Raw genomic sequence first — 56,540 nt, forward strand, 5'->3', positions numbered from 1 at the left:
CACTGTTAGTCTGGCTCATGGTTCATTCTAAGCCTGTGTGTCCAAAGCACTGTGTCTTAGGTCAAGTGTTCGAATTCAGTGCTGGATCTACTTTCAAGTCAGTAGTTCGAGCTCCAAACAATTATCTATTTTTTTTCCATACAAAAAAAACTATTATTTTTAAAATTACTGAAAACTGTACCAAGCTAAATATGACATTCACCTCTTTGATTAGGTGTAACAAAGAATGGAACACACCCACTGATAGTCGTCTTTTTCTGTCATCCTTTTTTCTCTTTCTTTTATTTCTGAAAGGAGATCAGATATTTCTGCTTGAGGAGGCCTTTTTAAAACCTTCAGTGACTGCTGTCCTGGCCTCACAGTGATTGACCCCCAACAGCACCCCAAGTGCCCCCCTCCCCCCATTTTGCCAGCACCCGATGTGAGGGGGAAAAGTAATAATCTTGGGGCAAAGAGGTGAAAGTTTGAAAAATTTCATACTTAAGTACTTTTTCCCACATGCTGATTGAGGCGCAATTGAATTGAAGGCCTTCTTTAGACACAACTAGGCTATCCATGTCTGGCCTGGGTATTTATCCAAGCATGGTTACAAATAAATAATGACAGTGCTACTATATTTTTTTTCGATATCATGAAAGATGAATGTCGTCTCCAAAGAAAAAAAAAGGCAAAGAGCGTTTGTAATGTGTGTTTTAGAAACAGATATGGCTACATTTAAAAATAATGCTGTGTTTCTGACACTATAGATCTTGGTAAATGTCAGGGATGCTCATCCTGGCCTGACACAGACCAGATTTATTCCTTCAGCAGTAAGTAGTGTGTGGAAAAAAACAAACTTAATGCTAGAGCAAGGCAAATGTTTTCTCACTTGTTATTTTTTCTGTCTTTCTTTCCAACACACCAGCTGACTAAATCCATGAAGTCAAACAGAACGTCCATCATAACGCCGGGGACTTTCCATCTGTGTTCAGATGCACCACGACAATAATATCCCTCTCTGTGTTTTGTTTCCCTGAACATTTCTAGCATAACTGCACTTGTGCAAACATCGTTTTGAAAGACTTCGGCCCATCATTCTCAGGGCTTCACAATGGCGTCTTATTGGTGGATGGGATGCCCAAGACGCTCCAGGGGCCCCAAAGTCAACTTTTATCCATTTGTGTTTGCCCACAATCTTCTCCAGCCTGGATTTCAAACATGACTGGGTGCTCCAAGGAAAAGGCTCTCACATGGAAAGGTCCACATTCTCATCGCTGACCCCCACCCCTAAGGCCCAGCCTTCACTTTTTGACCTCTTCCGTTTGCCGTCCCAGTTCGGCACTGCGTTTCAAGAGCTGCACTCGTTGGTTTGGACTCAATCCCAGATTTGCTTAAGTCCACTCTGGAGTCCCCCGCCAAGCAGAACTTATAGGCTTGATGCAACCTGTTATATTTTACATGAGGAGGGACATAGTTTGTAATTGAATTTGTACTTCCATGGACATAGAGGCAGTGACTCACACTTGGACCAAGTCTGAAATGTTCTACAAGGCACCAAGACATCAAATCATATTTTTATGTTCAGTGTTTTGTTTTTTTTTAGTTGCTCAAACATAAGTTCAGTTAGTCCTAGCAGGTGAAAAGGGCACATTGACAAAAGTAATTTATAACTGCTATACACTATATTGTCACATATATTTTCTTCGGGAGAACATTTTTTGCTTGTCTGGATAGGATCTGTGATTCCTTTACGTTGTCCACCAACTGCCCCTGAGATGTTCAGTTTTGGCAGTTCTGAATTAAAGCTTGGTAAGGCATATAGTCAGTCAGCTCCGGTGCATGACCCCGGACCATCAAATGCTCCTCACATGGATCCTGATTGATCAGGAGGTCTCACCTGACTTTACTCAGTCATCAAAACACACTTGCTAAACAGGACTCCTGAGGATTGGGGGATAGATTTCTTCAGTCTTCCCAGAAGCCCTTGGAAAAAAAATTTTTTTAACAGGCCAGCAAAAATAATTATGATTTTATTAACTGAGGCCAGGTTTCTGCAAATTAGCTTAGAGGCAGAGTGATGTAATGCCTGATGGAGAAGAGATTTTAGCAAAGAGGACAAACAGGCTGCACCAAACAGAGGGCTTGTCGCCGCTTCAGTTTACCGCACTGGAGTGAAGACTGTGAGGTGCAAAAGAAAACTGGCTCAAGATCTGACTCAAAAACCAGAACTCAGATCCCAAAGTCTCCTTTATTTTTGTTCTGATTTTTATATCAATTACATAATAAATAAATGATGACTTCTTTGATGACTTCTTATTTCCGTGCCACCAAGATGCAGATTACAGATTATGGCTTCCAGAGCACTTGTAAACTCTCTCAGCTGAGTGCGGGTTTTTACGAGATGCATGCGTTTCTCCACAGCGCAAACGCTTTAAATTCATATCCATCCCCAAGCTTGGCAGGAACAAGTGGCAAAGTGATAAGGGCGTAAAGACAGTCGGAGCTGCGTTTCAATTTGCATCTGAACACTTGCAAAAGGAACTCTCTCTCTCTTTCTTTCTCTCTCTCCCTCTCTCTCTCTTTCTCTCTCTCCTTCTCTCCCTCTCTCTTCCTGCCCCTTTCCCCCCGACCGTGATTAATACACACATGTTGCACAAAGGGCTCCTTGTTAGCTTAATGGCGGGACCTAAATGGAGACTTATATTTCCAGGATTATATCTGTATTCAATTGCAAATGATTTTTGGGGGGACTTTTAATACCCTGCTCTCTTGTCTATGAATAATAGTATCATTTAAATGTAGCAGACACCTGGTGTACGGGGGGGTGGGCTCAGGGGGTAGGATGCTGACCTGCCACTGTTGCCAGCTTCCCTCTTTCCCAGCCTGGTCTTATCCTTACCAAGAAGCCTCCGATTACACTCTCTTACCTCCAAATGCCACACACTTGAAACTTTATTCTCCCTTCGGTAGAGGGGGGAAAAAAATCAGTGTATCGTGAAAGAGAGAGAACGGGGGGGGGGGGGGGGGGCTATGGAGATTTAAGGTAGGGAAGAAAGAAATTCTTATCAATCTTTTCTTAGATTTAGGAGAGAAGTCATCTGAAGAAGGAGTGTAAGATTTCAAGGGGACCTTCTGATTAAATACTGTAAAAAAAAGTACAGAATGGTGGTTTTAATGCTCTTTTGTTAATTTACAACAAAATGATTTATGGTTTGGTGGGGGGGGGGGGGGGGGGGGCGTTATTTGTATGCGTGCCGCGTCTTTCCCGTACACAATTGGGCCAGTATTACGTTGTGCAAATTTATACCAGGATGTTGGTTTAGAGTGTTTCCCTGAAAAAAGAGAAGTTTTTCAAGCAAGTGTCTGCTTTCATGAACGCAAGTGATTGAGGCCTACAAACAAAGCTTTGTTTCAAAACTCACAGATGTACAGCCGCAGCATGGCTTTGTCCTCCAAACCGGAGAGCTCCGTTTTTTTCTCTCTTAGTTTTTCTGTTCAGGCACAACGCAGAGCTGTTCCAAAAAAATACTTGTGCTCTTGATGGCCGATATTAGCTTAAGCTTTCCCAGGGCTATATTTTCCACCCAAGAGGCTTTCGTTTTCTCTGTTTGTGGGCCCAAAGAAAGGTGAACGCGCTCTTCTACCTTTCACTGTTGGTCCTATACAGTTATAATGTTAATGTCCAAAGGTCTTGGGAAGTGGTGTAGTTCTGTGTGAGCTGGAATTCTGCGCATCATCAGGTGGCGTTCAGCTTCTCCATAGCAGCTACTTCTTTCTGGTCCGTATAAGTGTAATAACTCATGTGGTTTTGGGTTGGGGTTTTTTTGTTCATTACATTTTTAGAATATTTTTCTGCAATGAACACAATCACAATTCCAAATCTAACTGAACAATGGAAGAAAAGGCTTTATCTAATTAAGCCATTCACCCATATCACAGAGGATGGGTGTAATGTGAAACGGGTTTATTAGCATTTGTGATTATGGCAATTGTGGTACTATAGTCTCTGTTGTTAATTCAGGTTAAAATACCTCAGCCAAAATGTTTATCTCTAAATAACCTGTTTAAGCTTGATAAACATTTGGTGATCTCATAAATCTCTGAGTCATAGAACTTTAACATGTAATTAACATAATATAGTCTTATGGCAATACAAGCATAAAATTAATCTGGCAAGATATCTTTCTAAATCAGCATAATAAAGACAGTTGGAAAACAATAATAGCAGAATGACTGAAAAAAGTGAATATAATATAATCCACTTTATGATTTAGCAGTATCATAGTGTAGGATAGAAATTAAACTGGAGATCTTTCAGTAGTTTCTTAGAAATCTGAGGACCACTATAATTAATTAATATATTTGCACTCAATTAATGTGTTAAGATGGGAGCCAGAGAATCGGTCTTGTGGCTGTGTAATTGTAGATGATTTTATGTGTACTATTGCATACTTTTGAGAGTAAAAACTTCATCTCACAATCTTGCATTGTACTCATTCTTGGTCTAACTGGTCATTAAGATAATTCCGTTCCAGAATGCACTGCACCGTATCATCATATGAGCTCAGTGCTGAGCTGAGATTGTCAGAGATAATTCAGACGGACACAGGTTGCTCTCTTATGTAAAACTGGTACATATACATACTCTTTAAAGGTTCCACCATAGAACTCGGGGGCATGGTGGGTAAAGTCAATATCGCTAATTGCGCAGTAGGGACATATTTCACCATAGGGACGCATGCCTCCATACTGAGTCATGCACAACCATGGAGAACAGGGGAAAGGAGGCAGTCTTTAAACTTGTGTTGTCACAAATACCACTACCACAGCAGTGGCTGAGAGAACCCAGCTTTATAGTCATGCTCAAAATCAAATTGAGATTGCTGGGATCTAATAGCTTCATTCAGTAGTGTCTTCTCAGTCCACCAAAAAGCGTTCCTTGTTCTTGAATATGTAAATTTTTGTGAGTCACTGGTCAGTAAATCTAAGGTGCTTTAGAAGCACAGTTACCCAGATGAGGAAATGGTATACTGAGCACAAAACAGCCTGTGGCTCAACCTTTAAAGCTCACTTCCAGATAGCTGGTTTCTGGCTACACAAACGCCATATGTTCAGGCTTGGTTTGCCAGGGCTCTCTTTGGTTCTTTGGTGTGTCTAGACTGCAGGAAATGCAAAACTGCATTTGTTTACAGCCATTAGGAAGTCAAAGCCAAGGCAGCGATTAAAGAGTTGCTTCAAGTAGGCCTGAAGAGCTCAAAGCCCTCACTGCTGTTTGTCCTGTATGTGTGTGAGCAGGGTGGTCATGTGTGTGAGTGTGTGCAGGTGTCTATGCGTGTGTGTGTGTGTGTGTGTGTGTGTGTGCACGTGTGTGAAAATGAAAGAGCAAAAGAAAGAGAAAATTGAATATTTTATTTAGATTCAGTTATATGCAGTTCCTTTGCAATAATAATCGAAAAATGTAAGAATTTTAAAAACGTTAATCAGGCCGTTTACCTTTATGAGATCACGTACACTGAATCCTACTGCAGTTTACACTGATCATCTGCTGAAATGATACCACTTACTAATTATCAAACCTTACACAGACCTGCTGGCACACCAGGCCTCCCTAGAGGGTTCTGATAAATACTTTTAGATTCTGAAAAGCTTCTCCTTCCAAATGTCCTTCTATGAGACTGACAGTGATTATTCGCCCATCTACACCACGAATGTGTCTTGCGTGTGGGACTTCATTCTGGGGTAAAATGAGGTACGGCACCATACTGACAAGCCAGTGAAGTGTGTGACTTGTCGATAGTGTTAGGGACAGTTTGATATGACCACGGCTTGCCAGTTTACAACAGAACCAGACACAGGACAAACAGCACACTGTTGATTTACTGCGTCTAAGCAGGTTTGCACTGTTTGACAGCTTATTTGCTAAATGCTGCGTGTTGCAGAGCACTAGGAACCATCCAGTGTAATCCGCATGTGAAAGGTAAATGTATGCACACAACATAAATTATATGCTTAAGAATTTGTTCATGATAGAACGTCCCACTAGACCCACACATGAGCCTTATTTAACCACAAAGGTCAAAGGCTCATTTTGAAGGCGGACACAGTAAAACCGTCATTTTTTTCCTTTCAGTTTTTTTTCCAAGGAAAATTGAACATTTATGCTCATAAAATAAACAATGTTTTCCACATTTCAGACAGTAGAGTAACAAACAGAGGGACTGGCATGTTTATGTCCCCAGCCCTTTGACCTCTGATGGCTTTTGCTTTATAGATTTCACTTGATGAACGAGGATGCAAACTCTTTAAGAACAAAGTCATAACACTTCTTGATTTCCAAAGGACAGAAAGAAATCATTCGAAGCGCTTAAATAGCCATAAACCAGATAACTGTCCCATTTAGATAAAATTTTTAAACATGCAAAAAGCAGACTGGTACATCCTAATATGCAAGAGTTTGCTATAGGCTACTGCAGCAACACGAACACTTGATCTCTGGGGCAGTGGCAGAATGGCCAAAAGCCTGTCATTTTAAATGGCTCCGGTGATATCTGAGAAGGCAACTGGAGTGTTCTGAAGACACTCTCTGTAGTTCTTTTCCATAGAGGATAAGCTCAGGCCCGGGGCTAAAAGCAGGGGGGAAGAGTTCGTCTTCGAGAGTTTACACAGATGGAATCCGTTCCTCAGTGAAAGCTCACAAAACAATTGCAGCAAAGATTTGTTTTTATTCATTTTAGTGTAGTTTACTTGGCCATTTTTTAGATACTGAGGTTCAAAGACAAGACTTAGCCATCGGCCCTTCCCTTAAAATGCTGTAATTGATTCTGCAATTGACTGCTCCAACAGAAGCAAACAAAAAATGATTTGTCATTCATTATTGTAATTGTTATTATTTGTGAGTTGAGGCACACTGTAGAACGTGCATGTTCCCCGTGTCCTCATCTAGTTCATTTTGAGCAAACCCTGGTATATCGTGTTTATCCACTGCTGCCTGAAACTTTAAAACAAGTGGTTTCCAACTAATTCTGAGCATTTTTAGGTTCATAACAAGTTACACTTGACAACTGTAGCATTTGAGTGTTCTGAATTAGTGCCTCTTATTTTACAAGACCTCATCTCTAGACTTTACAGCATGGTAGTGGGAACTTCCTAGGGGAGGCGGACTCATAAAGTCTGCCCAGACATATGGTCATCAGTGTCTAGTTTATTTCAAACGACTTTGTCCAATCCGTCCTAACTGTAAAAGTCACAGGCGTCAGTGATTTAAGGCCAGCGGCGCGTAAACAGCGGTGACACACACCCAGATTCTGTCAGACGGAACAGAAAGGAAGCAAAATCATTGTGCTCCAGTGGTCTGACAGATGTTAGAGGTCAACAAATGTCACTTTTACTCGATCACGAACACGCCGACAGCTTGGAAGTAGTTCAAAAGTTTGTGACGACAGGCAAGGGGATATGCCACTTCACGCGCCTGTTGCAATGTGACGATGCTCTGCCTGTTAGCATGTGGGTGATGGATGGGCATCTCGGCTCAGTTCTGGGGCTGCCTCAGCATGTCTGGCCAGAGTGCTTCCTACAACTTCTCTCATCCCGAAACTCCAGCAGGGCATGTAATACTGGATTTAGAAAGTTAACCTTTGTTTTTCCATCATAATCTGTAAGATTATTTGCTCATCATGGGATTTTGCCTCACATCACATTAGATGTAGAGACACTGCATGTGAGAAACTTGAGCTGCTTTTTCCATATAAATTAGCCGGCCATAATTGAATGTCTCGTTCATTCTTCCTCTGCATTTTCCTTTAGCTCAGCTAAAAGACAATAACAGGATCTGTTCTTTTTCAGGTCATAAATGTAATGTATGTAATCTCTGTAACCACCTTCTCTCCCCCACCTCCCAGTCGACACACATGCCACACTTAACCACTGTTTTTTATGGCCCCTCTGTTGTGATTGCCTATTAATGGGGATTGGGTGGAATACGCAGTATCCTGTTTGTGCCTGCAATCCACAAATTCTTTTATGAAAAAAAAACAAAAAAAAAACAAAACATGCTCATTGCCATGGCAGCTTGTGGCAAACATGTTTTATTTACAAGGTAAAGTAAGCAGCACATATGGCAGATGAAGTCGGGTATGATTTCACTGACCAGGTATCTGGGATTAAATGGTCTGAGGAAAGAAAGAAAGAAAGAAAGAAAGAAAGAAAGAAAGAAAGAAAGAAAGAAAGAAAGAAAGAAAGAAAGAAAGAAAGGAGGTGAGAAATTCCACATTACACGCATCTGCAAAAAGTTGCTTATTCCATAAGTTCCATTTTGAGCCAGGGGTTAGCCATTTTCCATCCGTTTCATACTTTGGTTTGAATCCCCTCTCACCCATCTAGGGGCTGCCGCTTTACTTTTACTCTCTGCTCTTTGTTGTCAATCTCAGCCTTTATTGCAGGGAAGCTGCCCTGACTCGGTGGACGTCATGTGAAACCGCGGTCGACAGGAGGCAATAAGGCGGAGAATAGCCGCCATCTCGGGCTAGTCTTCCATTCAGCCTCGCCTCTCTTGCTGCCTTCTGTGTCCCTGTCCTGCATTAAAGATAAAGAGAAGAAATCAATGGAAGCTCGGTGAGTTAGATAAAAGCAGTCGGCAAGGAGAGCAGCCGTGCTAGACGTGGGGAATCAAAGCGAGCGGGAATAACCCCCAGCCTCTCAGCACATAAAACAGCTCGGTGTCACAGCTGTCGCCATCCCTGGCTGGCCTTGTGCTCTTCACCTGGTCGGAGCACCATAACTTGTGCAATTATGCTGAGGGCCTGTTTCAGTTCAAGCATGTGGATATGAGGGTGTACACTACGCAAACTGATCAGAAACCATTTTGCCACATTTTTGGTCATGTATACTAAAATGAAAAAGGGTTTGGTATGTATACTAAATGAAAAAGGCTTTGGTATGTGTTGTAAATCAAAATGATTCTTGTATGAATACAAAATGAAAAAGGGTTTTGTTCCTTCAGACCTTTTTGTTTTAAGAGAAGCAGTGATGTGTGTTGAGGTCTAAGGTCTGCTGAAGTAGCCCATGTTATATTTTTTCCTGCTGAACAAATTTAAAATCAATCACTTTGGTTCATGAAAATAACACTTTCCAAACAAAACACATTTACATTTGATGTGGTGTTTTTAAACATAGAACTGGGAACTAGAAACAATGTGCTCAGTGATCTCTCTAAAATCACTGTAAGATTATCTTAACTCTACCTTTAAAATGTTCAAAGTAATACTTAAACATTATATATTACAGAATTACCAGAAATCCGATACCTGACTCCTGACAGAAACTTCTGTCTACATCCCAGAAAATATTATTTCATGCATGGTGAACTTCACTGTATAGAAAATCACATCCTTTATAGACTAATATAGTTTTAACAAATATTAAAATGCCCAAATCCAGGCAGATGTAGCTGTGGTCCTAGTCACGCATGAGAACATACTGATTATATCACTTAGGTGAACTTAATAACAAGTTTCCTCAGCTATTCAGAAATGACAGTGTTTTAACTTTTCACTGTTAAATTTTGAAAACATTGTTAAACAAAAATTGATATGAGTAATTTCCTAGCCATAGCAGCTTTCTCAACTTTCCAAGGGCATCTCTCCAGATAACCCAAATGCCGACTGCGAGTCCTCTCTTGGAAGCGGAAGAAGATCGTTCCTAGCTCTTCTGTGATTAATGACAAAAAAGATGGTTAAACAAGGCACTTGTGATTTTTGAGAGCAGAGCTAGTTAGAGGGAATCGATAATGCATCATTGGAAATGTTGTGTTATATAAGCTGGTCTTTTACTCATCCTGGCAATCCATCATTTGGCCGTACAGATAGGTCAAACAGAATTATATTGCTTCAGAGGGTTCTCTTATCTCCCAACGGCAGGAGAGTAACAGAGACGCGGATCAATGAGCTTACATATTGTTGCAAGTGTGTTGTAACGAAACGGTCTGATTCTGATTTACGGTCTTTTGAATCCTGGGAAACAACAACAATAGGAGTGATTTTTGATCTCGTGTGATCATTTAACAACAATTTAGTCTATTTTCAAGTTTTAGGTTTAATTTTTTGTTTGTTTTTGTTTTTGTTTTTTGTATTCTTAGTTGTGAGTCATATCATAAGTGCAGTTCTGTATATAGGCTACTCCTGAACATTAATTGAAAAGTGAACGCACCCATAAAAGAATGTTACAGAACGGTCTAACGGTTTCTGTGACGATGAGTCCTAGTGGTCGCCTTGCGCAATAGGTTGAGACCGATGAAGCCCGGCGCAGCTCTCAGGGACTTATGCCCGCTTTTATGCACAAAGAGACGAACAAAAGGCAGCGAACATCCCCTTGTGACAGAAGCTTCTGTGCTGAGATTCACTGTAGCCATGAAACTCTGAAGTCTAAGATCACTTTTGGAAAGCAGCAAAGCCGGGTATAAAATCGTCCTCTCCTTAACCGACAGTCAAGAGCGCACGAACCCCCACGCGGTGTTTGAAAGTGGATATGAGCGCTATGGCCGCCGTGGATTACTTTGAACAACAAACTGTCAGAGACTGTTGACTTGTGTCCATCATATATTGGTTCTGTTGCCCACTACTATGAGCATCGACATTAAAATTTAATTATATTTTACATAGCCCGAAGGAAGATACTCGACTGCAACAGTGACGAATTCAGTTTCAGAGTCAGTTTAATGTCGATGTAATTTCGACAGAAAGTTGCAGATCGGTGAAGTAACCAAACGCAATTTTTAAAGGGGTTGAGAAATGAAGTGGAGTATAAATGCAGTTTAAGACTATGTTTGCTGTTACATTTAAAGAACAAACTCTCTGCGACATGAAATGAGGACCACTTTGGCGTCTGAGGTGCTTGTTTGTGTCCCATGTATACCGTCGCTCTTTGGTACGTGGGCAGAGAGCAGAGGCAGGGGCGAGGAAGCGGAACGGCTAATTAGCCAGTCCATCCTTCATTTCCATATCCTGAGTGTGTCCGCTGGAACGCAGCCAATCCCTCTGCGCGCGCAGGGCAGTGCAAATTCACGGGATAGACCTCCGACATGCGCAAACTGCACATCGGTAACAACATCTAATATCCCATATTCACTGACCCGGTACTGTACGTATTGCATCCGTCCAGCACCGATGTATCTAGAGATACCCGTGCCGACGCGCAGCGCACCAGAATGTCCCGGCGCAAGCAAGCTAACCCTCAGCATCTCAAATCGGACGAGGAAGGAACACAATCACAGAGCAGTCCAGACAACGGTACGTGCGCTCCGGGTGTAATGGTTATTGCGGTAATGGCAAAACGTATGATATGTGCGGATCGGTTAGCCCTAACAAATGTCCTTATGTTATATGTTATAGCATCTGTCTAGGTGCAATAATTCATGACCGGTTCTTATTACAATTATCTGACATTCTTTTGGGAGACGTGGACATGGAGTTTGAATAAGTGGGACTACAGACCAAGGGAAAAAGTTTTCAACCAAAAAAAAACTTTTTAATAGCAGCATATAAATTCCTAGACGTATATGCAGACAAGAAAGAAATTATGATAAATAGAAAATATGAACAAGTATCAATCCAGTGAGATGGTATACGATATTGTGCGAATACAGAATTATTATGGCTTATTAATATTTTATTTGTTTTGAGATTCTGAATACACATTTAATGGGAGACGACCTTTTCTAACTTTCCATGTTTGGTTTTCCATCAGTCACCATCTTGTAGCCTAAATTATTTATTTTCTTTTCGCTTGTGTTAATCTCGTATGCGTGTGTTCCCTAATTCTCCCGAAGTCCAATTTGTGTGATCCATCTGAGATCTACAAATATTTTTACAAGAAGAAGAAGAAGAAAAAGAAGAATGGAATTATAATAATAATAATCAACGTTTAGATTTTTTTAGGTCTTCTAGCGATATTTAACAACTCTAATATTCATTCGAATGAAACTAAGAATAAGAATAAAAGTAGCGTGTACATTATTAATATTTATATATAACATTTTTAAAGGCTTAATGGAAATTATATGTGCATATCTTAGGTTGATTCGCATTGCTGTTGATGCTGATATAATGGCCAACTTAGAATTTTGAAATAATTTATATATAAATTAATAATAGATCAGTTCAAATAGTTTTACGTCTTTTTAGACTTCACAAATTGCTCAGACGTCCTTGGAAGTGCACCCATGGTAACCGTATAAGAGATTATACATAAACCAGCTATGTTTAGCCCAACAAACTATGGTATTTTGTTAAAATACAGATTTTCTGTGGTTGAGTTTCAGATGGGTTTTAATTAGCCCGAATGAACCAATCATTCCATACTCAGGCCTAAAACTCCTCGAGAGTGTACGTTCGATGATCTTTATATATTTTACTGCTAATGCCTCAAACGAAATAGTCAAATAATAGCACAAACAATGCTTGTAGGCTACGTCTAACTGGGTGTGCAACTAATATGACCTTGGTTAGGTCGTGGTATATTCAGATATGTGCCAGATATGTGTATAAGTTGCTGTTTCATCAGTTCGTACGTAAGACAAAAAAAAGCACAAATTCAGACGTATATTTTCGAAGAGCGTTTTTAATATTGTTTACTGAAAAATACGATGCATCCATAGATTCTAAAACGCCTTTGATTCAGTAAAATATGCACGGGGAGCAGTCACTAAGCTTATTAGGGTAATGGCTTTAGTTCTATTGCTGCGCCATCAACAACAGGCCTTGTTTAACAAGCCACTTGTCTTGTCTCAGCCAAGCCTGAAAACACATTCCGATATTTATGCTTATGTCGGGAAAACAAAGATTACACGGAAAAACACAGCTTTTCGGTACATCTAGTTTTTACACTCTTTAGGTTCACGTTTTTCGCGTTCACGTTTGAAGATATTTTAAGTGGGAACATGCTAGGCTGAAAGACTTTAGTAATCTGCTTTTCAGTCATGTCATGTAGTTTTCCCTGTTTTTGGCTGTTCATCAACAGTTTAGAATTAATTACTAAGAGAGTTTTCTATGTTTTATAATTAGGTTTTATGTAAACTTAAATGTAATAGTGAAACCCTAACGCCGACGGTATTCTCTTGTAAAGGCTCGTTTATTGAGACATCTTCTGCAAAGATGTCTTTGCATATCATTATCATAGCATCCTTATCCAGCGTTAAACGTCAAATTCACGGTTTCAAACTTATATCTTTATAGTGCCCGTTACAGAAAAAAAACCATCTCCTTGACGTGTTGACTTGTTTGGGTGCATTTACCCAACTCGGACACAGGCTAACGTTTTGCATGCCTATAGGATGTTTTTCCCCTTGATTTGTGTGTTGAGAGATAGTACGCACCAGGCAGTTAACAACACTTAGTACGACAGTAAGGTGAACAAATCATTAATTTGGTAGGCTCCAGTGAGCGTTGCCATTATAATTTGAATGACTGGAGCGTTGGCTTGCTTCATTCGCTAATGGGGCTTCATTTGAGATGCTCGTGCATTCTTCAGTCTGCAGTCTGGTCTCACCTTTCTGTGGTAAAGAGTTATGCCGGACCACCCACACGCTTAAGGGAATGAGATGAGCCAGTGACCCACACTGTAAATGCTATGTGTGAGTAAAGTGAAGAGGGATCACAATACAGGCTGAAAAAATCTTTCTTTTTCTCTCTCGTTTTTGGCTGGTAGTGCCAAGTTGGGAAAGCAAAGTGTGTAATCTGAAAGAAAGATGAAAAGAAAGAAAGAAAAATGGTTAAATGAATGATTGATCTGTGTTCTTTTGATTTAAAATAAAATTAACTTCATTTGAAATATTCACAAATAAAATTAAAATGAATTGAATCAATTTTATGTATAATTTTTTAAAATAAAATGTATTACTGCATAACACTGAATATCGCTAATGTGACCTGTGATAGAAAAAAAATATGGCCCTTTCATTTGCCTTTGGGAATATTTTTACATTGACCTCATGGCTTAGCTATTTCAACATTTTTTAATTTAACTGGTATAGCACTGAGGTCATTTTGAACCAAATATTACAAATAAGTTTCAAAATCTGAATAAACCTATCTTATATCCTATGAATCTGGATAGTGGCTTTCTTTAATCTCTTTACATGTGGCTAATAGGTATTATCTCTTATTGTGTAAGAGTAGTGACATTTTGCAATAGATATGCAAACTTTTCTCTAAGGGACATTATTCATTCTCATTCTGAAGTATTTCAAGACATTAAATAATTTAGAATGATTTAGAATTTATTTTGTGTCTTTGTTTATTTTTAAATGAAAACAATGAGGTCAAGGTTATGTAATTCAGGCACAGAGGATTTCATATCTGGTTTACCAATGTTGAGAATTTCAGAATTAGTTCTTCACATTATCCAGGAAATGAGAGTGTTTGATGGCAATGGAGATGCTGATTGGTCAATCAAAGACTCAATTTGTTCTGGACCTACTGGATGGCTGTGAATTGTATGAAAACATTGGAAATCAATAGTTCCTATGGAATTTCATTAAGCTTCAGGATCCTTAATAAATAAGTCACATAATTTAATGGATTGTGCACAGAAAATTATCAGCTGGGTCTTGGGCACATGACAATGCCGAGTGAGAGCCACTGTAATTGGTCAAATGGTACAATTGATTAGTTTTATCTGTAGTGTTCGCTCAGAAGAAAAAGCTGTGAGGAATCCATTACCGTAGGAATTTCCATTCATACTCTTTTGTCTCTCTGGTTCTCCTCAACAGAGCTCTTGAGGAAAAGGGGTGACAACAGCAGTGTCAGCGAGAGCCAGAGTGGGAGCGAGGAAATTCACGTCTGCCCGAAGTGCTGTGCCGAGTTCTTCAAGTGGTCAGAGCTGCTGGAGCACCAGAGAAAGTGTACGGAGGAGCCCCCTGTGCTGATCGTGCAAGAGGATGAAGGATTTCCTGTTCCTCAGGGGTCTCCTACGGAATCCCCATTAAGTGCTCAAAGTGACCTGGCTGAGAATGAAAACATGGAGCAGGAGTCTGAATTAGCTGAAAAGGGTGAAAGAAACCTCAGTGTTCCTGAGGGGACTTATGCAGCAGGGGCAGATGAGCCTATGGAAACTAATGCACCTGTGGATAAAGCATCAGATCCTTCCATCAGCTCTCTTCCATCTGGTTCCAATGAGAGTGCCACTTCTCTACCGTTATCTTCTCTAAGCACAAACTATGGTATCCCCAGCACAAATGTAACCTTAGAGATCCTCCATAGTACCAGAGTGGCTGTTGCCCAGTTTTCCCAGAGTATTCCAGGTGATGGATCTGGTGGTAAGACGAGCTCACTGGCAATACCCATGATTCTAGAGCAGCTGATGGCTTTACAGCAGCAGCAGGTCCACCAGCTGCAACTCATTGAACAGATTCGCAGTCAGGTTGCTGTGATGAACAGGCAGCCTACACAGGCCGCACTAAATCCAGCTTCCAAGGGACTGGCCTCTGCCTCTTCCACCTACCATTTGCAAGGCATGACCCCTCCTCCTGTACTTCCATTATCTGGAGTCATGCCTTGCACTGTGACTGATCAGGCCTCTATAACCCACACATCCATACTTGAGGACCCACCATGTCTACCTTCACAGTCAAGTGGTGAACAGTCCATCACTAAAAATACTGACAGTACCTCCATTTCCTTAACAAACCCCAAACCTCCTCTGTCCAAATACACAGCGATATCTTCACAAATGCCATCCTATAATGGTATTCTTTCCAATGCTAGTCATACGCAGCCTCTGACCCCTCCTGGTCCACTGTCTGTAACCCCTTCTGCCAACCTGCCACTACTACCTCAAAGCCCTCCTAGTGGAGTAATCTTCCCTAACCCACTTGCCAGCATTGCAGCTACCACTAATGCATTAGACCCACTGACTGCTATGATGAAGCATCGCAAGGGCAAAATGGCAAGCGTCTCCATATTTGACACAAAGCCGAGCTCTGAAGACCCCTTCTTTAAACACAAATGCAGGTTCTGTGCTAAGGTTTTTGGCAGTGACAGTGCCTTGCAGATCCACTTACGCTCTCACACAGGTGAGAGACCCTTTAAATGCAACATATGTGGCAACCGTTTCTCCACGAAAGGAAACCTTAAAGTTCACTTCCAAAGGCACAAGGAAAAATACCCTCATGTTCAGATGAACCCATATCCAGTGCCAGAGTATCTCGATAATATTCCCACCAGTTCTGGTATACCTTATGGAATGTCTTTGCCTCCAGAGAAAGCAGGGTCAACATGGCTTGACAGCAAACCTGTTCTACCAACACTACCTGCTATGGTGGGCCGGCAGCTGCCCATAACAGTGACCAGTGCAGAAAACTTCAAAGATTCATTTAATGTGCCCTCAGATAGATTTCCAAAAAGGATTTCACCAGCCAGAAATGAAAGTGGATCTTTGTCACCGAAGGCTCTAGGCCATGAATCAAATATATACACTCAGTCAGACAATGAGGCAGGTGTACCTAAGGTGACTGCTACCCTCCAGTCAAACAAGGGAGGAGAGACCACACCAGTTTCAAAAGTAGAGGATTTTCACCAGGCCACAAAATCTATAACCAGGCAAGCAGAAAATTACCTTTCTGTAAATTGCAACACTTCCCCCAAATCTATATCTCCAGAAATCCACACTACAACAAATACATCAGAGACTGCTAATGTGATCACATCGGTGATGAAATCCTCTACGCCTCCTCTAAACTCAGAACAGTTCAAATCTGGGTTTCCTTTTGGAGGCATCATCCCAGACTCTGTCCACACATCAGAGACGTCAAAACTTCAGCAGCTTGTGGAGAACATTGACAAAAAGATGAAGGACCCCAATCAGTGTATAATTTGCCACCGTGTGCTCAGTTGTCAGAGTGCACTGAAGATGCATTATCGCATCCACACTGGGGAGAGGCCCTTCAAATGCAAGGTATGTGGCCGTGCCTTTACAACAAAGGGGAACCTGAAGACCCACTGTGGCGTTCACCGGGTGAAACCTCCTCTTCAGGTGCAGCATTCCTGCCCCATTTGTCAGAAGAAGTTTACCAACGCTGTTGTGCTGCAGCAGCACATCCGCATGCACATGGGGGGCCAGATTCCCAATAACCTTCAAACTCTCCCACCAGACACTGTCCTGGAAAAAGACTCTGACTTGACTTTTGACGAGAAGAGTTTTGACAGCATTAATGATTATGAGGATGATAGCCTTGATGACATTTCATATGAAGAGGAGGGGGATATTGCAGACCCATTTAACTCTTTTTCAGACAGTTCATCACCAATTTCACCAATACCCCCTGCTGTATATGAAATGAACACATCAACCAGTGACTCAGCTGTTAGTCTCAAGCATTTTACTGGACACAAGTCAGTAATGAGTGACTTTTTGGACAATGATCGTCCAACTAATGGCTCACCTTTTGTAGAAGACTTAGAGAGACCTCTCATGCCAGATTCAGCCACTTCCATTCATAGGCCTCTCCCCCCAGCTGAACCGCAGTCTGAGTGCCATCGCAATTTCCCAGCTTTGCTTTTCACCTCAGATACCCAAGAGAAGGTGGCTACAATTAAATGTGAAATGTCAGAATCCCCTGTCCCAAATATTATGAATGGAGCTTTCCTTGATCATATGAACAAGTCTTCAGTTAAAAAGGAGAGTAGTTTTAATGTGCAGTATTTCAGCAAGGAGCATGGTAAGATGATAGTATTTTTTAATAGTATATGTTGCAATGATACATATTTATCCAAAGAATATTTGAAAACATTTATATAATAACAGATAATACTTCCAGTAAGCATCAAGGTAATGCAGTAGCCAATTCATTGCTTTTTTTGCAATCTTTAACTTGTACATGTTGATAATGATTTTTAATGTAGTGTACATTTATGGTGTATTGCTGCTTTCTCAGGAGGAAGCCAGAGGTCCTCTGATATGGATACTAACAACATTCAGGCCTCTTTTAAAATGGAAGTGGAAGGCTACAGTAGGTCATTTGGATTGAAAGAAGGAACTTTTTCCCCATTTGGACCCATTCCGTCTTCACATAGAGCCTCTGAAGCAACCATCCCAGGCATCACTTCACTCCTCGGAAATCCACCACCTCGACGAACCTCTAAGCAACACAACTGCAATGTATGCGGGAAGAACTTCTCCTCAGCGAGTGCCCTGCAGATCCACGAGCGCACACACACCGGTGAAAAACCATTTGCGTGCTCCGTTTGTGGCCGGGCTTTCACAACAAAGGGAAACCTCAAGGTATGTTAACATGCAGTGCCAAACTGTTCTCCACGAGGCAGGGAACAGAGAAATGTAGAAGACCGCTTAGAACCTTGTAACATTATTTGACACTGACATGTTTAACCTAATCTTTTATGATTCTCAAAAAGAAAAAAAAATGCTTATAAATTATCCATGCACTTCCTAAATGTAAGAGACAAGGGTTATATTCATTTATGTACTGTTCATACACTGACATATTCCTACTATGTAAATATATACTGTATACTGTATATCCGTGTGACAAGCAAATGATGATCTTTGCTTATGGTTTCTTTTCTTGTTAAACCGCAGGTGCACATGGGCACCCACATGTGGAATAATACACCTGCCCGCAGAGGCAGGCGTTTGTCAGTGGAAAACCCGCTGGCCTTTCTGGGTGGCGAGGCCCTTAAATTCAGTGAAGTGCTTCAGAAGGACTTAGCAGCACGGGCCATGAACGTAGACCAGAACTTTTGGAGTCAATATGCTGCGGCCATTAGCAATGGCTTAGCCATGAAGAATAACGAAATATCAGTCATTCAGAATGGAGGACTGGGTCAGCTCCCTGCCATAACCATGGCCATGGACAAGGCCAGCACTGGCAACAGCCCACCAATCACAACACTGGGAAAAACGAGTGTAGATCTCGGGACTGGACGGCACTTTTCTATGCTGATAGATGAAAATAAAGAGATTAGAATCAACTGAATTCAATAGGGTAGAAATATTCTCATATGAAAAGAGATACATGGAGTACTTAATCTGAATGGATGATTTTCAGATGTTTAAAATTTTACTCAATTTCCTGGTTAGGTATGGCTCCTTCTTGTGAGCTCCTTCTTGTGAGCACTTAATGGTACAAAAATCTATGGTTGGGAAGTGTAAAAGTGAACAAACATGTTACCAGCAGTAACACAGAATATAATTTATAAGCAAAATGCAGCTCAATTTAAACTTTGTATTGAATACAAGTTAAGAAAGGGTGTACAATCTATGAAGGAAATCAAAATCAAATGATTCTGATTGTATAGCAATGATCTAGTTACTACTGAAAACAAATGTGTTCAGTATGTCCCCCATGCTAAAGGTCCACTTTGTGATTTTACTACAATAAAGTTGAGGCCACATTCTAAAGGTGAAAAGAAAGCATTCTTGCTGTTCAATGTCTACTTATGTAATTTAGAACTCCACTTAATTGTCATCCAACATTCTCAATAAGAGCATTTTTACTAAATCAGTTTTTTCCTTTTTGCTAAGTAACATTTAAGGAGGACATCTACAATTAGTACTGAGAGTCACACACTGAAACAGATACTTATTATTATCAGGCTTTACTGATAATTACTAAGGGAATTTTTTTTGTCTTTTAAAATACTTTCTTCTCATGTCACAGGTATCTTTGTCAGTTACAACATTTAAAACACAAAAATAGTGACAATAAACAGCCCAGTAATCAGAATTAAATTAAGTTAAATGAGAGGTGAATTGTTGTTTTTAGTTGTAATATTCCTTGGATGAAAGTAAAATAAATAGATACTTTGTGAGTTTTGCTGAGAGAAAGTGGTGCTAAGGTGATCATTCAGTATATGTGCTGGGTTTTCACTGATTTACAGTGAGCAGTTGTACCTGACGTTGGTCTGGATGAAGGTTGGGATGGCAGATAATGTACTTCTATATTCAAGGAATAATTTATTCTCATGTTGGTTTACAATCCAATGAGTATGAAGGTTGCACTTGACAGGATTACTTTCAGTAAAAAATACATATGTAAGGTTGTAGTAAAAAAAGTTTAAAAATAATTTAGTGTATATTTGGTAAGCTAGCAGAGTTAAGGTTCAAAATAAAGACTTCATCTTTTGTGATCCTGTTATTTTTCATGTAGAATTGATCTTTAATATAAGGCAGCATCACTATGCTGATTGTGATTAACAAAATAAAAGATGGCACATCATAATGCACTGATGCTTATTGGGAAAATACACATTTTTCAATAGTGGCCTGCCTTTTTAGTTCACGTTGAAGATTAACACTGACGCATGGGACGTTAAGTATAGTCTTAAAGCCCCAATCAGGAATCCCTGCAAATGACTTTCCAGTTGTGGTGCTCTACAACACAGAGCATAATGCTCTCTGTCGGAAAAAGAAACTGGGATTCTTTCGTGACTACTGTACAGTTACATATGTTAGGATTCTCTATCTTTCAAATGTGTAAATATGTTTTCCTGCCTGTGCCTGGAGGAAAAGCTCTATCAAAAGATTTATAGCACAAAATTAAGAATATGTGGTGAAAGAAGTCGGAATAATTTGTAGAGACTTTGCTTTTTACTTTATATGTATTGATGCAGTTGTTTTGATTATTTAAGTGCTGATTACATTATAGTAATATTTTGTGCTCTTAGATTACATTGTTATTAGATTTAACTCCAAAACCAAAGGCACAGTTTCAATAAAACCATATTTGCTGTGTCCTTTGAATGAAACGAGACACTATTTTTATATTACAGCATATTTACATGGATTCGGGAAGGAGCAGCATATTGTTATTTTTGCTGGACTGACAGTATTTTTACATGATGAGGCAAAAATCAAACCTTTTTGCTGAATCAGATTTATTTCTAGGTTGCTATAATGTTGCCTTCTTCAATAAAAATGTCTGGTTTACAGTAAATATGTTTTTAAAACTGATTTGTACTTTGGGTGTGTTAAAACATCATAATCAAGTTAATAATTATTAGCCCAAATAATAAACAAAATAAGCTTTCTAAAACAACATTTTTAAAAAATTAATTAATTATTTTTAAAAATATATTACAGCCCTGTGTCAAACCAGCAACAGTGTAGCCTCTTCAGGCAACCTCACCAACAAAGACAGTAAGTGGTCTAAGATTATTTTAAAGCCACAAGCAGTAATGCTTGACACAGATACCACAGCCACCACATCCGTCGGACAGTTTGGTCCGTTTTGAATAAAATGCCAGATCTTACATTAATAGAGATGTTATTGCAGAACCTGTCCAAATGTGTATGCTGATTGATAGCTTTTCTCAGTTTATTATCGTCATACTTGAAGCTCCATGTAAGACAGTAACTCTGGAAGCAACTTCTTTAAGATGAGCCAAGGAAAAGTTTGTTCTGGAAGCAGATTGTACTTAGTTTTACTTACTTATTACTTATTGTTAGATTTTATCCTACATTTAACACTATATATAGGATAAAATCTAACGCTAGATTTAAGATACAATTACATTTAGGATCAAATCTAACAGCCTTTTTATTATTAGTTTCCCTAACACACAGCAAACGATAGAGTAACGACAGAAATGTTCAGTCTGCCCGCAGAACAAACCTTTGCTCGTCTGAGGGAGAGGAGTTGTCACGGGAACGTCCACATGACGTAATTCCGTACGCAGCCAAGATGGCTGACAGCATTCCCTTGAATCCAGTACGAAACAATTCAAAGAAAGCCGCCTATTACAATGCTGCTAGACCTGTCAGGTTAGAACCACATGTTTTTTTTTTATTACCGAGAAAACACATGTTGAATGTGTTTCTGGGTTGTAATACATTTAAATGTTGCTATACCGCCACTGAAGAGTGTTTGTTGCGGTTCCGGGGTGCTAGCTTGCTGGCTAAGCTATAGCCGTTGCTGGCTTCATCTGGCTCGGTATCCGCTCACAACACGTCCAGCTGTCAGACCACCCAAGTTCATACTAGGCAATATAGTTCAATACATTTCGCAGTATATTTGTGATTAATGTCTTTTTTTCGAGTATTATTAGCTAGCTAACTAGCTATCCTAGAGTGTCACATGAGTTGTCATTACAACTGTCGCTTGCCAAAGACCATACTTACACCTTTCGCACAAGTATGTAGTATATAGTGTGCTACTGCTAGGTAGGTAGATAGGTAGTTAACTACCTGGCCGTACTGTGATTGAGGACAAGACAGTGAGGCGTTCAACTTTAGTCGAGGGTAGCATTTGAGATTGAATTTCTTCAACGGACCATTACTTGCACAAATGATAAGACGTCGTACTCGGGCCTCATCTCGTGCTGTAGACGACAAAAAATAAATAAACGGATCATGTTATTGTTGTGTAGCACCAAAGCAAGGAGCACGTGTTGGCCCTACGTTTTTCTGATTGCATGGATGCCTTGTGAATGATGCGTCGTTTATAAATTGCTAAGGTCTTAAACGAGAAGCAGCTGGTGCTAGATTTATTCTAGCTAGCTAAATAAAGTGCATCTATAGTGACCCTATAGTACTAATGCATGCAGATCTAACATGCAGACTATGTTTCTCATAAGATGCAGGCATGTAGTATGTCTGTATCTGCAACACTAGGAGTGTTTTTGTAGACCTATGGGCTAATCTTTTGTTCTTTTTCTCAATTACTGGTTTGATCCGCTTTTGCACAAGCCAATTTTATTGATGTGTTCAAAGGAGAGAAGAAATTAATCTGCATCTTGTAATTTGAAGATCTTAAATCATCTTTTCAATTTGTATCATTATTTGTTGTGTGTCTGACAACTTGATAAACTGTATTTCATTGTAAACTTAAGGATAAATTATTTGTCAGTGTCATATGTTTGACCCTGTGTTGCTCAAAACAGAGCTCTTCCTAAAAAGTTGAATGTCATTTATTTGTATGTTTTGCCATGAAAACATCAGGCTTCTTTATTGCTGATATGAGTTTTATTCTTATTGTCGAGCCTTAGTGGAGGGGAATATTGTCATGTAAGACATCACCTTTGATGCCAGAATGCTCTCAGAGTAGTGTCAAACATGCACATTGCCAGCCATGCCTTCTTCTACAGCTGGCACTCAGATACTTTCGTATGACAGCATGCTTTATGGTGACTGACTGCAGTTGGCTGGCATCGCTCTGAATCCATACGGAGGGAGAAACTTTTTTTTTTTTCACCCAGCGACAACACAGCCACTTGTGCTTTTGTGGACTACTGGTTGTGTCCACTCCTCTGCTTGTGGCCTTTTTGGAGGGGTGACAGTCATACCACACTGAAGCCTCGTTCCGTCTTGAGGGCATCCCACCCTCACTGACTACACTGAACTACCTGCTCAACAGAGTTACAACCCTGGGAAAAGTCAATGTAATCTTGGACAGTTCAGCTACAGTCTGGATGTGGATGCACTCATTTTGAAGGCAAGATGTAGACTAACATTTTGAAAAGGTCAGTTGTAGAGCTTGTACTCCTGACAGTGGGCCTAATGTATAGTTGGTTTTCAAATTTCATTTCAGTTTCCATCATGTTTGGTGTAATTAGATAGCTAGCTTGCACTCTTTAACAATGCTAGGATATTCTACAGCTGCCACCGCACCTGAGCTATGGTTAATGCTAAGCCTGCAAGCTTTTTTTTTTTTTTCTTGAAAAGCAGCCAGACGGCTGAGACTTTGAGCTGTCTACACGAATGTACTGTCTGATATGCGGTGCAGCTCTTTTACGTACACATGGTAGCAAGGGGCATGCAGCCATGCCACCAGTATGGTGCAAAATTTAGATCAGAACTTCCTTCACCATTTATCTGGCAAAGGCCAATGTATGCTTCCACACCCATCGCAGTAGGTTCCAATATCAAGAAAGAAGCTTTTCACTAGCGACCGCTCCAAAGTCAGCAGTCTAGTACAGCTCATCATAGCATTATAGCAGGGTGAAGTCAGTGTCTTGTCTGATCATGTGGAGTGTTCTGCCTGTTGCTGTGAAACTACGTCGGTATGCGCTCTTTTGTTGCTTGGAAAGAACTACTGATCACAGTGTACCAAACTGACTCTGATCATATTTGATAAAGGCATTTGTTGAGCTTTTGCTAGATAAATGGTGAAAGGAATTCCAATCTGGGCTAAATGTTGTGACTAAGGGGTGGTCCAGAACTTGTTGATGTTTACCTTAAGTGTTTGCCTGAGTCATTTTTGTGACTTCAAATTGGTTTATCTGTTCTAATATAAAATTTTCAGAGGAATTGACATTGATATTTCACATGCCTATTGAATAAAATCACAGTAGAAGGAGGTCAGAGACTGAATAATTGGATGCAATATTGAAATATAGGCCCAAATGTAAGGATGTACACTACGGCACCTACACTGTACCTAGGATAATGGTGGTTGAGGCCATAAATGTTCTTTGATTTATTTATTTTTGCTTGTTTCTTGTTCTATGCAGTTATTGTTGTTTGAGGTGGCCAATTTGCACCTTTACGCATCTATTCAAATCAGTTTGTCCAGTTTCTCCATGGTCTGTGAGAAAGCTGTCTGTGGCGGTTATTTAAATTGAGCTAATAGAGAGTTGGTCTGCTTTAAGTGAGAGCAGAACTACAGGACTTAAGTGGAGGCAACGCTCTAATCGGTAGGCTGATGTGTGGCTGGAATCTGATATCCTCGGGAGACTCTGGCTTGTCTCATTGTGTCACAATAGCTTTCTGCCGCACGATGCTGGAGATGTGTGTGAGAGTGTGTGCAAAGTGCTCTCAAATTAACACTCGAGCGTCTCTTCTTTTTTCCTTTTTCCCCCCTTGTTTTGTTTCTCTTTGTCTGCTAAATGTAGAGTATTTAAATCTGCCTACTTCGCCGTTCTTAATCCAAGCGATGTTTCGGAATGAGCGATTCTGTGGGTAGCACAAAGGGCAAAACGCAAGACTTCACGGAGGTTACACTTTCAGGAGACTAGGTCTTTCTGCAGGGGTTGCTGCTGGATGAGGACAACTTGTATTCTCGTGCCTGAGGATTAGAGAAACAGGCCTGGGTTTGTGAGGCCTCCTTTAGCTCCTAGATTTATTAGCACCATCTGCAAACAACAAACGAGACTGCATTATGCGGGGCTGAAAAACAACCTTGGTTGTCATAAGATAACGAGGACATGATGTTGGGGGAGCCATGTTAGAGGAGTCAGATCATGTTTCAAATACCATGTTCATTAAAAAAATAGTTTTACCTCATTCTACCAGGGCATAGGTCGATATTACTGCCGGTCAGCAGTTTTACTGTGCTGCGAGGTGCATTCACTTCTCATAATTCCAGAGTACAACTGACCTAGATACAAATATTCTTGCAAAATTCAAGGATATTGCAACCAAGCTATTGATCTTCAATAATTTGCCTACACATATTGGTTGAAGGTCAACTGAGATGTTGTTCTTCAGCTGAAGCGCGAGTGACTCGTGCGCCATGCTCTCTTTGCAGGTACCAGAGCGAAGACGACATTTCCAACCTGGATGAGATGCCCCTAATGATGTCTGAGGAGGCCTTCGAGAATGAGGAGAGCGACTACCACACGCTGCCCCGAGCCAGGGTCGGCCACAGACGTAGAGGCCTGGGCTGGTTCCTCTGCGGAGGCTGGAAGGTCCTGTGTGGAAGGTAGCCTCAGCACCACTGAGTAAAATGAAAACTTGGAATCTACATGGGGCAGGGAGAGGTTCACAGAGGGAAGATGATGTGTGGAAAATTAATTCTAAGGACCCTTATTTTTAGAGGTTTATGCAGATGACGTTATGGTAGCTTAAATATGGCATTGGAATTTGGGTCTATGACGCTGCATTTACATTTACAGCATTTGACAGACACTATTGTGCAGAGCAGTTTACAGAAATGCTTTGTAGTCAAATACAGTTCCTCATGTGAGCGTATATAGGTCAGTGTCAAAAATGCTATCACGCTAAAGCCCTGGCTAGAGTGAAAGAGAAGACAGGAAAGGTCGTGCTTAGTGACTCAGAGAAGAGGTGAGTCGGCAGTCTTCCTTTTGAAGACGGCTGGCCTGTGGAAGTTCATGCCACCACCTAGGTACCTGGTCGGTCAAGTCTTTTTGCATGTCTTCTTTATGTTTGGGGGATGGTGGTTCATATCAAGCACTACGAGAGGACTCGATGGCAGCATTGTACAGAACAGGGTGTGATGGGTGTTTTTAGGTATGTGGGTGCTGGTCCAGTTATGGCTTTGCAGATGAACATCATTGTGTTTTATTACATTACTCTGTTCTCAATACTCTACCTGGAATGATAAATGTCCTCATCCTTGTGTGTGTGTGTGTGTGTGTGTGTGTGTGAGTGTGTGAGTGTGTGTGTGTGTGTGTGTGTGAGAGAGAGAGAGGCCGAGCTAGGGCCAGGTTGGCTGTGAACCTCTACAATGCACCGGTAACTGTGCATGCAGTACGCACACACAAGCTAAGGTCATGTTTTTGGTTTAGCCCCCGTCAGTCAAAAGAGACTCTTGGCCCCAGTACTGGGACTGAAATTAAAGTGAAAGGTTGTGCCTATCCACTCAAGTTTACAATATTGAATTACTGATTATGACTTTTTCGGTTTTACTGAATATTGAAAAATTACCGAATTTAAGGAGATTCGTATTTTCCTTCAAGTAACGCGACTGACTCTGTGCGTGGTTATCAGTTCTGCATCTCAGTTGTAAGCTGCGTATAGATTTTTTTTTTCCCCCTGTAATGAACAAATCGGATTTCGCACAGCTCACCAGTTTGATGCTTTCCAGTAATTTTCTGTGCTTAGGCAAAGGATTATGAAACGAACAAATAATTCAAGCAGAGTGATTCTGCTTATTTAAACGGGCCAATTATTTGAACAACGTTCATTTGAGCAAATAATCTCTCTTATGAATCAGGGCACTGGCACTTGCAGACAGAGGGCAGATAGGCCAATGCAAATATTATCGTATTTTTTCAGAGTCGATGTAATTTATTTTAATGCCAGCCAAACCAATCAGCATGACTGTGTACACTATCCAGTGGGCTGGCTCCCGATGCCAGCAGCAGGAGAGCGTGCGGCAGACTTCAGGTAGAATGTAAAACAGATCGAAAAGGTCAACAAACGCAGTGCTCGGCCTGCCGTTTGACCTTCAAAGTGTGAGCTGGTTATTTTAGTGCAGGCGGTAAAGCATTGCCGAACAGCCGGCAGGGAATGTCGGTTAAGAGGCCTTTGACAAATAATATTTGGGCATTGACAGTTAGTTTTGTTCATTGCTATAAAACAAAACAAATAAGGGGGCAAAATAAGGCAGCTTGTAGAAATGGAGGTGTGCTTGGTGTGTGACCTTTGACATGACTTCTCTTGAACTTGAGGGTTTTGCCCCACTCCCACTTTCAGCCCACACAACATGAGGTGTCTTGGAGGCCTTTAGATCTTGGCTGAAGGAGATCCTACGTCACTGCAGTTGTTCTGCAAATCAGGACTACTGTTCGTCAGCACCCATCTTTACATTTCTAGCTTTTTACTTTCTAAGGAGATGTTGCATATTTTAAGTCCCTGTTCTGGATTCCTGATTGGATGCTATAGTTTGCATATTTTAAGTCTGTGTTCGGGCTTCCTGATTGGACGCTGTGCTTTCTCTTGCCCTTTCTAACCTCAGCTGCTGCGACTGCCTGCTCCGCACGTGCCGCAGGAGGAAAGAGCTGAAGGCCCGCACGGTGTGGCTCGGCTGCCCGGAGAAGTGCGAGGAGAAGTACCCAAAAAATGGCATCAAGAACCAGAAATACAACATCCTCACCTTCGTACCGGGGGTAAGTCTCATGACCCAGTAGCTAGCTAATGCAAGGCCCTCGCCCTCCTACCACTGTTTAGAGTGAAATCTCTACCCGTCGTGCTCAGAACAGATTTCCCCTGTAATCAGGTTAATGTGCAACTATCTGTGAACTGAAGAGGCAGCGACACTCTAACAGATCTTTTTCCGCCCAATGTGTGTAACCGATCTGCTATGTTATGACTGCTGGCTGATGTCTTATTCAAAGCCCTGCTCCTCTCATCCAGTATGCGCTGGCCGGCAACTTTATTTTCAGCTTGTACTATGAATTTTGTATGAGGAGAGCAGCTATTCGAGTGAAGCAGTGCCAGGGATGCTGTTGTAGCTGAGGGGGCCAGGAACAGCAGGCAGAACATAACTGAACAGCGTGTGAATGGAGCAGGTGGGATAGAGAGCTTTAGTCCGGTCGGCTCTTAAACGCAAAGGAAAATAAGTGTATGTGAAGGGTTTTTCCAATGCAGTCCTGCTGTTGGACAACGGGGTGCCAAATTTCAAATTTGGCGAAAATTAAAAAATAAAATTTAAATGCAGTCATTTGTTTGTCCTTGTCTTCCGACTTCTAGGTTTTGTACCAGCAGTTCAAATTTTTCCTCAACTTGTATTTTTTGGTGGTGGCTTGCTCCCAATTTGTTCCATCGCTGAAGATTGGCTACCTGTATACCTACTGGGCCCCACTGGTGAGTTCAGCTAACCCAGCATTCACTGGAACTCCTCACTGTCTAACACAGGCCTGCCCCTTATTTACAGGTTTAATGCTTTATTTCTCCTCCCCTCCCCCCGTCGCCCAGGGCTTCGTGCTGGCCGTCACCATGGTGAGGGAGGCCGTCGACGAGGTGCGCCGCCATCGGAGGGACAAAGAGATGAACTCGCAGCTGTACAGCAAACTCACGGTCCGAGGTGACTCACTAACTGACTACAGCCCAAGGTGGCAGCCTCGGGGCCAGCCAGTGATTCCCCATGGTTACTGTCTCATGTCTGATGGCATTTTCCTGAACCTGCTAGTGAACAGTGAACATGCTGGGTCTGACACATGTCTATTCTGATCAGATTCTAAACATTGTCCTTGTTTGTGTTATGTACACTGAGAGCTCTTTGTATTGATTTTCCATTATTAAGGGTGACAGTCATTTTTTTGCTCCACTTTATGGTAGTCATAACAACGATGCTATGACCATTAGCCTTGGAGAGGATGATCACTGTGAAACAGGTTTTCAGTCATGCGGAGTTGGTGAAAAGGTCTTAACATTGTCTCATGGCGTGTTTTGGATTCTTCTCAGGTAAAGTCCAAGTGAAGAGCTCAGACATTCAGGTTGGAGACCTCATCATCGTCGAGAAGGTCCATTGCCGGCTCCCTCCCCCCATGCTGTCAGCGTGGGCCGTTATGTCATGCCATGCGATCCGTCACATGACAACCTGTCATTCTTTTTGTTGTGCATCGTGTTTCTCACGGCACGTGGCCCAGTCACTTTAATTGCTTGCGGGCCACATGACCTTGTTCAATTATTCAAAAGCGACCTATGCTATAGTAACTAAAGTTACTGTGCTGATCCCACACCTATGGCCCAGCAAGTGTTTCTGACTCAGAAAATGGTGAACATTGACATCCGTGCCACCGATTTGATCGTTTGGGTCATAATTAGTGATGATATAAAGATGAGTGATTGACACAATGGTGGGCGAAAAAGTAATTTCATTTGTTTCATGATGTTGAAGCAGCTTAATGCCACGTAGCTGTCCTTAAGAACACTTGGCACTGGTGTAAACAAGATGTTCACAGTCCTAATGAAGTACTTAGCGAGCCTTAAGAATTCTCATTTTCATATCACAACCTGTTGAAGGTATTGCGATAATGATTAGTAAGTGATATATTGTACTTTTTTCTGTGTATGTATTTGAAGGGCTTATACTGATGAGCTCTGTGCCATGTGGTTTTGTTGCGCAGAATCAAAGAGTTCCAGCTGACATGATCTTTCTAAGAACCTCAGAGAAGACTGGTAAGCCTTGTATTGGCCTCTCTTACACCCACTAAATCATAATACCCTGTTCCGTCTATGTTTTCTGTACTGGTGAAATATCACCAGGTGGCCTTATTATTGCGGCGATTATTGCGTTGCAGTAGCATTAGCAGAGAATGGTAAATCAATCGTGATGATGTATTAGGATCAAGCCCATTTGCTCTTTTTATGGTCATCTAATATAGTTTTCATGCTCTCAGCCCATCAGAGTGTTTGTAGAAGTGCTCCGGAAAAAAGGGACAGAGATGGATAAAAGTGCCAGTGTGCATTTTGAGGGTCTGTTGCCTCTTCACTGAAAATCAGCCCATCAGCATTCTGTACGGACACACGGGTCCTTGGTTCTTTTTCCCCGGTACAGTCAATCGCTTTGTATTCAGAAACCGAAGTAGAGGGGACTAAAATGCAAAACCTCTGGTAAATTTATAGCAGAGTAAACTCCTATAAATTATATTGAGGACTATTGCAAAGGAAGGGATTATAGCTTTTTCAATCAGTCTTTCAAGTGCCAATATGGCTGCAGTGTGATGAAGTTATTCTACTTCTGCACATCGACATGATTTACAGTAGTTATGATGACCTTGATGGTTTAGACTGTACTCATGTAGTCATCACTGAAGTGTTTTTAATAGATAAATCTATAAATAGCTGCTTGTCATATTTCTGTTTAACTGTTAATTATAATGGCTCAGTGTCACATGATGATGCCTTGGGAACCGAATGTTTGTGGCATGTGTTTATTCTTCATTTGTCTGTCATAATAGTGCTACAGGCTACTCCATAGGGGAGGTTTAAACTGTTCTTTAGTCTGGACTATCTGGAATCTTTCTTTGTCTGGCTTCTTCAGGAATTGTGAGTGATATCAAGAATATAGGGCGGTTCCGTGTTGAAGGTCTTTGCGGTGTGTGGACAGGTCAGAGTTGAAGGTCTTTTTGGTGTGTGGACAGGTCAGAGTTGAAGGTCTTTTTGGTGTGTGGACAGGTCAGAGTTGAAGCTCTTTGGTGTGTGAACTCACAAGCTTTCACAGGGCAATCCACTCTCAAGAACTTTACTGTGGCTTGATATATGTTTAATTTCAGAGACAGAGCAGATCACTGCATAACTGCATAAATATAAAGATACAGGAATAAAGTTTGTGTGTGTGTGTGTGTGTGTGTGTGTTCCAGGTGCATGCTTTATCAGAACGGACCAGCTTGATGGAGAAACAGACTGGAAGCTGAAAGTTGCCGTAGCCTGTACTCAGAGGCTGCCTGCAGTTGGGGTGCGTACCTTTCTTGTGCAGTAACGACCTGAGATTGTCACTGCACCCTCAGCTTTCGTGGATGGCACCGCTAACAATTGAGCAAGAACTCACCATCACTCAGCCATATACTAGTGCTGTCGGTGACACTACTTATCCGTGACTCGTCCCAGCACTAACGCTGCGAGCACGGTAACGCAACGGCTAGGTGCCATGGCCGCTTTTCGCAGTAACTTTATCGCAGCTCTTGCGCTCTCGCGCCCTCCATTGCACATTTACCTGGCCGGGTTCGTGTCTGATATCACCGTGGATCTGATTCGGTGGCCAGAGCCGGAATGATTCCACACGGGCCGGTAACTTTATCCAAAGAGACAACCAGATTCTGTTGAAGCGGCCGTCTTCACTGTGCCACCCGCGTGGAGACGACACCCGCCTGGAGCACGAGTTCAGATTTGTATTTGGCTTTCCGAAACCACTTAATGTGATCACAGAATTAAAATTTCAGCAAGTCATCGAATGGTTGCTGCTGTGTAGGAGCTGCAATGGACAGGTCGGGTTTCTGTAGGCCTTTACGCTTAAATATTCTCAAGGTGGAAACCTTTTTTGTTTGGTTTGGTTTTTAAGATGGGCTTTAGATTTTATTCGCTTTGGCTTCTTTCATCTTGGCTTTGAAGCTGCTTTGCTCAGAATTACTCATTACTTGTGATGTTTATTATTTAATCATTAGCTATATTTTTGCTACAGTTGACTATTATGATGCAGGATGTGAGATATGGTCACTACACTCCCCCCCGATGAAGATTTTGGACGCTTGGTAGTGCAACCCTGTGCGGCTCTATGAAACAAGGCAGTGTAAATCAGACTTGTGTCTTTAGTCTGACTGGCCAGTCATTTAAAACCTGACGAAAGCCACAGAGGGAGTGATAAGGTAACTGCTTCAGATTTGAGTTTTATTCACATGCACATGTTCACTGTTGTGTGTGTCTCCTTGCTTTGTGTGTGCTTGTGTGTGTGTGCTTGCATGTGTGTTTGTATTCCTGCAGGATTTGTTCTCCATCACAGCATATGTTTATGCTCAGCAGCCTGAGCTGGACATTCACAGTTTTGAAGGGAACTTTACTCGGGTAAGGAAGATCACACTTTTCCCTCCTTGCCTTAAACGACAAAACAACTTTTACCAGTTGCACTGTAATTGGTGTGTCATCAGTTATACAATATGCCAGGAATGTTAAACTGCGACAGAGTTCTTTGGCATCTGTTTTCCCCCCGTCCCATTATCTAAGCAGTGCTGCTTATTAACAGCAGATTAGTGCTGAGGAGAGAGAGAGAGAGGCAGCCTCCGCACACAAAGCCAAGCTTTGTGTGGAGTCTTTCCTCTTGGCCACACAGAAAGCAGAGGATGGAGGTTATTTCCTGTGTTAATTCACCCTCCCTGAGCCCATATCGGTCAGCTCCAAGCAAAAGGCAGCAGCCCAGGTTCAGGTTGTCGCCAGCCTAGCACTCGCCCCGTCCTGACCTGGCGCCCGCACAACCCACACACGACACCTCTTGGTCTGCTTCTGCATCACGGCTGCCTACTGCCCCACATGGGTACTCACACAAGTCCCTCACAACCCCCTTCATGATGTTCTTCACCTCTTTGGTTTCAGCCATCCGTGCTTATTTGTAACAGGGTGGACAGAATCGCACGAGAACACCTTTTAATGCAGCCTTATTGTTGACTATTTGCATTATAGTGTAGTGTTTCATGTGTTGATGGTACAGAGGTGACGGTCCATTGTCTGTGTTCATAGTACAGAGGTGACTGTTCATTGTCCTTGTGTTGATGGTACAGAGGTGACGGTTCATTGTCTGTGTTCATAGTACAGAGGTGACGGTTCATTGTCCTTGTGTTGATGGTACAGGGGTGACGGCTCATTGTCCTTGTGTTGATGGTACAGAGGTGACGGCTCATTGTCCTTGTGTTGATGGTACAGAGGTGACGGCTCATTGTCCTTGTGTTGATGGTACAGAGGTGACAGTCCATTGTCTGTGTTCATAGTACAGAGGTGACGGTTCACTGTCCTTGTGTTGATGGTACAGAGGTGACGGCTCATTGTCCTTGTGTTGATGGTACAGAGGTGACGGCTCATTGTCCTTGTGTTGATGGTACAGAGGTGACGGCTCATTGTCCTTGTGTTGATGGTACAGAGGTGACGGCTCATTGTCCTTGTGTTGATGGTACAGAGGTGACGGCTCATTGTCCTTGTGTTGATGGTACAGAGGTGACGGCTCATCGTCCTTGTGTTGATGGTACAGAGGTGACGGCTCATTGTCCTTGTGTTGATGGTACAGAGGTGACGGCTCATTGTCCTTGTGTTGATGGTACAGAGGTGACGGCTCATCGTCCTTGTGTTGATGGTACAGAGGTGACGGCTCATTGTCTTTGTATTAGCGTGAATGTCAGTGGCCATCCATCCCCATAGCTGTCCCTCACTGTTTTTTCCCCTCTTCATGGTTTTGAGCATAAGCAGTATATGTCTGCTGAGCTGTCATAGTTATCATATCAGACAGGCCATTCGATCTGTAACCTGAATGAACCAGATGCTTTCTCTTCAGATTCCTGCATTTAAGAGGTTGTGTGTGTGTGTGTGTGTGTGGTGGGGGGATGTTAGTATGGGTTGATTCCATGGGTTATGCCCTTTAGTCTTCCTCTAGGTTACTGCTATCTTGTATGACTTAATCATGGGTATAACCAGGTTTATAAGAGGGTTGGGTGATAAGGTTTACTTATATCACGATAAAATACGATATTTGAAACCCTTTTGTCATTTGATGGGTTTTGACCTTCTTGTAGGACTCCAAGAGGTTCTTTTCCTGTAAAGGGATATTTTCATGTGTGTGAATTTCTGCTTTAGATATTGACTGTTTTGTGCAGCTTTTTAAAATTTGTCTTAAGTCTGTAGCTTCTGTGTCAGGACTTTCTTTCATTTCTTTTTGCCAACCTCTGCTTTAGTCAGTCGCAGTTCCCCGAAACATAATGCGAGCACAACAGAATTAACTTCTCATTTAGCTGGACATAAACTTGGCATCAAAGAAGCTTTGTTATTTGACAGTAGGAGATTACTACATCTGCTGACCAGATATAGGCAGAGGAGGAAAGCTGTGCATTTCTGTGTGTGTGTGTTTGTGAGTGTGTGTTTGTGTGTATGGGTGTGTGAGTGTGTGTTTGTGTGTATGGGTGTGTGTGTGTGTGGGCGGGTCGCTCTGGGTCGGTGTATTTGTATCTAAATAACAGTGTGTGTATGCCTCATTCTCACTATCTATTATAAGCCTTTTGACACTTGCTAATTAGAGATCATTTGGGTTCATCCATCCACAGCATGTTGTGTGGACAGATTAATTACACAATGTAATTTAACAGTATATTTCTGTTCGTGCAGTAAACTTATGAACTGCCCAACTCAATGGGGCTGTGCTAAAGAATCCTTTCCAAGATAATCTTTGCCACTATTGTAAACAAGGCAAATGGAAGTAAAAAAGTAAAATAAACTTCCTTTTTCTTTTGAATGGATTGTGTTTCTATTCTGGTTAGCAGTGCACACTCTGGAAATCATAAGTGCTCTTGTATTGGTAGTCTCTCCCTTGTGATGCCGGCGCTGTTTAATCATTCTCGTTTCGCCCTGCAGGAGGACTGTGACCCTCCCGTTCATGAGAGCCTGAGTATTGAGAACACTCTTTGGGCTAGTACTGTGGTGGCATCTGGTAAGCATACACCCCTTCCTCTCCTCCTCTCACATACACACGCCGACCACGTTCATACCAGCATACAAAGGGAAGCAAACAGTCCGGTGTGCTTTTCAGTTTCAGAAACACGGGGTCGTGGAATGGGCGGCATTGGTCAAGTTGCTGTCTGTTTGTTGTTTTCTTGAGGACAATGCGGCGCGTCTTGAAAGGTTTCATAATCGTCTGCGTTTCACAGACGATCGTGACTCTTCAGCGCAGACTGCTCGGCATTAAGCCAGAGAAACATGATGAGCTGCTAATGGGTGCTGAAGCAGCGCCCTCGCCGCCACTGCCACCGCTGCCTCTTCTCCCCAGAGCGCTGATCTGGGATCAGCCTGGCCACTCCGCTTTCACTGCTGCCTACAAGGGCCGCGAAGGGGGAACCCGACCCCAATCGACCAGTAAAGCTCTGCCGCTCCCCGAAGCCCTCCTACTTGTGTCAGAGATCACCTTTACATCGACCCGTGGTTGCTTCTTGCTCGGTTCTCCAGGGCCTTGAGGTTTCTCCTCGCCCCAGTCCCCCGTTCCTTGCCCTGTCCTTGGACGGAGTCGCCCCCGCCCCCCTCTCCCTCGTTCCATCCTCACAGTTGGACACCTGACATCATCCTTTCTTCCATGCAGACTCAACACAAGATCCCTGCAGATGGAAAGCGATATTCCCTGCAGTCCTGCGCCATTAAAAAAAAAAAAACCTGTGGGATCGACTCCGGTGCATGCTGGCGTACAGCTGAAGGTGTCAGACCCTGGAAAAAAGAATAGACATTTGTCTGCGGATTACACCAAAGACAAAGGCTTCTGTGTTTCGGAAAGTGCAGTGGATAGATTGAAGGGCTCCGTTTGTGTTTGGTTTGATAATGGTGTCACTTGTTTCATCTGCTACTTGTTTCCTCTAATGAATCTGTCAAGTACCACACTGCAGTATTGATTTGACTTTTATTAGGCTTGTTTCATAATTGCTCAATTTTAGGACTCAGGCCTGTTGGATCATTTGTTTTCATCTCAGCCTCTGGAACAGCTGTTACAAAATGGTTTGTTGACCCAAATGCTTTTTCTATCAGCTAATTGGAGAACTTTGATTAATTCTTGTTGTCTGCTGTTTTTTTTTCTTGTTCTCTCCCTCTCAGGTACTGTAATAGGCGTTGTAATATATACAGGAAAAGAGACGAGGAGTGTGCTGAACACATCTCAGTCAAAGAACAAGGTCGGTCTTTCATTTTTGTGTGTATTCACAAATGAGGGTGTCTGCAAATGAATGTCAGGGGCAGTTGGGGTACATCTTTAATTAAGTATTTTCTCTATGTGGATTCACTACCATTTCACTACAGATAGGTGATTTGACAAAAACATCATATACTAATTTTCACGATGCAGGATTTGTTTTACAATATTAAATTCTTCTGAGTTGATCTAATAAATTGGATACTTTGCACCAAGAAAAAAAGGTAGCGTTTTAGTGTCACATAAAAAAATGCTATGAATTTAATAAGGTATACATAACAGTGCTATTTATGAAATTCATGGAAAAGTAAAACAACAAATAAATACACAACAAAAATAAACTAAATATAATATTGACATAATCCAGATATATCCAGTTGGCTACTTGGTTGCTATCCAGTTTCAGTTTGATGGTGTGAAATCTCTGTTTACAGTCTTTCTGTAATTCTTTCAGAATTAAACTTGCTGATAGTCAGTGTTTGTAGAACTACTGACCGTGTTCACGAAATGCTAAGAAAAGCATCTCATGACAGGTCGTCACAACAACAATCATATTACCGCGTTGTCCACCCATGTATTTCACACACCGCCACTGAGCCCTCTCGCCAAAAGAGAACACAGTAAGCTTGCACTGGAACCGAGTCAGTAGCTAGAATGTCTGGACAGGTGTTCTGTCCTTGCGTTTAATGATAGATTTAGACGAGGACAGTCTCAGATGTACTGCAGAGATCAAAAAGTTCTACATAGGTTGTGGAACTGTTACAGCGGTGCCTGTCTGTGTAGTGTAGCATGCTATAGGTCTGGATGGAATCCACGTTTCTCATCCCCCCCACCATGGTCGGGTCTATGTTGACAGCAAAGACTTCAGCTGAATCGCTGAGGTTGGGGGTCTGTTGAGGGGTGCACCACCCCACGAATTCCGACTGAGTGGAATTCAATATCTCAGGGAGCCCGTGTCAGACGTGCCGACGGGGAGCACGAAATGGCGGCCCGGCAGTCGATACAGAAGTTGCACCCGCCGCTCACTATTTGTCTTGACACTGTACATGCTCAGCTCTCACGTGAAGCTGCTGACAGCATGTTGGCTTTTGCTTCATTGTGTGTGTGTGTGTGTGTGTGTGTGTGTGTGTGTGTGTGTGTGTGTGTGTGTGGCTTCTTTAATATGGAAGGGTGTTCTCTGTGATAAGGATCATGCTGCCATCAGTTTGAGTGACATGACCATGCTCTAGGTAGAGTGTCTGTTCGTCACAAGAGAGTGAGTAAACAGGGCTGTGCAGTCTTAGCCTGCTGCTTATCATTGACGTGACACTTTTGCAGTTCTCTACAACCGCTGAGAACTTTTTGTGGGGTGGTTTTGTCACTCTAGGAGTCACTCACACGCATAATGTGTCATAATGTGGGTACTGTACGCATGGCTATCTTTTACAGAGGCTCCGCGCTTCTCCAAAGGGGAAGTAGTAAATGCTAAACTTAAATTCAGGTTTAAACATTCGTTTAAAGCATTCAAAAACCTGCAACGAAGGAAAAGAAAAATACTGGAAAGAAATGTGGACGTAGTTCTGGTTTACCACTTAAGTGCTCATGAATACACATGATGCCAGAACTGAGGATTGCAGAACACTGACCTGAGAAATGTTTGAAGTGAACACAACACATTTTGGTCAAGACATTTCCCCAGACCACACACTGAGCCTATATATATATATATATATAAACTTTATATATATATATATATATATATATATATATATATATATATATATATATATATATATATATATATATATATAAAGTTTGTGGTTTTTTTGCAAATTGTAGTCCAATAGGTCTCCCCATAAGCTGACTTGTCCCAGTCGTGCAGACCTCAGGATGTGTACCATATCATTATCCGCTTGTACATCCACAACACTTTGCTTGTTCACTAGTTCAATGCCATATTGTTGCAACACACTCTCAGGCCCAATATAGTTGATGGATTTCAGCTCGTGAATATTCATGCGGCATCAAGTCGTCATCGGATTTCACACATGAGGAGCGCGGGCGGGGGCCGGGCCGTTCCTTTCACTCGAATTCGGCCTGCTATGAATGGGGAGGAATATGCGCTCTGCGCTCATTGATAGCATCTTTAGCTCGAGGTAATGGAGACTCTTTCTTCAACTCGGGCCGCATGAATAATGACTTCATCCGATCCCGATCCCAGCCTCGCCAGGATTTATTGTTTCGGCTTCATAAAGGGGGATTCCTCGCTTTCAGCCGGGAACTGCGTCTTGTGTCTTAATTTTGCTTCATTCTAATCCTCCCCCCCCACCCCACCCTCCCTGTCTCTCCCCCGCACCACCCCCGCCCTCCCTGTCTCTCCCCCGCACCACCCCCGCCCTCCCTGTATCTCCCCCGCACCACCCCCGCCCTCCCTGTATCTCCCCCGCCCTCCCTGTCTCTCTACCACCACCCCCGCCCTCCCTGTCTCTCTACCACCACCCCCGCCCTCCCTGTCTCTCTACCACCACCCCCGCCCTCCCTGTCTCTCTACCACCACCCCCGCCCTCCCTGTCTCTCCCCCGCACCACCCCCGCCCTCCCTGTCTCTCTACCACCACCCCCGCCCTCCCTGTCTCTCTACCACCATCCCCACCCGCCTTGTCTCTCCCCCCCCCACCCCCGCCCTCCCTGTCTCTCCCCCGCACCACCCCCGCCCTCCCTGTATCTCCCCCGCACCACCCCCGCCCTCCCTGTATCTCCCCCGCACCACCCCCGCCCTCCCTGTCTCTCTACCACCACCCCCGCCCTCCCTGTCTCTCTACCACCACCCCCGCCCTCCCTGTCTCTCCCCCGCACCACCCCCGCCCTCCCTGTCTCTCTACCACCACCCCCGCCCTCCCTGTCTCTCCCCCCCACCACCCCCGCCCGCCCTGTCTCTCTACCACCATCCCCACCCCCGCCCGCCCTGTCTCTCTACCACCACCCCCGCCCGCCCTGTCTCTCCCCACCACCCCCGCCCTCCCTGTCTCTCTACCACCACCCCCAGCTTGTAACATGGTGCAGGCAGGAAGGGGCCGCTCAGCGTGCGCCTGCAGCCAACACCTCTCTCCCGAGCTCGCCCGGCTCAGACTGGGACGCCACCAGTAGCAACCCCCCTTTTTTTGTCCTACCCTGTCTCCCCCTCATTTTCAAGAAGCTTCTTTTTTTGTTGTTTTTGGGTTGTTTTTTTCCTTCCCCCCAGAGAGCCACGTTGTGTGTTGCTGTTTTTATTGGCATGCTAGGATGAAAGAGCCCTGTGTTGTTGGGAGGCCGTGCAGCCGGAGGAAGGACTTCTTTTTGACATAATTTTCCCACATATTCCATTGGCTGAGGGGCGCACTTGAAAATGAAAGGGGAAGCTCGAGTGCTTTTGTCGGAAGGGCCGTCTCTATATGGAAGCGTTCCACTTTTTATTTTTTGCCTGTTTTGCCTCTAGTACTTTTCATTGAGATTGAGCAACAAGCGGGAGGTTTATGCAGAAATGCCACTCATCTGCGTCTTTATGCACACAAACACATATGCGTGCGAGCGCGCCTATACACACACACACACACACACACACACACACACACACACAGAGCATGAGAAATTCTGAGGTTTTGCACTTGACTGAGTTGTTGATGGACTCATTGTATGGGGATGTGTTATAAGTGGCTTTTTCTTTATGTGTTTTGAAAGATGATTAATTCTGTTGGGAAGAATTTTTTTAGACATTCATACCGTAATTCCACATCACCCAGACAGGGAGAGTGAGTGAGCTGGAATTTGAGCTGCATTCTTTAAGCTGACTTGGTACATACCTGGTGCTTTCAGAATTATCCATATGTTAAAGTGGCCATGAAAAGAAGTAAAAGCTTTGTACACGCCTGCCCTCCCTCCCTCTCTCTCTCTCTCTCTCTCTCTCTCTCCCTCCCTCCATCCCACTCTCTTTCCCTCTCTCAGGTAGGCTTGCTGGATCTGGAGCTGAACCGTCTGACCAAGGCACTGTTTCTGGCCCAGGTGGTGCTGTCCGTTGTCATGGTAGCACTGCAGGGCTTCGTCGGACCCTGGTTCCGGAACCTGTTCCGCTTTGTGGTTTTGTTTTCCTACATCATCCCCATCAGGTAGACGGCTTTGGTTACACGCCCTCCACCTACACATCCACAGAACTGTTAGGCCAAGACAGGGCCACAATCTGTATGAACCATGAACACAGCCAGTAAAAGAACTGAAAGTGAGTTTTATAAATCTGGCTGGTGTTAGAAATTAAGACTCCACGTGCGTGTGTGTGTGTGCGCTCCACAACCAGCCTGCGGGTGAATCTGGACATGGGCAAGTCGGCGTACGGCTGGATTATCATGAAAGACGAGAACATCCCTGGTACCGTGGTGCGGACCAGCACCATCCCCGAAGAGCTGGGCCGCCTGGTCTACCTGCTCACCGACAAGACGGGTACGGCTGCAATGCACAGGCCTTGTCTGAGGGAGGGGCTCCCCGAGTAGCACCCAAGCGCCCCGGGGGGGGCGGCCTTTGGGCCTCTGTCACTACGCGCTCGGCTGCTGCTAATGCGTTGCTCCCGCGTTTCTCCCTTACGCTCACGGGCGTGTCCCCCCCCCCCCCCCCCCCCCCCCCCAGGCACCCTCACGCAGAACGAGATGGTGTTCAAGCGCCTCCACCTGGGCACGGTGTCATACGGGACGGATACCATGGACGAAGTCCAGAGCCACATTGTGCAGTCCCACGCGCAGGTGAGACAGCAGTAAAACACAGAAAGCTTGGTTCTTCTGTCCTCTGGTCATGTGATCTCCGCCTTCACACACAGACCTCGCACTGAACACAAAGTGGCGCGGCAACAGATGGACTATAGAATTAAAGGCAAGGTGTAAGTGTGTAATAAAGTTCCACATTAATAATAATGAACAGTGATTCTTCCACTTTATTGTTAAAGAGAACTATGTGCATATGTGGTTGTGAGCATGAATGTGTGTGTGTGGTCTGTGAGTTGCATGTATTCTGTTCCAGCAACATGGTGGCCTAGTGGCAAAGCCATAGACCCCATTGATTTCTATGCCACAGCGCACAGCCCTTTATTACTGAAACGACGACATGAGTGACAGCTTAACTGGAAGTGCTGCAGCCCCAGAAATCCATCATTTCCTCATTATAGAGATGCCCCAGGGGGAGGGTTCACGCCGCGCGTAATGAAATCTGGGCGAAATTGAATTAGACAGGCATCAATAAACATAATGTCGTTTATTGATGACTGTGGCCTCATCTCGTCTGTGCTGGCTGCAGTCATGTGTGAGCTCTGTGTGTGAGTGCTGTGCCTGAGAGGCCAGAGACAGTGAGGGCCATGTTTGGCCCTGTGGAAGCCAGGAAGGCTTTCTTCTTTCGCCAGGTCGTTGGAACGGGCTCGCTCTTTGGCTTGGAACGAAAATGTTTGGTTGTGACCTGTGGCTCAGGCAGCGAGGTGCAGGGTGGAGGGTTATAGAACGTGGCCATGCGCACAGTGTGAGATTGGTGGGTTGGAGAACGTGGCCAGGTGAAGCGGCTTGAAAAGGTTGCAGGGCAGTGGGCTTCGCCTCTGCCAAACTTTGTGTGTGTGTGTGTGTGTGTGTGCCCGTGTTAGGGGTGAGGGGAGGCGTTTGTTTGAAGCCTGTCATCTCTTCTCCTCAGTGGAGCTCTCTGAGGGAAGAGGAGGCTAATCAGGAAAAATCACCTGCTCCAGTGGAGCAGAGCCCCACACACACACATGCACACACCACGCACACACACACACACACACACACACACACACAGAGAGACAGAAATGCAGCACTCGCAGCAGCTGGAGGTGTTGCAGCCTCCACGGACAGTTATGACAGGGGAAAGATGAATGATGTGTCTCGTTTGCGTCCCCCTTAGTCGGGTAGTTAACTGGTAGTTAAAGGCAAGGCATGAACATCTGTGACCTTTCTAAGATGACACCACGTTTTCCGTCCGGGATGTCTGAAAGCAGCAGCTCTGTGTGCTAAGAGGAGGACATTTTAGACGCACTTTGAAGGTTCGCTCACTTTGTTTGTGTACGATACAGAGCATGGTACGTACTCATGGAAATCTTTTTTCATACAGTTGTCTTTTGCTGATGCTTTCCCCCCTTTTAATGAAATAGTAATTAAAAGACTGAAATTATTGCTTTTGTAAGCCCACACAGAGTTGGGCATGTCATTTGAGCCAAGTGTTTTCACACGTATTTCTGTGTGTGTGTGTGTGTGTGTGTGTGTGTGTGTGTGCGCGCGCGCATGCCTTTCCGCTCCTCCAGCCGTGCTCGGTTGCATCCAGTGGCACTGGTGCCTCTGCCACGCCCTCCCACACGGCCACGCCCTCCGCCCCCAAGGTGCGCAAGAGTGTTGTAAGCCGTGTGCACGAGGCCGTTAAGGCCATCGCGCTGTGCCACAACGTCACGCCTGTCTACGAGACACGCACCGGCATGGCCGAGGCCGAGGGCACTGAGGCTGACCAGGACTTCGGCGACCACAACCGAACCTACCAGGCCTCCAGCCCTGATGAGGTCAGTGCCCTTGATACAACACCAAGCCCGGAGGTCCAGGCTACGGAGGCTTTCTCTCGGCTTGTTCAGAGCGCCTGGCAGAGAACGCACAGATTAGACTGGATTGATAAAATTAATAGATTGAACTGAGTGAAAAAAGCAGGGCTGTGTCTGCATCATACTTTTGGCCTTGTGTTAATCCCACACAGATTAAAAACTCTGGGAATCTAGGCGTTTTCCTTTTTGTGGAAGGATAGTCCCCACTCAGTGTCCCTGAAATCCGACTCCATCATTCTACGATTTCTTTACTTTCTCAGTGCTGGACTTCAAGGCCTGCCAGAACAGATAGCTCTATGATCCTAAAGAATAAGTCACGCTAATACACTGGCCTCTTGCCTTCTCAATGCTCTATATGTGTAATCCTATACACTCTGCTCTTTGACATTTATGACCACGCTAGCCTAGAATTTACCGCCCCATTGAATGGTAATATAGACGTAGATGTGTTATTAGAGAAATCTGAGAGGGAACTCAGTAAATATTGTCGGCAGGGAGGGCGTGAGCGGGTCACACGTGAGGAAGTTTTCTGTCGAGATACTTAGCATGTATTTATGGTTCAGTTGTTACTGTATAAGGGTGAGGGAAGAGAGAACCAAGAGCTCCTTGTACATAAGAGTCACAAAAACAACACACTGCATATTATCACAACAGCAGCTGTTGTTTTAGCTAAAAACTTGCATCTCTGACCGCAAGGTGCATCCCAACATCTCCCAAGCACTCCCTAGTACAGTTCCAGTATCTGAAGCGATGGCGGTATATTTCCAGATTACAGTTTACAGATTACAGATATTACAGTTCAGAGCAAATCCATTCACTGTAGCTCATCAGAATTTGACAAGCGCCCCGGGACATTCTCTCTCCTTGGGTCTTTCTGTGGAGAGTGTCTTTTAAGGGGTCAGCAAGAGATAAAGATCTGTTCCAGTGGAATTGCCTGTCCCCTCTTCTCACTTGATATGTCTATTTATTTACTTCCTTTAATGCTGGTGCGTTATCTTCACTGTTGTCTTCTCTGTGTGAGTGATCAATATTTAATTTTCTCAGGGAGGCTGGCGCTCTGCTCTACACCCCTCTGCCGCACGCGTGCACGCACGTCTACCTTTCAGTGGCTGCGTCCTCGAGCGAGCCCAAGGCCGTGATGGACGCGAGGGCGGGGCAATCTGGACAGAAGTTCCATATTGCGAAACTGTGGCAAAATATCGTTGTCACACTAAAAGTGAAACCGATTGTAATTTCCCAACATCCTAAATGTTCTATAAATACCCTAAAAATGCATTTATGGGTTTCATAGATGTGTTTTCCTTATGTGAACATGTGAGAGGAGCTTAATGGAGATCTGATGAGCATCATGCATGAGAAAGTGTATGAGGGCTTAATAGGGATTACGCACATTCTTGTTTTTTCCTGTGGAGAAATTTGCATAGTATCTGTTCACCTGTGTAAAGTAAGTAAATTAAATCACTGTAAATGAAGTCACTGAAGATGCAGATGCATCCTAAAACAAACACCAGCTGAAATCGAACTTTCTTTTAGATTGAGTGGTAGAATCCCATTCCCACGTGGATCTGGCCTCATTTGATATTTGACTGCTCTTGCTACTGTGCAGAAACACATTACATCTGTTCAAATGTCATTTTGATCCTGTATTTATTGTTTAATGTGAAAAAAAATATCTTAACCAACTATCACCTAATTTATCTGAAATATAACTAATTCATAACCTGGAAAGTGCTTTTTTATAAGTCTGTTTGATAATTTTTAATAAATTATTATTTATCCTATTTATTATTTTGTGGAAATTACCAGCTGGCTATGTACCCTGATCCCGGGTCCCGTGAGATTCCCACTGCAGCGCAGGCCTCCGGATGGGGGACGTGACTAAATGCTTTCCGTCCTTTCATGCCCTCCTCGCGACGCTCTGATCACGTTTCCTGTCACACGGGGTCTAATTATTAAAGAACAGCCTCGGTTTTTGTGTGCTAAGGAGTCCCAGGGTAACCTGCTCGTCCTCCCGTTTCCAAAGTGCTCGGTGCCTGGTGTTCGATTACAGCCGCTTCTGCCCTGCCGGAAAGATTCCCGTCTTTCTGAAGCTGCGTGGTACACAGCACCCTAAAATCGTCCACCCCTGCCCTTTGCCGTCATGCTGCCTGCCACATGTCCACACACAGGTGTTTTTAAGCAGTACAGGAAGGATAGGCTTGTCTTGTAGGATGGAGTCTCTGTGGGCGTCCTCACACCAGTCACTCGGGTGGTACGTGGGCAGTACGAGGTCTCCGAGAGGCTTTAGGACACCTGATGACAGAAGCGCAGAGGGAAGATAAAAACACATTTATGTTCCTTAGTAGGCATGATATAGGCATGTCTAGTACAGTATCAGAACACATGCTGTGAGCTTGACCATTTATAAAATAGCCTGCTGGGATCTCTACTTTGACTTAAAGAGCGAACACACACACACACACAAGCGCACACACAGATCCAGTGAGTCACTGACTCGCATGCTGGTTGTGTGTCGCATAGGTGGCTCTGGTGCGCTGGACGGAGAGTGTGGGGCTGACCCTGGTGAACCGAGACCTGACCTCTCTGCAGCTGAAGACTCCAGTGGGTCAGATCCTCACCTTCACCATCCTGCAGATCTTCCCCTTCACCTCTGAGAGCAAACGCATGGGCATCATCGTCAAGGTAGGGCTGCATCTGTGTGTGGGAGAGTGTGGATGTGTGCCTGTGTGCGGGGGGGTGGGGGCTCTCGGGATGTGTGTGTGGGGGGGGGGTCTGTGGATGTGTTTTGTGTGGGGGTGTGTGTGTATGTGTGTTTGGGAGAGTGGATGTGGGGGGGGGGGGGGATGCACGTGGATGTGTGCCTGGGGGGGGCGGGTTGAAGGGTGCCTATGTGTGTGTGAGTGTGTGGATTTGTGCCTGTGTGGGGGGGGCGGTGTGTAGATATGTGTCTTTGGGTCTGTGTGTGGCTGTGTGTGGATTTGTGCCTGTGTGTGGGGGGTGTGTGTAGATGTCTGTATGTGTGTGTGGGTCTGTATGCGGGTGTGTGTAGATGTGTGCCTGTGTGTGTGTGTGTGTGGGGGGGGGGGGTGTGTGTGGATGTATTCCAGTGTGTGTGCGTGCCTGTGTGTGGATGTGAGCACTCGCAGTCCTGTCAGTCTCTGACACCATGATGTGATCACGTACGTCTGTGTGTGACCTCATGCACTAGTGCATATCATTTGTGTTTAAGAATGTATTTTAACCTCAGTCTTCCAACAGTGCCTGTTTGATCTGATTGTTGAGTGTTTAGTCATCTCCTCCCATCATGACCACACTGTACTTTCTGAGGGAGGTGCCAAACCAAGCAGAGGTTCTTTCATGGTCGTTTTAAACTTGGTTTTTTTAAGTATTTGTTCTTTTGTATGCATGAACCATTTAGGAGGAGGCCACAGGTGAGATCACCTTTTACATGAAGGGAGCGGACGTTGCCATGGCCAGCATAGTGCAGTACAACGATTGGCTGGAGGAAGAGGTAAAAGGTCATGACCGATTGCCACAGGGCCTGGGGCTGAGCCCATCACATATCCCGTTGCCATGGTTATAATGCAGTTGGCAGGACAAGCTCAATGGGTCACTGGAGGTGACCAATTGATGAGTGGCCTGAATAAAAAAAATTTTTTAAAGAGTTTCTGGAGGGCGGTAAAGGACAGCGTGTCATTAATTCTAACTGGGTGTTGTGGGTGGGTGGATGATGTCGGTGGGTGATGTGATGTAGTTGGTGAGGATGGCCTTGTCAATAAGCAATCATAGCATAACAGTCAGCTTGACAGCTTTTCATTTCAAAAACAAACCGCTGCCCCACTTTGTTTTAGTTAAGTGCTATGTGACAGACCCCATGCTACATTTTGCAATGGTGATTCTCTCTCTGTGGGTGCTAAAGAGGAGTGTGCTCACGTGTGTGTGTGTGTGTGTGTGTCCACCCCCCAGTGTGGAAACATGGCCAGGGAGGGGCTTCGCACGTTGGTGGTGGCTAAGAAGTCTCTGTCGGAAGAGCAGTATCAGGACTTTGAGGTGCAGACCTGCCCTCCTCATGACTGACCTTCCACTGCCCCGCCCCCCCCAGCACAGTTGTGATTACGCTCAAATTTCTGCTTTTTCTCTCTCTCTCTCTCTCTCTCTCTCCCCCCCCTACTCTCCTCCTTCCTTCCCTCTCTCGCTCTGTAGAGTCGCTATAACCAGGCAAGGTTGAGCCTGTACGACCGGGCCCTGAAGGTGGCAGCGGTGGTGGAGAGCCTGGAGCGGGAGATGGAGCTGCTGTGTCTGACTGGGGTGGAGGACCAGCTGCAGACCGACGTCAGGCCTACGCTGGAGCTCCTCCGCAACGCCGGCATCAAGGTCCGCCTCGGCCGCCCTGGCATTAGCCTCCGCGCCCTAACTCTGCCCGCAGCACCGCGACGGCCCGGCGCGGGCAGTGTTTGCCTCGCCCTCAGATCTCCCGTGTTCTCTTTCAGATCTGGATGTTGACCGGAGACAAGCTGGAGACAGCCACATGCATAGCCAAAAGCTCCCGCCTGGTGGCCCGAAGTCAGGACATCCACGTCTTCAGGCCGGTGGGTGGGACCTTGTCAGCCGCCAGCACCTAACAAAATAACCATGAAATGCAGTTCCAGTTTTGAACTGACAGTTGCTGGCCGTGTGGGTGGCATGCGCTTCCTGCCAGCAGGTGTCCAACCGAGTGGAGGCCCACCTGGAGCTGAATGCCTTCCGGAGGAAGCATGACTGTGCGCTGGTCATCTCGGGCGACTCCCTGGAGGTAGGCTGCCGCTAGCATGTCTCCGTCACCGGCTCCGTCTATGGCTGGCCCCGGACCCGGTGACCTTGCGTGTGGGCGGGTGTGTTCCCTGCAGGTGTGTTTGCGTTACTACGAGCACGAGTTGGTGGAGCTGGCGTGTCAGTGCCCCGCCGTGGTCTGCTGCCGCTGCTCACCCACACAGAAGGCCCAGATCGTCCGGCTGCTCCAGCAGCACACAGCCAACAGGACGTGTGCCATCGGTCAGTTATCGAGCATGCACAGACTCACTTCATGCACACCTCTCTCTTCTTTCCATTCCATTTATTCCATTCTTTTATTTCAGCAACACGTTTAAGCATACCGTGGAACGTTCACACGTGTAGCGGGCTCGGAGCTCCTGCCAGCAGTTGCTGATGTGTACACCTGCGTATGACTTACAAGCAAGACGTTCTTGTGCTCTAACGTTTAAATGCTGTCCCCTGTCCCTCTGTGCTCAGGAGATGGAGGGAACGATGTCAGTATGATCCAGGCTGCAGACTGTGGTATTGGCATCGAAGGGAAGGTAACATCGGTCACAGTAAAGTTGCCATGAGTAATACTTTCATGTTTTTTACATTTACTCAGTTCCAAATGTGACCTCCTGAATTGCTGTGTTCTATTGTCTGCATGTGACTCACTGTTATGCACCAGAGGACTCTAACCCAGGCATGGGGGGCCCTCACCTAGCATGTGTGTGTGTGTGTCCTGTTCAGCTCTCAAACCTTCAGAGCTTGGTTTTAGGAGCTAGTTATGGACATTTGGAAGCTCTCATAGTATTCGTCATTCTAGCTCTCTCTGAAAATGGTTACAGATGGTGGTCGAAAGAAGGTATTGGGGGAAACCTTAAATGGTTATAAATGTGTGCCCGCACCGACTGTTCCATGTATTTTGTGTGTGTGTGTGTGTGTGTGTGTGTGTGTGTCTGCGCGCGTGCGTGTGGGGCTGTGAGCAGGAGGGCAGGCAGGCGTCTCTGGCGGCCGACTTCTCCATCACACAGTTCAAGCACATCGGCCGCCTGCTGATGGTTCACGGCCGCAACAGCTACAAGCGCTCCGCCGCCCTCGGTCAGTTCGTCATGCACCGCGGCATGATCATCTCCGCCATGCAGGTAGTACGCCCGTGTGCACGCCCACTGCTGGACACCTTACGGCGCCACTCTAAACCTTAAACTTTTACACTGCGGTTAAATTTCACGGTTTGGACTGGACTTAAATTGCACCCTAGGTCATAGTTTGGACATGAATCGATATTTACCTACAAGTTGAGGTGGGGAGAAATAGAAAGAGAAAGCAAGGGAAAGCCACAGACAGACAGGCAGCTCATGACAGCACTGAAGACTGATTTGGCTCTTTGCTCTTTTTCTCAGGCTGTTTTTTCCTCCATCTTCTACTTTGCGTCCGTGCCCTTGTACCAAGGGTTCCTCATGGTGGGGTATGTCATCCACAACACCCTCATACCTCTTCATGCACGTTCGTGTGTCTATAGGGCTCTCTAACAGGGCCCCAACTGAATAGTGAATTTGTACCAAGTTGACAGCGCTTACGTGTGTGTGTGTGTGTGTGTGTGTGTGTGTGTGTGTGTGTGTGTGTGTGTGTGTGTGTGTGTGTGTGCTCATGTATGTGTGTGTGTGCTCGTGTGTGTGTGCTCGTGTGTGTGTGCTCGTGTGTGTGTGCTCGTGTGTGTGTGCTCGTGTGTGTGTGTGTGTGTGTGTGTGTGTGTGTGTGTGTGTGTGTGTGTGTGTGTGTGTGCCCGGCCCATGCTGCAGTTATGCCACCATCTACACCATGTTCCCTGTCTTCTCCCTGGTGCTGGACCAGGACGTGAAGCCTGAGATGGCTTTGCTCTACCCCGAGCTCTATAAAGACCTCACCAAGGTAGCGGAACAGGACACACTCGCCTGTTCACTCACAGGCGCTTCTTCCAGAGGCTAAAGGAGAAGTTCAGTCTCATGCAAACTTTATGTACAGTGTACAAAAGCAGACGCCAGCTAGTGTAATCCAAAAGACATCATGCCCATTAGTGCCCGGTAGCGCTTTACTGTTAGCAACGTTAGCATGTTAACTCTGTTCTTTAAACGTCATAATGTGTAATTAATATTCCAACTTTGCCTCTCTCTTCTGCTGCAGGGACGCTCGTTATCATTTAAAACCTTCTTTATTTGGGCCTTGATAAGTGTTTATCAAGGTAAGTTTTTTGTGTGTGTGTGTGTGTGTGGGTGTGTGTGTGGTGTGTGTGTGTGTGTGTGTGTGTGTGTGTGGTACTAGACTATCCTTTACACATAGTTGCCTTTCTGCTGGCAGCATAGTCATGTATCACTTCTGCAAGTGTCTGTGTGTCATTCAGCTATATCATCTAGCTCAGTCAGGTCCATTGACTCACCTGTCAGAAACCCACCTGCACTCTCCAGGCCCCTGTGAACCTCCAACACAACAAAAGTAAGACCTAAACTACCCAAAATGGCCATTTATTGAAATCGAGGCTGCACGTTTCCCCCAGACCGCGTGGGCGACACATTTCTCTGCCCCGTAAGCGGATCCGTCCACCAGGTCGCTGGCCCCGTCCGAGCGTGACGTGGCGGCCGTGCTCCTGCTTTTTAATTAAACCTCAATGCTCAGAGAAAAGCCTCGGAGAAGCGGGGCAGAGGTAGGGGGGAGGGGGCGCGAGTGACGCCCGCACTTCATCCAGCAGTTAACCCCGAGGAATGTCCCAGGTCCTACTCCACGGGCCGAGGGGCAATTATACCACCAGACCATTAGGCCCTTTATGATTCAAACGAAAGAGGAGATGGCTACAGTAGGCAGGGAGACAGGCAGGCGTGCTAGGAGCAGGAGCTGTGGAGCTCAGCCCGCACACAGGCTGCCCTCTGACGTGCAAATCCTGGTAAATCTAGATGCCAGCAGACATTTGTTCATTGTACAATATTGGCAAACCAGACATTAAAAGCTGTATAGCTGCTGTAACCCAATATAGCAAGCATTCAAACAAGGAGCTTATTACGCACAGCAATCTAATCGTCCCGAATGCCAGTCTTAACTGTCGCTGCTCCTACCTGTGTCCACCAGGGGGCATCCTGATGTATGGGGCGCTGGTGCTCTTCGACCAGGAGTTCGTGCACGTGGTGGCCATCTCGTTCACGGCGCTGGTGCTGACCGAGCTGCTGATGGTGGCCCTGACCGTGCGCACCTGGCACTGGCTCATGGTGATGGCTGAGTTCCTCAGCCTGGGCTGCTACCTCGCCTCGCTCGCCTTCCTCAACGAGTACTTCGGTAAGAGCCCGCCGAAGCTCAGGCTCCTGCACGCCCGAGTTGGCCAGCAGAGGAAGCCCCCCCCATCCCTCCTTTGAGTCTTGGTTCCTCTCAAGGTTTCTTCATCATGCTCTAGGGAGTTTTTGCTTGCCACTGTCGCCCTTGACTTGCACACTGCTTCGTAAAGCTGCTTTATGACAACAACTGTTGTAAAAAGCACTAGGTAAATACATTTGACTTTGACTTTGTATGCTTGCTGCTTGCTTTTGAGAGTATTTAAGGTGATATTCATATACTCAGTTAATATTAATAAGCCTTACTTATGTGGATCTTTCATACTAAGATAATGTATTGGTCAGATCATTATTGCAGTTATAATTAAGAGACATTTTAGAGTTTTCTTTCTTTGGGATCAGATATCATCGGCTGGGTTTCAGCCTTCCTCCATTTCCCTGATTTTACTTTGAGTGAAGGCCCTGTTCACAGAGGTCCATCCGGGCAGATGCTGAGCACACGTGCCCGCAGATCGTCTCGTGCTTCCGCTCCTTAACGTTCCCTTTCTCTCTCTCTTCCTTCTCTCTCTCTCTCTCTTTCCCTGCTGCTTCTCTCTGGGGCTTTCTCTCAGGCATAGGTAGAGTGTCCTTAGGAGCGTTCTTGGGTAGGTCCTCTGTTGCCGGCCTGTGCTGAACCTCTCTCACGTCTCTTTCCCTCGTCTTGGCCACACACTTCGATCGTACCACTCCCCCTCCGCCATCTCTCACCGCCTTGTGTCGTAATGCGCTCCTGGACGATCCGGAGTCGCGCGCCGTCCCGTGAATCAGCGTTACCCGCCCTTCTCATTTTCTGGAACGTTCCACCGCCCCATACTCACCACCCCCCACAGCCGGTGCGCTGCTCCCGGTGGTGCCAATTGCCAGCAGGATGGCTGATGCTGAACTCTCTCTCTCTATTCTCCTCCAGATCTGTCGTTTATTGCGACGGGAGCGTTCCTGTGGAAGGTGTGTGTGATCACATTGGTCAGCTGCCTGCCTCTCTACATCATCAAATACCTGAAACGCAAGTTCTCCCCACCCAGCTACTCTAAACTTTCCTCCTGAATGTGCGCCCGGGGCAAACGTTGCGCATTTATAAGCGTATATAGCGGCTTTGAGACACTCGTACAGCAGCTACGACAGTAAATCGCACGGCGGCTTTAACTATCTGGGGCTTGGACTATTTGGTTGGAACTCTGGATTCTGTAAATGCGTTATCAAGCTGTTATTTACGGTTTATAAGTGCCTAATTAATGTGTTATGCCTTGTTTGCCTCGTACTGCAAAGTACTGCGTCACAGCGCTTTTTTTTTAAATTGGCTTGTAGATGATTCATGTGGGCTGTCACAGGAGAAAATGCAACAGTCCTGTGAGTACTTGAAAAGATTAAGCACAAAAATGACCAAGAATTAAGTGGTTATTAAGAGAACCTTCAAAATCCCTGACGTGACAAGTGTTTGATGGTTACCTCTTCTGTTTCTGTCCACTCCACTTCTAATCTATAATCTGTTTACTTTTTGTGATTTTTTTTTTTTGTTTCTTATGAGGATTTGGAGATTTTTCTAGGCTTTCATTTATGTTATTTGGTGGTTTACATAGCAGCAGTTTGAGTGGAGATTTGTGAAGTCCTCAGGAGGTAATTATTAAGCCTTTATCAAAATAATGTAACTACTACTGCTGAGAGCCTGTAAAATGTGTGTGTGTGTGTGTGTGTGTGTGTGTGTGTTTCCCTCAGCTGTAGTCTTCCTTTGTAAATGGTTTTCTGAACGCTGCTGGTTGTAGGATTGTTGACTGATGCTTTTTGAGGCCATTTTGTATTCTGCTTGCCTGTGATGCTGTGTGTGCAACGGATTCACAGTGGGCAGCTCGGAGTGACCAGATCACAAGCACAGTATGACTACCCCACAGAGACACCAGCTACAGAGTGCAAGGAAGGGGCCCAAGCCCCATGCGACCCCCACAGTAGGACCTTAGTCGTTAGGGAGCAAGATCTTCGTAACAGACTTTCCTGTGTGTGTGATTATCGTGCACGCGTTCAAAAAGCACTGGCCATTTCAGCTGGGGATTTAACAGACTCCACATTTGCCTGCTCACCATGAACGCTTAGTTACATCAGTGCTAAGAACAGAGACCTCCAGAGTTACGACCTGAATGTAACATAACTAGTGCTGAAAATCATGTGATTTAATTCCTTATGGTATCAACAAAGGTTTATGTGTGAGTTAAACTGAAACATTGCAACATGAAATGGTTGTTTAAATTCCAGGCGTGCATGTTTGGGGTGTGTGCTCCAGTTGCCCATGTGTGTACACACTTCATCAACTACATTGCTGTCGCAGCGTGATCACAATCAGAGGGCCGAAATCATGATCACTGGACTTGATCTTTCTCTTCTAAAACTGGTGTAATTTGAGTTGATTCAGTGAAATGAATATTTTGCCTCACTTTGTGCACTAAGTCGTCGACCAGTTTGCTTGAGGATGAGTTTTATCATTCTCTCTTTGTATATGTGTGTGTGTGTGTGTGTGTGTGTGTGTGTGTGTGTGTGTATACGTGTGCATGCGTGCATGCAAGAGCATTTTCAGTTATAAAAAAAGGGAACTGTAAACTTGTATAGTGGGTTTGTTTGTTTTGGTTTTTTTTGCTTTTCTGTGTGTAATGATTGTTTGGCATGCATTTCAGTTGTGCTGTATTCTGATTAATCTTCCAGTGTCTGATCTTGTTGTCTTGTCTTCATGGAGCGAACTGTTGTTGATTTTTTTATTCTGTTATAGTATTTGGTGGTTTTTGAAGGCGCTACTTTTATACAAAAGTATTTAATGTTTAAGGAGTAAATTAACCTGCTGAAGTGTTACTGTGGTGATAACAATTGAAGCCTTTGCTTTTGGTGAGCTTGCTGTCAGTGTCAAAACACTTTTTTTAATGTTTTGATTTACATTGTCAGTGTTACTTGTTGATTAAACATATGGTTAAATAGAGCAATAGATTTAATAAAATTAATACTTAATAAAATCGTAAACAATCTGTGTTGATTTCCGTTATGTTGTGTCATGTGAGATATGGTCTAATAACCTTAAGATGCAATCATGGTTCACAATTGGTAGTTTCGAATAGTGTTTATTTTTGTCCACTAGGTGGCGGTAGGTTAGCATTTACTGTTTCTGATTATCCATCTCCCTCCTGAAATGTCTCTCTCTAATCGCATATCTTTGTACATTCTAAGATAAATATATTTGAAGTAGTAGCACTGTATGGTCTTTTAAAGTCCATTTAGATGCCATATCACTTTGAAAAGATTAAGAATTACCTGTATTCCTAACTTGTTTACATTTTATATATATATTTCCAATGCATTCTTGATCATTTATAGATTCTCTCTGGTAATTTTAATGTTTGACAAATTACGTCATATGCAAATGATTATTGATAATGTACGGAACTACTGACATATTGAAAATGTACTTTTGATGTATTTAGCCTTAACCTATTATACTGTGTTGGACTTTATTCTAAATTAATTCAGTAGTCATGCTGTACCCATCTTAGGAGATCCAGAAAATATGTTATGAATAACCTACTCCCATACTCATGCATTTAGTCAGCTCTCTACAGCAGGAAATGTGTGGTTTATGGGGACCTTATGCTAATGTGATGGTCCACTGGTTCTAACAATTTAGGAACATGCCCTTTCATCTCCCTTACTCTCTCTCCATCTTTCTGATTTGGTATATTCCCAGTAAATACACAGCAGCCTTCATGTATGCACCCGTGTGCTAAAGTTGCTCAAATGTTTTGAAATTTGAGCTGCTGTGTTGTACATATTGTACATGAATTGTAAATCTGATATGTAGATCAGAAACATGTAGTGGCATGCTGTGTATGTTGGTATAAACCAATTATGGTCATTGGTTCTGACTATTTAGATTGTATAATGATCTTATTGCTAAAGCTTTAATGTTGGACTGCATACAAAATAATGGGGTTCTGTGTATTGGCTAATTCTTCGGCGATGTCTCTTGGTCGGTTAGCAGGCTCTCAGACCTTCAGGGTCATGTGTGTTGATGATTCTGTGTGGAGTCATCACCTGGCTCCAACAGTCCTGTATCATGGTCTAGTCACCAAAAACCTGGCATAGGAATTCTGGGGACTAAAAATAGCAGAGTCAAAGCAAGTCGTTTGCGGGCCGATACGTTCGAGCATTTACCCATCATCTGTGATTAGCAGATCACAGGGCCAGCACTCGTGGGAGCCTTTCCTGGAACTCTGTCATTATGCAATTCTGAGTCTGCGACAGGATAAACGCGAGATGCTCAAATAAACAGTGCTTTTAAATTGGTTCCAGAAACCGAAAAGCAGCCTCACTTTCTCACTTGTTCTTCTTTTTCTTGAAGAGCATAGGGCCCTTACTTGAGGCTTCACTTGAGTGAGAACTGCACTACATCCGTGTCTCATAGGCTTTGCTCTTTTTGATTTGGAGCCTGTGACGACGACCTCGGCCTCAGTTTGGTTTGGTTGGAGCAAGCTGCTCTCTGTCCGGTTCCTTAAGCCTGAAGGATGGCTGGTGAGCATCATTGTCATCTGGTTCTACAGATGTGAATAATCATGTGTCCTCTGCAGAACTGGCAAGTCAGGCCTTTCTTAACAGATGACCTTGCTATGCATTAGAAAAACTGAATGCTTTTTCTTAATTTTGCCCTTAAGTGAAGCACCTGAATGTAAAGTCAGAAACATGATGACTGTCAGTGTTAATCTAAGATCATTCACTGCTCCTACTGAAGGAAGACTAGTAACCATCTTTCTGACTATGAAAAAACATCCAAAGTTTCTCTACACGTGCAAATAAACATCAAGACTCTCAGGATCAATACATGCTCCTGACTCTTCACTGCTAAAAGCTGTCTGTGATATTCTAAAATCATTCTGATTTTTTGTCTAAAACTGCTTTGGCCAAAATGTTCCTGCGTGTATGCTCATGTTTGACTTTACCTGTTGGAGAGGTTTTTAGAACGTTCTAATTCAGGCTGTTTAGGACTTGAAGAGACTACTTGATTAGAGCAAACATCCGGAAGGCCAGTTGTTGAACAACTGAGCGGTTGAATTTTGTTCCCATGGTGGTGTTGGAATATTAATAATCTCACAATAAAAATCACAAAACAGGTTTCCATAAACATAAACCAGGCATGAAAACGCATAATCTATAAAAGTAATATATAGTTGAAAACAAGTTAATTTCTTTTATTCACCATGTTATGTCAAATGCATTTATACATATACTTGTTTGCATTTTTTTTCATTTAAAGTTACATTAACTTTATTACACTTACACTACTTGTTCGTTCTTGTTACATTATTTTATTCTGTACACCCTTGTGTAATTCTGGTGGAGTTACTTTGGTCAGCAACTTTCTTCTAAAATAGCACTGGCCAAACTTAGAACAGCAGCTTTCATCTCCAACTGTTGCTCAATCCTCTCAGTGTTGTGGGGTTCTTAGTCAGTGTTGTGTCTGGGCCCCATGACGGAGCTGCATGCTGAGGCCCTCGGCCTAAGGGAGCTCATGCTAGCCCAGAAATCCGTCCCTCTTGAAAGGCGGCCACTGTTGCCCAGCAACAGGCTTACACAACAGGAAACAGACTGGGGGATTCCGTCACTGGGCCACAGTCAAAGAGAGCATTGACTGGAGACAGGAAGACTATGTAGAGTGGAGGGGAGGGGAGCTCCAAAACCAAGGCCATTGCCATGTAAACACTCCCTTATACTGCTTTTAAAGTTTCTACTTTAAGCACTTTATATGCTTCACATTTTATTTTTAAATGTGGCCTGAGTTTTATGACATGGGCTAATGA

At 44.1% G+C, this 56,540-nt stretch overlaps 2 protein-coding genes across 5 annotated transcripts; both read left to right on the top strand.

The window, feature by feature from the left end:
• Positions 1-10,941: 10,941 nt before the first annotated feature.
• sall3b (spalt-like transcription factor 3b) lies at positions 10,942-20,870 on the top strand. Its single transcript, XM_027019537.2, has 4 exons — positions 10,942-11,261; positions 14,741-17,686; positions 17,903-18,249; positions 18,565-20,870. The coding sequence occupies exons 1-4, from the start codon at positions 11,180-11,182 to the stop codon at positions 18,958-18,960; spliced, it is 3,771 nt and encodes a 1,256-aa protein (XP_026875338.2). The 5' UTR covers positions 10,942-11,179; the 3' UTR covers positions 18,961-20,870.
• Positions 20,871-21,667: 797 nt separating this feature from the next.
• atp9b (ATPase phospholipid transporting 9B) lies at positions 21,668-53,703 on the top strand. Of its 4 annotated transcripts, none has more exons than XM_035525277.1 (30): positions 21,668-21,747; positions 25,451-25,624; positions 27,623-27,773; positions 28,357-28,470; positions 28,582-28,690; positions 29,071-29,129; positions 29,736-29,787; positions 30,972-31,066; positions 32,089-32,169; positions 34,714-34,789; positions 35,935-36,011; positions 39,988-40,148; positions 40,334-40,476; positions 40,660-40,772; positions 42,326-42,574; positions 45,131-45,292; positions 46,029-46,121; positions 46,577-46,660; positions 46,814-46,984; positions 47,101-47,199; positions 47,310-47,402; positions 47,497-47,641; positions 47,879-47,943; positions 48,373-48,528; positions 48,787-48,851; positions 49,186-49,294; positions 49,547-49,604; positions 50,483-50,686; positions 51,291-51,323; positions 51,626-53,703. In XM_035525277.1, the coding sequence occupies exons 1-30, from the start codon at positions 21,668-21,670 to the stop codon at positions 51,760-51,762; spliced, it is 3,408 nt and encodes a 1,135-aa protein (XP_035381170.1). In that variant the 3' UTR covers positions 51,763-53,703. The 4 variants fall into 4 exon arrangements, with proteins under 4 accessions (XP_035381170.1, XP_035381171.1, XP_035381172.1 ...); XM_035525278.1 differs by having other exon boundaries at positions 47,313-47,402; XM_035525279.1 differs by lacking the exon at positions 51,291-51,323.
• The last annotated feature ends 2,837 nt before the right edge of the window (positions 53,704-56,540 follow it).

Source organism: Electrophorus electricus, chromosome 4, assembly GCF_013358815.1.
Source record: "Electrophorus electricus isolate fEleEle1 chromosome 4, fEleEle1.pri, whole genome shotgun sequence".
In the NCBI taxonomy this organism is placed as follows: domain Eukaryota; kingdom Metazoa; phylum Chordata; class Actinopteri; order Gymnotiformes; family Gymnotidae; genus Electrophorus; species Electrophorus electricus.

Excerpts from the sequence above, each read along its gene's own strand:
- sall3b (XM_027019537.2), top strand. The coding sequence starts at position 11,180 with ATGTCCCGGCGCAAGCAAGCTAACCCTCAGCATCTCAAATCGGACGAG. Across the intron at positions 11,262-14,740 it reads ACAGAGCAGTCCAGACAACG|AGCTCTTGAGGAAAAGGGGT; the intron begins GTACGTGCGCTC and ends TCTCCTCAACAG. Across the intron at positions 17,687-17,902 it reads GTATTTCAGCAAGGAGCATG|GAGGAAGCCAGAGGTCCTCT; the intron begins GTAAGATGATAG and ends CTGCTTTCTCAG.
- atp9b (XM_035525277.1), top strand. The coding sequence starts at position 21,668 with ATGGCTGACAGCATTCCCTTGAATCCAGTACGAAACAATTCAAAGAAA. Across the intron at positions 47,403-47,496 it reads TCTCGGGCGACTCCCTGGAG|GTGTGTTTGCGTTACTACGA; the intron begins GTAGGCTGCCGC and ends TGTTCCCTGCAG. Across the intron at positions 49,605-50,482 it reads CTTGATAAGTGTTTATCAAG|GGGGCATCCTGATGTATGGG; the intron begins GTAAGTTTTTTG and ends TGTGTCCACCAG.